Consider the following 72,089-nt stretch of genomic DNA (forward strand, 5'->3'; position numbering starts at 1 on the left):
ACCTGCGCTGAACTGAAGCATTTGTATTCTATTAGTAATATCATGGAGTAGGGTCCATGGTAATATGGAGGATTTACACCTTCATGGTATAATCAGTAATTTTCAATCAGAGTTGGTTTAAACATATAGGTGAAGAACATGCATAGGTAAGGAAGAGGCATAGTGTCATGTGGTATCAGTGAAGAATTTGGGGTGAGGAGAAGAAATCTTTGGGATCGGATTGCCTATATACCCATCGTTTCACCTATCGTCTGCCCCACAGCGGTACGCCCCTTTATGTTCCGTATCTTGTCCAGAGTCAACTTAATTTACTGCCCTTGGCGGACAATAATGCAAGCGAAGAAGATGGCAAAATGTGAGGAGGGGCGTTTTTCTTTCCCACTATACACAGGTTAGACAAATTTTTATGGGGCCTGTATTTGTCACCCGGTGAGAAATAAATTTTAGATTATCTTCGAATTTGATCCCTCATGAAGGCCATTTTCGGATTTGGATTACAACTCGAGTTTCACCTCGTTGAATGGTGATGCTCCCGAAGAACTTCACCCAGAAGAGTCCGATAAAGTATAACTCTTGTGATCATTGGAACGTTATCAAATTTTTGGATCATATTTTTTGATCGTTTGATCGTTTTTGCTCATTTTGTTTATTCACAGAGCTACAAACATTGTAACTCCATGGTTCATTGAAGCGGCGCTGTAATTTTTTAAACGTTGAGACGAATTTAATTTAAGCTGACTTTTATTTTTAATAACAAAGTATTTTGCATAACACAAACAGTAATGGAATAGTGGAAGCATCTTCATGGCTCGACTGTTGAGTGAGAAATTGGTACAGGACCTCAGAAAATGGAAAATTTAGTCCCACTTTACATGCATTGACATGAACAAAAATTTACAGCCAGCCAACATTTTTCATAATATGATATTTCACATAGTCATGTTTTCTATGTCAATGCCTCCTGTGGAAAGTCGGATTGGATGAATAACATACAGATAATAATATATACATACACATTGCACATATTCAAATACATGGATATACATACATACATACATACATACATACATAGGGTAATATCATGCCCCGGAGGGTCGATTGTTTATTGCATGGTGTCATCAGTGCCAAACCACCTGTAAACCTACAGGTAATACCTGTCTCTTCGACTGGTTGAGGCTGATGATTTATCATTTCACGGACGTGATGGGATTCCTAGGTTGCAGGTGGGTAACTCCTGGTGCCCCGTGATTATTCACATAATGTTTACGCGGCAAACTTCGTCGTTAAAGTTTCATCACGTTGTATTTTATGCTGGCACTTTTTTTGCGCGAGTTTCCTTCTCCCCGCCCCCCCCCCCCCTCCTTTGTATCTAGCTCCATGTGCAACATAAAACAGGTATTATTACCGTATGATGGATTCTCACAATGTCAAGTGTCATGCTCTCCGGGGTGGGGGGGGGGGGGGGGAGGGGGAGCTTTACAATGTATCTCGAACATTTTCCTGTGATTAATGTTGCATTTGTATTTTGAATTTATGCTTTCAATTTACATTGACCAATCTAATTTTTTATTGTAATCAATCGAGTTTTGCCTGTGAGATGCCCATATGTCTTATGATATCATGTATTATATTGATGTTTGAAAATATTAATGAAACTTTACACATTGAGATCGATGAAAAAAAATGAAAGTATGTCATCTCAAGAAATGTTATATAACTGCATAAGAAGGGCCTATTTTTTAAAGGGAGACGTTATTTTTTCCCGTGATGAATTGATCGAGAATGTCTCAAAATTTTTGGACGTTCAAATATCTGTAGTCTTTTGTCTATCATAGTCTTAAAATTCAATATTGAATACTTTCCATCTAATTTTGATGAAATACGTGTCACAAAAATAGCATTGTTGTAGCATGACGTCGTCCTGTTGCATAAAATATAGATATATATCTCGCCGCATGATTATCACTAATGAGATTGTGTATACTATATAATAATGCTTATTCTTTTAATGTTTAAGGATATGCATTGAAGGTAAGATGTTTCAGAGGTATCAAGGCATAAGCAAAGGATAAAGATCATAAATAGTGTTTTCAGAGTTGATATAAGGTTAATGAATTGAAGTTACATTGATCAATATCTTTTTATATATTCTGTGCAAATTGATATACATCTATCACCTCTGAATAAGAAACTATCTTTGCCAGTCTATAGAGATATATTTAAATCTAGAATTGTAAGTGGGAGGATTTGGTGCAAGTCATCACTCAACGGTAACAGTTTATTGGAATCCGGTTGGTATGGAAATGAAATGGTGTCATCTAGATTTTAACTAATGCTTCTTAACATCATCTTAAAGGGATATTCCATACGATTTCCATAATTTCTCATCATGTAGTACATAAATCGACAACTCCATGTATAGATTCGTGGAATTTGTTGTGGTTCTGGAGCAGAGAAACAATACTTTGAAAAATCTTAAACAAATTACACTGAACAAGGATGATGACATAGGAGGTTCACATATTTCAGAAATGTAGCAGTGTAATTCCATTGCAATACCGCTTGTTTGCGAGTTCACCTGTGTATAATCTATGCATGCCTTCTTCTTTTGTTCTGCTTCCTTGAGCCCCAACTCATGCATTCTTATGGTGACTGGGCCATGTCATCATCCTTGTTCATTGCAATTTGTTCTAAATTTTGAAAATATTCTTGTTCTTCATCCCAATTATCACAAATTCTGAAACTCTGTCCTCAGTATAACTAATTTATAGTTGTTCAAATGTAAAAATCTGAAAATCATCCGGAGGTCTCCTTTAATCACTTGGAATTCAAGGCTAACATCTTGCAAAATAAAGGTTCGGAATATCGGATTGAAAGATGAAAGTGGGGATGTATCATATTCACAAATTGGGACGTGATAACCTACTCTTTTATGCATCTTAGTCACAATTCATTTAAACTACCCAATTAAGTTAGGTTAGGTGAGATGCACTATGAATATTATGATCATTATATACCATTTTCTGCAACAATCATAGTAAAAGGTTTTTGTTTGTCAGAATGTTCTCTATAAGTGTGTTATGCATAATATGCTCTACCTTGAACAATTGTCATTTAGTGTCTATTTCTTGTATAGTATGTAACGCAGGTGAAAGGCGCAGTTCCACATTCGTAGTTGTGGGCAATAAAACATTCGGTTCAATTCAGTTCAATTTAATTCAATTCAATTCATTTCGATTCCACTTTATTACTTCAATTCAACCATTGGAATACTGCTTTTTTATCGTATACTCCACATTATGGTGTTTCCTTTGACTTTTCGACAATTTGATAAAGACTGAAAGAACTTGTTTTGGTCCGGTGAGGTACCGACAATTGGGACGAGTTATATATAGAACATTTGCAATCTCTTCTCTCACAAGTTCACAACGTTGTGAATCTGACGCCCCGGACTCCCAGCTAGGCGATAAATTCAAGGTCGGCCCGATTGTACCTTGATTGTGGAATTTCTAAAGGGGGTGAAAGCCTTTTGTGATTTCTGGCAAGGAAAGTGTCGCAAAATACCCCAGGGATCCCGCGAATATCGGTTATGTTCCCTTTCTGCAATGTTTTTTTTTTCCTCATGTATTTTTTCTTAAACGGCGAGGAGGTATAAGAAAGGATAAAAAAGTACACCGGTGGAAGGAGAAACCCAAGAAGGGAGAATATTGATTTTTGCTAACGCACACACCTTGCCTGTAGGTCTAGACTTTCTAAACTATAACAACAGAACAGCACAAAACGAAACTTAACAAAATCATGTTTGCGCCCCCATAAATGTAATGATGTGGAATTTCTTGTTCTTCGAGATACACTATTTATGTTGATCGTCATCAAGTGATTACTTAAACATTAAGACACAGTTAATTGACAACTGTGAAGAATGACAGCAAAATTGAAATACGACCAATTTTAAATACAATGTAGTTCGATAAGAACAAGAGGCTTCGCAAGGACTATAGAACCAAGTTTTACTTTACTCTTGAGCCGTCGCGCATGCCTCGGCATAACTATTATGTGTTGATGACTATAATAATGTTATCTCACTCCAAAATTGACCATCATTCCAAGTTGTGATTTCGCCATTTTCTTTCTTTCGGGAAAACAGCTAAAAAGCAGAAGAAAATTGCAATTGGCCTTCAAACGTCAATAGATACCTGTAGAAACAGATCAGTACCTTGTAACGGTATCCGCTGGAGGAAAGATTACCCCCCCCCCCAAAAAAAAAAAAAAAATAATAAAAAAATGAATAAATAAACACAACAACAACAACAACAACAAAACAACAACAAATGAACAAATAAACAAATAAAAGGGAACATCACAAGGAATTACGGAGAACACGCTCTCTGTACAACTATAATCAACTTGAAATATCATGTACGTATATATATATGTGTGTATATATATATATATATATATATATTTATGTATATATACATGTATATATATGTTGTTATTCTATTTCTCAGGATAGAGTTCGCAACTTACTATAGATCTGTACATCGTGATACTATCAATGATATATGATTGTGTTCTGTCATGACAAATTTCTTGTGTCGTTTGGCCCAAGAGTTATGACATGTTACTATTCCTGGTTGTGTTTTAAATATTGACGCGTATGCCTGAAAATAATATACATTGCTTTATATAAAGCCGGTGATATCAAAAACGAAACTTAGAAAGACTGCAAACAAGTCTAATCAAGTATCATAACTATGCTGTTGTCATATTGTTAGCTTATCAAGTTTGTGTTAGTTATGTGTGTCTCACTTGGGTCATCCTTTTTAGCTGTTATAAAGTAACTTTGATGCTACTCTCAGCATAAAGTCCCCTTCCGCAGCACCTTTAGATTTCTTTTCAAATTCTAAACTTGCTTGATACAATCATCCTTCCTATGTTCCTGAGATACGATAAAATTGGCGTCTTTGATAAGTTTAATCACAGTTATGAATAAAAGTATTTTTTAAAGCGAGTGTATGGTACATTTCTTTATTATTATTGTTTTCTCCAAGTCCTTTCAAGTTTGCACAGATAATATCTTTATATCTGTCATTAATCTTTGCAAGTAATACACATTAACACACACACATGTACACACAGACACACACACACACAAATATATATAAAATATACACATCTTTCATGTCGACCCCTTCCGTCTTTCTTGACCCCAAACTCCTGCTGCTGGGACCGTACTTTCACTGTTACAGCAACAAAGGAATGGAACAAACTCCCCACTCTCATCAAATATGCAATTTCAGTACACTCTAAAAGAAAATGTTGCAAACTTGTATTTTTTCCTTAATAATGATTTGACGTATCTTATTTTTCTTTGTACATGCATATATTGTAAGCGCTGTGATATAGTTGAACTATGCATTGTGGCGTATCTCTGGCTGGTAATAGTGATTGTAATGATTATGACAGAACAACAAAGAGTTTGCAATTTTTCATTTTATTTCTTCATGTTGGAGTGAGAATGTGATTTGATACAGTTTATGAATAGAAGTTCATATCGCATTTGTGGCGCTCTTTCACATCACCGACCCTACTGGGTTATACGTCGATTGTCCCTCCCCCATGAACCGTCACGTTCACAGACTCGCTTTGCAGATAAGGGGGACGGGATAGCCATCTGTCCCGTCTGTAACTTGTGCAATCCCCGCCAAAGTTTGGGCTGAAGTTTGGTACACCGCCAGAACCATTGTTCCGCCAATCTTGTTGTCAGGAAGAAAATATCGACACGTAGAGTAAGTAATTCGAGATGTATCAGCGAAGGTAATGAAAGGTATAGACTGATGACAGAGTATGTGTGTGTGTGTGTGTGTGTGTGTGTGTGTGTGTGTGTGTGTGTGTGTGTGTGTGTGTGTGTGTATTTGTTGCTGGCGGGAAGGCATGCGGCAGAAAAAAAAATGGGTAAGTAAATTCAAAGTTTGCCGTGACAGTTGAGGGAGCTTGTATCCAAGCTCAGATGCGAAAGAAAGAAAGAAAGACACTTAGACACTGAAGGAGACGCTTCTCCATGATGAACGTGATTACAATCAGAGAAGAGACTTTGGGGTCATTTCGCGAATTCGACACCCACGATTAATACGGCACACGAGCTAAACGCCAAGTAAAACAGATCCATTAGCTAGACACCAAGTAAAACAGACCCGTGAGCTCGACAATAGGGAAATAAGGCCAATACACACAAGGCTAATAAGATACACGAGCTCGAAACTAGCAAAAAGAAAAAAACTCAACACTAAGCCTCGTGATGTCATGTCGAGCCCGTGAGCCTTTTCGTCTAGTGTCGAGTTCGTTGGCTCTTGGGCGTTTTTCAGTTGATATTGAGCTGGTAGGCCTTGTTTAATAAGTGTCTAGCTCATGGTGGAATAAACCAAACAGGATAATAGCACTTGTTTATTAACATTTTAATTCTTATTCTGGTCAGTTTAAGAACAGTTATATGAACCTTTGAAATGTTTTCATTATAAGGTAATTATATTGGTCACCAATCACGATTGGAATGAGGTGAGGATATCGTCAACTGTCTCTTCTTACTCCCATTTCAACAAAGAGCATAGTAATATATTCTGTTTTGTTGTGTTTTGCTTTGTTTTCATGCAAACCACCTATTGAGACGATGACATGGTGATGCACTTTTTAAAAAATGAGTGAAATTGGAACGAGCTCGGAGACGCTGGCCGGGGCCCAGGGAAGAATTGTCTGTTCTTGTTAAGGAGCGATATCCCTGGAATTGGTTCACCCGGAGAGTGTGGGCCTGCGACGGGAGGTGTTCGCAAAGAGATCAGAACTATTCTGTATTACTGAGTTACTTATGAAAACTTTGTATATGAGGCGTTTGCAGTATGCCTAAACTTAGCATAACATTCAATTGCATAAGACTTTGATTGACAAAATATTCTGTTATCTCGTTAAAAAAAAAATGGTTCTGTGATAAATACAGTCTTTGTTGGTTTTGCGTTATCAACAATAACGTGCACTACATAAATAGCGAGCCTATACACTGAACAGCAAACAACAATCGGTCTTAAACATTCTCGGTATTGTCTGTTGTAGATGGCGCTCTTTGAGCTAGGCATTGGGTTTTATTTTTGTCAGGAATCACAATGAGTAACCCATGTTGTCCTCCATGCATGTATGCCGATCGAGAGAGTAAAAAGAAATACACACTGATTTTACACATCTCTCTTTTCAGTCTTATTTGCATATATCGTCATTCAAATCAAACAGCATATTGATATAAGCAGTACTCTTTTTTAACAGAAAGAGGCTTTTTTTGTCTTTCCCTCATTTTTCTTCCCTGCATTCTATTGATATGTGTGGTTTAGAGTACGATGTAATGCAGAGAATTACGGTTGCTGCAGGTTTATTTTCCTCTGATGTATTAGAAAATAAATGCGATTTTATGGCCGCTTCTTGTATAATGAATACACACAGACCTGTGCTTTCCATTTGTCAACGCCTTTACATTCACAGCACCCCCTCCCCATGCCCTCCTTCTGTTGAACTGTCGCCATTCTTCGCCATCAGACGTATGTCACGTGCCTGCCTGTAACAACAGACTTTTCGAGTGATCTTCATGTTCAAGTGCCGTATACATTACGTTCTCCGCCCACTCGACCTCCCGAAGGTATCGATGAGAGAGGTGTTTTCTTGTTTTACTTTTGATAAGGTATAAAAAAGAGAATAAATAGGCATCAATTTCAGTTCAATTCTAATTTCAGAGTTGCATGCATGTGGTCAACGTGCGAGCTTACAAGGTGATTTTTTTAAATAAAAGCAAATCATTAAAAAAGAAAAAAAAAAGAAGTGGCTGCAACGTCCTACCCCCCCCCCCCCCCCGGGATTCAGTGCTGGCTGGTTGAACTGATGCCTATAATATTATAATTATGTATACATATTTTGTGCTTTGGCTGACGCCATGCTTTATCTACGTACCATTGATGGGCTGTTTCTATTCCTTTTTTATAAAGTCACAATGAATACATGTACAAAATTTCACATTCGACTGAGTTGAAAATATTTAATCTTGTACGCTATCTTATTCATCTCGTATAATACATCAATAAAATTCTTAGAAAAAAAAGTACTGATAGGCTAACGATATTGGGCAATGACATACGTTCACAGCAAAGAATTCCATTTCACGGCAAATATACTCCCTTTTAAAATGCGAATCGAACGGGAAATTCGGTCTTCCGAAGACATTGATGCTCATGAAAAAAAAAATGTTTCTACGAGAGCTTGAATTCTGCTGCAGAATTTCTAGATCCGTATTTGTTTTTGTTTCTTTGATACGCTTGAATTTCTTTTAATGGACACATATCACCAGACGCCAAAGAGTATATAGAGATTATCATGTGTGTAAATGCTATTAATGCTTCTTTGGCATGCACGCTGTATCAAAATGTGAGTGTATGATGGAATTTCGTATCAAACCAATGTCAGTGCAAATTTAATCGTCCCCACACACGCAAAACTGTCGTGGCATACAGACTTCAATGCTATGTGCTTGAATCCTGGACCTACACGTGATTATGTATCTTTGTATGGACCCGAGCGTCGACTTCACTGGCTGGTTTTCAAGCGTTGTGGCACCTGGTAGCCTCCCTTCCCGGGTCACAGTTACCCATTTTCGTTTTACACATTATTTACAAAAAGGAAGGAAGTGCATTCATCCTACACACTTGAAGGTATTCATTCATGATGTACCATTTCATGTTCGTGACGTTTTTTGTTTTTTTTTTAAATCTAAACATCATCATTTACGTATGTAAAAATCCCGCACTGAATTTTCCATTTATACGTTTTATTGGACGATTAAAATGAATAGAACTGAATTGAATTGAAAAGTTGACACGAAAAAGGTACTTACGCTATAGAAAAACACCCAAGCTTGAAATACTCTTGCAAACATATCTTACCACACCGACATCTACTTTGACATGTACATCAACTAGTGCTCCACACTTTTCTCACAAAATTGGCGGTATTAATTTTCCAAATTAAAACATTGTATTTCGTGGTACACAATGCATTTTTGTTTTCAGTGCATTCACCGCATGAGACTTGCAAAACAAAACAAAACAAAACAAAACAAAACAGAGAACTGAAGCCAAGCATGCATCATTCAATCTAAGAAGTGCTTCTGTGACGAAGTCGAAATGTACATTTGCAAAGTTGCAAATGTTATATTTCCGGCGATACAAACGAGGAAAAATAGAGCCACTTTTCTCTCAATAGACAACACAAACTCTTTCCACAACTGATTGTTGTCCACAGAACCGCTATACGGATGTTCTCGACATCCCTTACATTTTACATCCGGGTCAGTATCATTGCAAACTAAAGGATCGTCTTTTGCCCCTGTGCATGGCTGAACGTTATGTCCTAAACTATTTTTGGGCGGGATCATGTTTTCTTCGTTTCTGTCTGTCTTGTAGGCTGGAAGTGAGAGTGGTTCGATGACGTCATGGCTTTCGCCGACGATGTTGTCCGTGCTGTTGCGATGGCTCTGTGCACGTGACATTCTTCGCGCTGCAATAAAAGCGCGGAACAGCCACCCGGGAGCTTTGATGACGTCATCCCTGCTGTACATGCGTAGAACAAGGGCCTCAAATGCGAGGGAGGAGCAGGCTAGGACCACCATAGCGCAGATGTAGTTTGCTGAAAGCAGATGTATGAAGATTGGCAAAGGCAATTAAAAGTGGTAAGCATCGAAATCAGAACAGAAAATAAGTAAAATTGTAGCATATCAAAATAAAAAAGGTAACCAGATACTAAATCATGTCTTCATCATTAGAGACTTTTAGATACAGTAGTGTCGATATAACGTCTTTCTTGTCGATCGGAAGAGCATGAAAAAATCGTAGTCGACTAATCCTGCTGCCTCCGATAAACCTAAAGCCCGTCGCACACTACATACGACCTGAGATCGTACAACCTTTTAAAGAACATGAGACCAAGCAGGTCGTACAACCAGGCAACGCACACGATACGACCAGACTACACAACCATGCAGGCTTACGACTGTTCTGAATTCAGCAGATGATTGTTACCAATGAGTATAGAAAAGCGCACTCAGTGCGCATTGCGTTCCCTTCTTCACTCTTTGTATAATACTGTAATGTGATTGGCTAAAAGCCCACGACAGGTCGTAGAAATTTGACATGCTAAATCTATCACACCCAAATCAATTAGACCCAATTGCACGCCTGGATTTAAGGTCTTACGACCTGTCAGATTGTATAGTGTGCGGCGGGCTTAGATCAACATTTTCAGTTGACCATGAGTCAACAGGTGGACGTGATGACGTCACAAACATCATGTCAATATTGTGAGTTTGCATCTGGTCGTATCCCGCGCTTCGACATTGATAGCTAATTAATAGCTATAGTTCTATCAGAAATGGCGATCGAACTATGTGACTTCACGAATCAATTATCTTCTCATACGTTCTTGCTGTGGAAGATAATCACTTCATGATCTCAGGCTTGTTATGGCTGAGGTCAGATTAAGTCTGAGAAAAGTCAAGGCCCAGCCCAAAAGAATTGTGCATGACTGGAAAGCTTTCAAGGAAAACACTGAACTCGAGAGACAGTGTGGAAGTGAAGAACAGATTATTTTAGTGCTTCGTGCAAGGATAATGACACCGTGGAAAGCGCGACAGACAGAGTGTCGCAGAGGTATGGGAAGTTTGTCTCAGCCATAAAAGAAGCTAACAAGACGATGATACCAAAAAAGGAAAGAAGAGTAGGGAAAATAAAACAGTGGACCCCAGAGTTATTGATTGCAGCCATGAAACTTTTCAGAACAGCCAAACATCAATATCACAATGATCCAACAGAGAGCGTATCACAGTGTACAAGTAGACGAGAGTATCACAGGGTACAAGTAGACGAGAGAATCGGTGAGCTCACCAAGGTTGAAGAGGGGCTGCTGACAGGAAAGATCGGGAGAGTAGAGAATGCAGCCGACAGATGTAAGCGTAAAGAGAGTTGGAGGTTGATAAACGAGATAACACGAAGAAACAGATGGTGCACAAATCAGATTCAAGGAACAAACACTGAGAACAGAAAGAGGAAATTGTTAGCTTATTTCAAGGTTCTGCTGGGTCAACCACCACCTAATACATCGAACATTGGAGCGGTCAAGCAAATCTTCGGGGACTTGGTAATATCAGGGAGGAGCTCACCTCCCTGGTAATATCAGCAGAGCCTTTTACGTTAGATGAAGTCCACATATAGCAAAGGAAAATGTCACAGAAGGCCAGGCATACGGAGAGGACGGTATCTCCTCAGAGGTGATGAAGAGATGCGACTTCACAGAAATCATTCTAGGGTTTTGTAATGGGGCTCTGAATGAAATGGTTCCCCCGAACAACGGGGGATAAGTAACATTATCCCTGTTCCAAAGAAAGTTGACTTCACAGATATCAATGATTAAAGAGGTATTTCACTGACATCTATAGTGACGAAGACTAACTAACACATCTTAACACTCAGAAGAATTCTAGATGGAGCCAGAGCTAAGAACCTCTCTGCTGTCATGGTCTTCATTGTCTTCAGGAAAGCCTTTGACTCCATCGACAGGGGAATGCTCAAGAGAATCTTTCTGGCCTGCGGCATCCCAAAGAAGAGAAGATTGCTGACCTGATCTTCCTGCTCTATATCAATACTAGAGCTATACAGTCATCACACCCGATGGTAAAACAGAGTACTTCAAGATTCTTGCCGGAGTATACTTCAAGGCGATACACTGGCTCCCTACCTCTTTAATATTGCAGGAGATTATTGTATGCGCTTAGCATTAGAGAAGAAGCCAGATCTTGGATTTACTTTGATACCAGCACGGAGCAGGAGAGTAAAGGCCACGAAAATATCCGACACAGAATTCGCAGATGACATTGCCCTGTTCACAAACACCGTGAAGGATGCAGAGGAACTCATGACGGAAGTAGAGGCAGTATCTGCCAGCGTAGGACTACTTAGAATGAACGAACAAAACACAAAATATTTGATCGAGAATATCTATGAGCCAGAAGGGATCACAAGTATGAGTGGGAAGCCAATACAGCTAGCTAGTGAATGACTTCCTTTATCTTGGAGCCAAAATCAAAAGCTCTGAGGAGGACATAGCCACAAGAAAGAGGTGGATTACAGCATGTAATAGCTCAAAAGCTGTCTGGAAATAAAACTTGCGGAAGGACACTAAAGTTCGTCTATTCACTGCCATAGTTGAGTCGGTACTTCACTATGGGTCTGAAACTTGGACTATGACGAGAAGACTCACTAAAATCTTAGATGCCTGTTACACAAGGATGCTCAGGATGGCTCTAAACATCAACCAATATAATTATGATGAGGATCACTAACTCAGAACTGTACGGGACCTTTCCAAAAGTTAGCTCCAAAGTAGCTCATAGGAGGCCAAGGCTTGCTGGACATGCCCAACGACACCCTGCGCTTATACTACACCCAGTCTTACTATGGGAACCACTACACGGGAGAGCAAGGCGCGGACGGCCTCGACACACATACGTAGACACACTCAGAAATGACACTGGTCTCCATGACACGAAGGACATTGCGAGTGTAGTGGAGAACAGAGAGCGCTGGAGGGACATCATCCATGGATCTTGGGATAAGCCAAGTCATGATCTTATGCAACGCAAATAGCCATGCGAATGTTGAATTTAAGTTCTGAAACCATAAGAAATTCGATCCTGATCTATACAACGATGATGAATACAATGCCTACTTCAGGAAAGCTTTCATGATGTTTTCTTCAGCCTCTTTGTCATCCATCTCTTGCGTATGAAGCTAGATCTTACGTCAGACGCGAGAACGGCGCGCTGGATCAAGATGGCGGAAAAATCGAGGTGGATGCGTTTGCGATTTGGGTGGTGGACTATAGACTAGAGAGACAAAGTGACGCATTGGCAGTGCCTTAGAATTGCGAAGTAAGCAGTTCACTGTGTGGACGTGCAAGTCTAGAACTCCCTAGTAAAAGCACTTCACACAAATATAAAAGCTGTATTTCCGGGCTTCATAATGTAACGTTTATCGTCAGAGGTTAATTAGCATGTGAACAGGAAACGAAAGCAGACTTACCAAGCGCCGGGGAACCCGTGGCGGGCATGGCGGCTCGGACCGTCTCGAGAAAGAGAATCATAGCCAGGAGGTTCGTAATCCCGAAGGAGATCTTCTCTCCGGACTCTGGAGGCAGCATGAAGATGAGAACGGTTGAGAGTGAAAGAAGCAGGGATGGAATGATGATACCCAGGATGTACACTTTGGACTCCCTGCGGAAAGCTATGCTGTAATACACCTCCGCAAAAGACTCGTCACAGCAGCTGTAGTTCCGCAGCTTAATCTCAACCTTCTCCTCCTTTATTTCCCACACGCCGTTGTTGCGATACCTGTGCACGGTGGTCTCATTCTTCTCGTAGAAGTGGAAGAAGTCCACCCGGTTCCTGGAGTTGGACCACGGTGCGAACTCGAAGACACAGCGCTGGATATCGAAGGGGAAGAGGTAGACGTCGAAGATGCAGGAACTGGTGATGACGGCCGGTGACAGCCAGTCGATGTCGCCGTTTGAAGACAGGAAGGCTCGGCGGTGGGACAATGTCAGAAAATCTTGGCTGTTGCTGTGTACAAAGTCATACGACGAACAGTGTTCTTACAAACAACGGTTTTCTTCATAAAAACGACAATAGGGTAAACAAAATGAAGGAATGAACACATCGAATTCCTTTCCAGGAAAAACAAGTTTATACAGAAAGATTAAAGAGAAAGTCATCTGTTGAAAATATTGGCCAGAAGACAAGCAATAACTGTTTTGACTACAAATTTCATTTGTTTAATATTCTTTGTCACAAAGAGAATCTCATCGAACATTAAACGCATGTTCTGACAAACGAAGACATTATTTGCTCCGCGCAACGAGTGATACATCGCAAATAGAAAATGGAACTAATTTTGAAATGACAGTGTATACTTGCTGCTACCTTGTCAGCAGAGTGATGGCCGGGGTCCATATTTGGTCTACGTCAACCTCAATGACTGACAACCCACCGTAGTCACTTTCGTTCCAGGTTAGGTATTCGTCTCTCCAAATCTGTCAGATGAATCAGATGTTTGTAAGATGTCTGTTTGATACTACAAAAAAAAATAATGATAATACTTAAACAAACGAGAACCCCCCCCCCCAAAAAAAAAGGCACACAAACACACTCCAGCGTCCCTGAAAATCTCACCCATTGACTAGAATGTAATTGTAGAAATTGCAGGGGAGTGGGAAAATAGAACTCCATAAAGTACACTCATGAAACAGATATTCAGCAGACTTGATATCCCAGCACTAATTTGGCTTCCAGATCCTGAAATTTTCGGGGGAGCCTCCAAAAACCCTTTAAATATTTTCCTTTGCCTTTAATTAATTGTACGTGTGTTCCTTTAAGTTGCAAGCGACGCTAATACAGTCCCACAATTTTCAAACGATAATGAACTCGGCTAACTACAGGTGAAAGTTACTTATAAAGTCACTGCCAACTTCAGACGACGAAGCGCTTCTAAGAAATTATGTTCCTGTGCATTACGTACGGATCTCTACATGTACGTTTGTTTTGGTTTTTTTTTTTCACAGAAGAAACAGAGTTTCAACTTACCATCTTGATTGCGCAAAAGATTGTCACTTGCTGCTGAGGTTCATCCTGAAAGAAAAGATAAACGTACCAAAATACGACCAAGCAAAAACGAACATGATACACGTGACAGCTGCATGTATTGTACTCCAACAATTAGGCTGGGTTCACATAGGAGTATACTATTCGGGTATATGGTGCAGGTTTTCGAGGGCACACGAACAGCTTGAATCGAACAATAGGATTTCCTAATACCGGGTCACATAAGAGGGCACTATTCGAAAATGCCGTATAGCTGCGTATAGTATAGTATAGTATTATGGAAATCGTGCTTGTTCGATTTTCATGCAGCGTATACCATCCTGTTCGGGTGTGGCAGCTGGTGTTCTGAATGCGTGCTTTGGTTCAATAAGGTATAAGTTACAAATTATAAGATTTCTTGGTCCTCATTTTATTGGAATATCTAATGAATTACTTAATTATTCTTATAATAAGTTGAAAATAATGTGGAAATAGATTTAATCCAAGAAAATATTGTTTATAAAATGATTTCTTTATTATTTCACTTTTGCTATGAGTTCACAGAGCTGGAATAGGGGAGTAGAATTAAGGTACCCCCCCCCCCACACCACCACCATAAAAAATGACGTCATCACAGCAAATTAGGAATAGCTGATGAAATCAATTAGGCTGATACATATTTAAAATATTAAAATAGATATTTGGAAACATAACTACAGTATTACCAATCACATGAGTTCCCTCTCCCCCACACCCCCCCAAAAAAAAATAATAATAAGTTTTTAGTGTGTAAAAATCATATTGCTCAAATAACCCCATCTCGATCGACTGGCTGAAATAACCCCATTGAAAAATCATTAAAAGTTGTATTTAGAAGTTCAATAATATGCAGAGGTGATTTCTCTGTTTTAAGTTAGCCCAAAGCAAGTTTATTTTCGAATATCAATAAGTCATTTTGGAAAAAAAAAAATGTTTTCTTTTGTTCTTTTTTCTTTACAGAAATTAACTTCAGGTAGGCGCCAAAAGAATATTAAAGTAGGACACGTGTGCTACCTTATGTGACCCGCCATGCCCGTATAGCGAATAGCGAACAGCGAATAGCGAATACCGTATACCGTATACTTCTATGTGAACCCAGCCTTAAGGTACAATAATTCTGACAAGCCCGTACCAATGCACTTTATCGATAACATCAATGAATAGCTCCAGTGACGAAAAATATTAGACTTTTATACTGCAGTGTTGTTAAGATTTTTACAGCACATGACAGCGTATCACAAAGTATCAATCATGTTAATGACGCGTAATGCCAAACCACTGCCTACCGTGTTATGCTTATGTAATTACCTTAAGAGCTTGGAATGTAAGCATCACTTGAAGCGTGCATGGTTATAACTTGGAGACGCCTGTTTTTGTTTTGTTTTGTTTTTGCTTTTGTTTTTTAACACGAAATTTTCTATGTGTGAATCACAGTTCTTATCAGTTTGTAACTCAACATTGCGTTAATGTTATATGTCGTAAATTTGAACAAAAATTCAGAACAATTTTCCCTCAATAAAGGTGATGTTCTGAGGATGACTCACGAACTCAACGAGGTGATCGACCAACATGCGGATCCCGACACGGACAGCAGTGGAGTCGTTCTTGACTGGTCTGAAGGTAGTCGGGCCGTAATTCGTGATGATGTCATGGTGTAGCTTTTTCTTCATCTCCCGTATGCCATCGAAGTGAAGTGCGTTGGACACTGGATGTTAGATATGACAGTACGTATTGACAGAGAATAGAAAGATTTACCAATAACTGTTCCACACGTAAGATTGGGGAAAATGTATAAAGAGATTATGTAATGGAAAAAGCTTGAGGTAATCAGATTATTTTTCTGACAGACCCTTGTTTGATCGTGGTCATCCCAAGAGCCCAACACCCACGTGTCACACGGTGCATTTTATTTTGCCTACAGTGTTAGACTCATGGGCCCTTTTTTGCCTGGTGTCGAGCTCATGGGCCTTATTTTGCCTAGTGTCGAGCTCATGGGCTAGATAACTCATGGACCTGTTTACAATGTCGAGGTCATGGGCTGTGTGACTCGTGGGTGTCGGGCTCATGAAACTATCCTGATTAAACAAAGGTCTGCCAAAAACATAATTTGTTTACCTCAAGCTTTTTCCCATCACGGTTTCGGTCTTGTGGGTCTTTTTAGCTTAGTGTCAGACTCAAGGGCCGTATATTTGGCTAGTGTCGACATGATGGGCCTTATTTTGCCTACATGGGCCTTATATTGCGTAGTATGGAGGTCATGGGCTGTATATGACTCCTGGACCTTTTTTTTCACTGTCAAGGTCAGATGGACCGTGTGACTCATGGGTGTCGGTTTCGTGGGATGACCCCGATTAAAGAAAGGTCTGTCAAAAACATTACCTATTTTGTTTACCTCAATCTACTTCAATAGAGTTGGTTGACCGTATGGCTCGTGTGACCATTTTACTATAGATCTTGATCTTGATTCGATACTTCTGACTTGTTCACCTAGTGCCTATAGCTCGTGGACCATTATGACTCGTGAGCTTTGTGACTAGTGGATGTCGGACTCGTGATGGATGGCCGTCACGAGACCGACACCCACGAGCCTATACGTATCATTCAGCTCATTAGTCATACAGCCCACGAGTAAGCCAACGAGTCATACAACCCATGAATTCGACACTAAGCAAGCAAGGCCCACGAGACCGACACATCAAACCCCGTGTTGTATTGTCAACCTCGTGGGCTGTTTTTACCTAATGTCGATCTCATGGGGAATATGACACGTGTGCTGTGGACCTTTTTTTCAATGTCGAATACGTGGGCTGTATGACTCGTTGGTGTCGGTCTCGTGGGATGACCCCCCCCCCCCCCCCGTGTCGTGCTTCCGTTAATCCTCCAAAGTATTTATTTACTTTTGTTTGGTGTTATACCTGGTAATGCACGTTAATGAGAATTATGTGATGTTATTGTTGTCCTTTGAAGTATGAATAAGGATAATTTCAAAGAAAGGGGGAAATCATTCAGGGTCGTACACGGTGGACATTTTTTTTTCTGTGTGTGTGTGGGGGGGGGGGGGAGGGTGAGGTGGCGAAGATACTCCCTGTACCCCTTGTGTCATAATTTTCTCATTCTCCATTTTATGGAAAGTGTGTTCTTTAAATATAACCTTATATCCTTTCTACTTGATTCCTGAAGGTGTATAGCAATGCCCCAAAGAAATGTATGCTCATAAAAATGGTCAGGGGGTGATGAACCACTGCTGCGAACGGCACGAAAGATGAATATGAGTGCGCTATTTTGCATAAACATGCAGGAAAACAATAGACAAAGTACACGATATCACTGTCATTAATGTTATCTATAAACAGCAAAACGTAGACTTTGTAACCGTGTTGTATATACGCAGACCTTGGGAGAAAATTCTTATTCGTATAGCAACCAATCAGCCTTTTCAGGTTTACGCTTCTGATGAAATAGCAGTTGTTATTACGACACTCGGTGCACACAGTTTAATGAAATGGGCTCCCTTTCAATACACGCCTTGCTCCAGAAAAAGCCAATTAAACTTTGAAATGAAAATTAGGAGAGAGTAAAAAACATCTCATGATATAACTGCCGTAGTAGGCACTCCTACTTAACTTGAGCTGCTCTTAAAAAATAAAAAGCTGATCGAGGGCCCAGCCTGATAGGGTTAAACAAATCAGTTTGACCATTAACAGTCATGCACTTCACGATTTCTGAACAGCAATAACAGCATGCACCTCACAATTTCTGCACAGCACAGAAAATCGGGACAATGACGGCTGAGGCTACTTCATTACACGCGCCTCGTTATTTTGAAACGCAAGAATGAACCTGTCACAAAGCCACTCAGGGAAGTCAGTCAATTAAAATTCTATAATATTTATACCTGCTGTCTCATAAGTAATTCATTTGGCAATTCACGATATGAATAATGTATTGCCGTTTCTTTCCCATGCATCTGTTATAATCGCTGGCAACTGTTTGAAAATTAACCAGGTACAGTGGCGTAACTACGGGGGGGGGGGGGGGGGGGCACGTGCCCCCCCCCCCCATCCGCTGTTTTTTTTTGTTTTTTTTTTTTAAACGTACCAAAATGGTAATTCAAGGGTTAGTAAACTGCTTTTGAAATCGACATGAAAGGGTAATAAAGAAATAAGATATTATTGCTAAGATTTCTTTAACCATAATTAAAGAGGTATATAGTGTGAAATATTGTTCAAACAGCCCGGAGCCGACAAAAGATTGTGATTCAGCGTGATTCCTGGTTGGCATTCTGAATACAAGCAGGATGTGCGCAGTGTACTCAGAACATCCGAACGGCAAAAAGAGTCGCTGCAATGTTGCGCAATGTGATGTAGCTTCGTTATATCAAAGCTAGATCATTGATTTTGCAGTGTTGCTTTAAATACTAGTCTATACTAAAATGCCTTGCATTGCCAATGATAAGACTTGACCTTGCCTATTTGCCTATTTCCTAACTTTTCCATGTATATAAAACACACACACACAAACACAAACAATTAGGGGGTGCTCTACAGTGCGGAATTTGGTCATCTTTCCCCCGCTTGGTCACTTCGACGCCCCCTCGCTGGTCATACCTCCCCCAATCATACCTCCCCCAATCATGAACATAAACCGACACCCTTGACTACCAGTGGCGGATCGGGGGGGGGGGGGGGGGTGGGGGCACACCGGGCGCCCCCACCCCCCCCCCCCCTTTAATTTCCAAAGCAAAAAAAATATAGCTACAAACGGCAGTTTTCGGACTGTAAAATGTCAACATTTTCAAGCTCGCTCGCATTTAATCGTTATGCCATTCTCCTGATGTTACTGCTAGTAATTGCCAGCAGTTGCGCCCGGTGCGTCCCCCCTTAATTTACAAAGCGAAAAAATATAGCTACAAACGGCAGTTTTGGGACTGTAAAATGTCAAAATTTTCAAGCTCGCTCGCTTCCCTCGCTCGCATTTAATCGTTATGCAATTCTCCTGATGTTGCTGTCAGTAATTGCCAGCAGTTGCGCCCGGTGCGCCCCCCCCCCCCCCCTTGATTTCCAATTGACAAAATATAGCTACAAACGGCAGTTTGGGGACTGTAAAATGTCAAAACATTTTCAAGCTCGCTCGCTCCGCTCGCTCGCATTTAATCGTTATGCCATTCTCCTGATGTAGCTGCCAGTAATTGCCAGCAGTTGCGCCCGATGCGCCCCCCTTAATTTCCAAAGCGAAAAAATATAGCTACAAACGGCAGTTTTGGGACTGTAAAATGTCAAAATTTTCAAGCTCGCTTGCTCCGCTCGCTCGCATTTAATTGTTATGCAATTCTCCTGATGTTGTTGCCAGTAATTTGTCGTTTCACACCGTCATTCCATAATCCATGTAAGGAAAACTTACAATGTTGCTCAATGACTGCGCTGTGGAATGTATCGCATTCCGTTATGTATTGTAGTCCCCATTAAGTTTGCAGACTGACAGCGCACGCACACACGCGCACACACACATACTTACGCACGCACGCACAAGCATACACACCCTCAAAATTACTTTTCCAAGAGGTGCCCCCCAATGTCTTGACCCACGGTATACGCCACTGACCAGGTGTATAATGTAAGTATGAATACATGAAAGATAAGACTTATGTTATAAAACTGGAGTATACTAAGACTTATATTGGTTATGAAAGATGAAGAAATGACTGATTTTGTGACTTTAATGATATAATCATCAACATGATAACAACAACAAGGGTTTTATAGCATAAAATAAAGACGCATGAAATAATCAATAATTTCAATAACCCTATGGCTATTATCATAAACAAAATGCATAAAGCAAACCGTTTTCAATTATTAAAGTAACATGAATTTTAGCTTTAACAAAGAATTTCTGGTTTCCCTATTGAAAGTGACAATGTTATCCAAATGAAAGGAACACTTTAGAATGTCGAAAAAAGACAAACAAATAAAAATAAATGGTGGTACAAGATGTTTGGCGGGGCTTCAAAACAATGAGACACTAAAACGAATTACGGATTGAAATCTGACCCCTGTTGTGTCTGTCCCCATCCCACTATAGGTTCATTCAATGAAATCTGGAAGAACACCATGAACTTTCCCGATGGTCTTTATGTGGGAGCAATGAGTGTCTGTTGTACGTTGACCTTGATAGCACTGTCAATATTGACTCTCCTCATCACATTGTAACCTATATAACATGAATTTGAATGAACAGATATAATAAGTATGTGTGTATGCAGTTATATAACTACTTCTATACACACGCACATAATATGCATGTGTAAATGTATATATATATATATATATATATATATATATACACTGTAAAAAACATCGGTGTTAGATTTAACACCACGAGTGTTAAATCTAACACCGATCAAACTTCAATAAAGGACCACACCCACAGGTGTTAAAAATGCACTGTGATGGTGTTGAAAAGTGTTCACTTGACACTTCGTGGTGTTAATTTAACACTGTACCTGGTGTTATTTTGACACTGTACTGGTGTTAATTCAAAAGTGACACCACGTGGTGTTGATTTGATATTTGTTGGTGTTAATATCAATGGTTTAACACCCGTCCAGCTTCAATAAGAGACCACACAAGCTGGTGTTACTTTGGTGTAAATTTATTTTCACATTTTTTCAAAAATCTAGTATTTTAATGGAAAATTCTTGATCGTCTTGTTTAAATAAAAAATCAACAAGAAGTGCAGTTACTAAGAAACTCTTCAAAAAACAGTTTAAAATTTGGAAATGACACCCGGAGGTGTTAATTTAACACCATAAATGAGCACCGAAAATTTAACACCAGCTCGGTGGTCACTATTTAACACCGGACTTTTTGCAGTGTATATATATATAAATTATATAGCTAAACAATCTATCTATGTGTGCTTGCGCGTGTGCAGGCAAGTGAGCTTTCACAGCATTCCTTTAATGAGAAGGCCATACAATCTTTGCAGTTGTGATATAGTGGTATCTTGAGTTTGTCGCGCAAGGCGCCATGAGCAAAATGCATTAGCCTGGATGCGCGCGGCAGGTCCAAAACACCTGTCTACACCCCTTGCTAATTTCTTGCATTATTTTCTTCGTTCTGATTCCCAATTACCAAGCTTTGTTCACAGCATTTCCTCTCAGTTCCCACACCGTATATGATGAAGGCAGGAAACAAGATCTAGAAATAGAATTTGGATTTTATTCCTGGATACACTTTGCACCTGACGTCTGCAATACGATAATTAAATTCTATCTTAATGTTTACTATTCAAACAGTATTATGAACAAAGGTATCCTCTAGAAGAACAGAATATAGATACATGGGCTGATGGACGTTAGAGCGAAAATTATGATGGAGCTGACAGTTTCATTCTAATAGTTAACAAGTCAACTTCGTCCCCTTTGTGCATAATTCGTCTTGTTCACTGTGTTATTACCATACCCTTAATGTTCAAACACACTCACGCTCTCTCTCTCTCTCTCTCTCTCTCTCTCACACACACATACATACACAATGTGCAAACCAGTAACATGATCCTCAGTTTATCCACACTCTAAGGAACCTTAAACCCTCTTTCTCCTTTGTTTGGTGTCCATGAAAATAATGTGTGTGTTTTTTTTCCTTCATACACAACAAGCAAAGTCCTATAGAACTATCTCTTTTTTGTGTTTGTATGAAGAAGTACTAATCTAATCAAGTTTTAATCTGCTCCCATACGCATATCAGTTATTATGCCAGCGATATCACGATTCTGTAGCAAAGAAAGCTCAAGTTGTAGCTAGATAATTAGATGGCGCCATTAAGCTAGATGATTAAAAGTGTCATTCAAAGTGACAGTAACCTCTTGACTTTTGTCCGAGACTGTCGTGTTTCCTATAATCTCTTTCATCATTCCGTGTCTAGGGGATATCATCATAAAAAAGGGTGTAGGGGTGGAAAGAAGGGATCTGTCGACAGTTTGTCATGTGAATTTAGAAGCACGGAGACTTATGAAAAGTAGGCCTAATCGTTATTCGTATCAATTTTTATATAATGTTGCACCAACTACGCGTCCATAACTTGTAGACCAGACTGATGGTAAAGATCGCTACAGTGATATTATGCTTTATTCTTTATTTCTAAGCATTTCCCCCTCGCATTTCTAAATGCCAGGAATTAGGGTAGGCCTATTATAAGTGAAGACTGCAAACTGCAAATATACATTGCAAGAACGTTTTTCGCTTCGAAATCCTGCCATTTACTAGTTAAAACAATCTATATGCGCATGCATGAATTATATACACTGACATATTCCTCTTAGATGACAATGCACATCTATTGATATTTCTGATACATCTGTATATCGCCTGTACAATTTAGTCTGTCAAATAATGTTGGGCTTTGATGTAAAGAAAGATTAACATCAAACACCACAACAGAAAAAACATTATGATGACAAAGCGCGAAAACAAAATTGATTTACAATGATTTTATTAACTGAAAAAAAAATGATGTAAAAACCACAATGTAAGCCTGAAGTAATACGTATACAAGAATAAGTGCAGAAGTCTAGGGCCAATCAAAACGGAAACAGAAGTTGAATAATCAAGTAAATGAATCACATAAGACAATAATTGAAAATCAATAATATTCCCTACGTGACCAAATCAGATTTATGATCATGCATGTTGAGGGCTCTAAAACGATTAGTAGAACTTACCCAACATGATGGTCATACCGAAGAAGAGAACCAGCATCGGTTTCGATGATGATGTCATGACTGTGAAAGGACTCTTCCTCTGGAACAGACGGCCGACCAGTGTCAGGAGGCTAATCATTATTATTCAGTAGTCAAGTACTAGATGTAGGTTGTCGCGTCTATTATTATCCCATACAACTGTACAAGGTATTGTGAGTCCACAGAGGATGGACTAATGTCGCGGAGCCATTTAGGAGAGAGTTGAAGTGTCCTCAAGTCGTCCACGATTAACTTTCATCATTATTGGCTGCAGTGCATCAGGGCCTGACGAAGTCACACGATTTGTGAGATGTTAACTGAACAAGAAAACGGTAACTGGGAAAGGTATGCAGTGGTGTAGAGAATGGCGCCACACTCTCACTCTTGGGTAGACCGGTCATCGGTCATCGGTACGCCACAATGAACAGGCTGCCTTGGTGCTTAATGTCCTATACCTGCGTTGCTCTGTCTAGAGGACGTCCTTCTGTTACCGGAGACTCGATATTGCAAAGACTGGCAAACACACACACACACACACACACACACATCAGAGTGCCTGTCTGATCCTCTTTTGCCATCACTGTTACCCTATTGATGATTATTCAAAATAGTAATCATAGTTGATATTTTTAGAGCGCCTTTTCCACTGGATATAAAGTGCTATGAGATGTCATTCCTGGTCGCCATATTGGAGATTATTCTTACGCAAATTACCAGGCATTAACAGTACAAATCCAGTGCATATTATATAGGAATATCATAATAAGTAGGTCTTCAAATTTTGTTTGAAGGGATCCAGTGTTAGTGATAATTAAAGTATAATACCTATATGTACGCCAAGGAGGTTGTGTTGCTGTCATTTTTTGCGTTGATGGCTTCTGTGATTCTTTGTTTTCTGTCTATCAAAAAAGCTTTGAAGTGATGGAAAGCAAATTTCAGGGAACGTCAGAATAAGGTTTAATTTCGAAGGTCAATAACTTGGCGCATATATTCGCTTGTTAAGTGGGCTTAGTGGTATAGTTGGGCCAGCTGGACCAATAATTCGGGGGTGGTGTAACATCGCACCGCAACAACAGCAACAACAACCAATCAAACAGAAACAAAGCAACCAATAAAGCAAAAACGAAAGCAAAAGCAAAGTTAAAAACAAAATCATGAAAAGCAAAAACACTCAATAAGGGATAATTCCGATAACACCTGCTCAAATAGCATAAAACATAAATGTCACAATCATTAAGATAAAAAAGAAAACGGCTCAGACATGGAGCCTGTTATACCCCGAAAGGAACCGTATAGTTATACGTAACACGAAGTACTGTATTACAAGTATGCCTATTGACCGATTCTGTGACGCGCTATGTGTATTTTTGGCATGGGCAGCGCCATACTGGGTGTATCATCCGACCCCCCGCCCCTCCGCACTCCCCCACCCCTCTCCCTACATTAGCACGCGCGCAGAATGAAAAACTGCGTTAGCCAATGGGCGTCTCGTCCTGAGTGCGCGAATGCTTGCTAGTGCGCGAACCTTTGTTACAAGTGCGTGATAAACATGTTGCCCGGGGGTGGGGGAGAGCAGGGGGGGTCGGCTGATACACACCGATACACCCACTATGGCTGCGCCCTGTGCCGTAAAATGTCTGCTGCCCTCTACGAACCCGAATCGGTCAATACCCCGAAAGGAACCGTATAGTTATGCGTAACACGAAGTATATTACAAGTATATAAGATACCCGTTACTAATGTGACTGGTCAATAAAATTTGTGGTATACCACTTGTCTTCCACTGATTTTGTTGGAGGCCTAATTCCCGATCGTGAACAATATTTATTGATTCTAAGCTGGGGAATTTCGTGATCAAACACTTCTTGTTAACGTCTCCGGTCTCGGGTAAACAAACTGCAGATAAAATATTGGGCTAATTGATATGCATTTAAAATGTCGTGCGCGTTATTTAGTATAGGAGCCAAAAGTGCATTTAAGAGGCATAATTGGTGTGTTTTCGCTCTCGCTTGTCCGTGTATTCAAGCAAGTGTAACATACATTATACATGTAGACTTATACATGCATTCGTATCTGGGGGGGGGGGGGGGTCGCTCTTTAACAAATGCTGCCCTCCTCCACCGTCCTGTTTACCTTTGGGAGCAGTGATTTGAAAAAAGTCCAAGCGATCGTTAACGGCCCGTTAACGATCGCCCCGTCACTGTACAGACATGCTAACCTGGAAACATTAAACTGCACATATACTTGAATATGAGACAATTCTGAAGCAAATAATTTTCACACAACTAGATTATGTACTCTTCAATGAATCCCACAAGGATTGGAACAATCATCCCCCAGCATTCCCACTGATCAGTTACTAGCCATCCCCTTTAAATATCGATTAGAGGGATTCAAATTTTTACAGTGGTTGTTTCTATATCCCTAACACACATGTTAGAAAACTATTTTAAAGCACTAATCCTAAGTTTTTATTTCGTCTGCAAATGGTAGATTAATGGGAACCAATGGCACATTATAAGGCCCTATTTCATTAAAAGAAAATGTTAAGATGACAACTCTTGCTGGAATGGCAGCTTCCCATAGCAACAGCCAATCAGGAAACTGGATTTTTGTTCTTATCATGACAATTGCCATTCCAGCAAGACACTGAGTCGCTATCTTATCAACTTTTTTTAATGAAACGGGCTCCTGATTTGCACTTGTAGGCCTATAGACTCAAACCTGTAAAATACAGGTCTAGGTCCACCCAAAATGGCGAATAGGTCTGTTTTTCTTTACCGTACCAATTAAGTAGGCCTACAACACTTTAGATGGCGTTTTGAACATTACCATGACGGGAAGAATTTCTGTTCTGAAATCGAGTTGTTGCGAGTTTATTAAATTACCTTTCGTTCGACTTTTTTTTTTCGTTCTTTTTGGGGGTTTCTTTTCAGAGTGAAATAGGACCCGTTAATAGCGATGGAAAGAAAAACGAAATCCCCTCTTCGGGGAAATCGTCAACCCCATTTGGTTGGAGAAGTATCCCATTGACATTCAGTATTTACCATTATAAAATGGGTTCAAGAATGTAGCCAATAGGAAGCGCTGAAATGAGACACACCTCCTTCCTTTACTTCAGTACAACTGCACTGCCTGTAATCCTATGGTAGATTGCCGATCGTCTGTGCGCGCGGCGGCTCCTTTGATGAATTGCATGCATACGCGTACGCGCTGTCAATCCTGTAAACAACTTCTAGTTCGGGCTGCCGGCCGGCCGGCCTGTCTTCCCTTGTGCATAACATATGTGGCGTACGTACGTATACTGTACTATACGTACACTTTGTACAGTACAGTAGACCAAGCGTTATGGGACCGGACGCGTACATGGAGTCACTTTGAAGAGCAAATCCAACGATTTAGCAGGTTAATTCTCACGCCGTTTTCAGAGTATGTTGTCTAGTAGGCCTATATGAGGAGTCTATATCAAGTCTTTAAGGTAAAGGGTGCATATTCTATGTAAAATAAGTAAGTTTTCATGCGGGTGTCCTGAAACCCAACCCCCCATTATACTTATACTGTATGTGCGGGACTTCCGCGAGTGCGACGTGCGTAAAAGTTTGGGACGAACATCTTCGGACGTCTTGACCCACAAAGGTACGTGAAAAACGCTGAAAAATGATGTTAGTTTTCGAATTTTCGACCCATTTTATAAAACAAATGATGCACAGGATTATTTCGTGGCGTTAGTGTAGGCGTAGTGCACTCTCGGGTATTTACAATGTAGTGCAACATGCACTCGGCTTCGCCTCGTGCATGTTTCACAATTGTAAATACCCTCGAGTGCACTACGCCTACACTAACGCACTCTATCCTGTGCATCATTTGTATAATATTCACGCAAAAGTAGGCCTATACAGTATGTCCAAAAAAAATACAATCAAATTTTCGCATTGATAACACCCAATATGATTAAACTGTCTAAATGTTTCTTCATGGTCTTAAAAAATAACATCTTAGCTCTATTTTGCAGAAAATCCCATTCAATTTGGTTAAGCGGTCACAGAGAAATGTGGAATGTTGTAAAGCATGTCATGAGTCTGATTCTTCCAAGCTTATCACTTTGATGCTTTTGTGTGTGAATACAATAGACAGAACTTGGAGGGAAGAGATTCTTGACATCCTCTACAAAACTCCTCATTTCTCTTTGACCACTAAAGCAAATCGAATAGGGTTTTCTGTAAGATGTGGGCAGTGAGTTATAGTTCCATACCCTGAATTTGTATTTGAATTGATTCACTATCTTTAAAGATCATTGCGAAGAGTCCCGTTGTATTTTTTTTTTTTGGGGGGGGGGGACATACGCTAGTATTTTGTATTTTGAGTGAAGACCCTTCTCTATCCAAATGTGTGAAGAGCACTCTTTGATTTTGGTTTCAACTGTAATATTAATGATAATAATAATAAGTATCATTTATAAAGCGCTTATTACTAAAGCTTCTAAGCGCTTAGCGTCTCGTAATGGAGAAAGATTAGAAAGGAGAAATTCACTCATGAAGTACAAATATAAATAGTAAGATGAAACAAAATACAGAATTACACACATTGTAAATTATAACTTAAAAAGGAACGAACATAACATGTCCTGTAAAAGCTTGATTTAATTCACTGCGCAGTACTATTACGCAGTAATATCATTGAGGTACAGTTTCGTGCGTCATCTATTTACTGTATTTTAGAGAACGTCAAAATTGTGAAGGGGACAAGTCATCAGCTGTCACTGCTCACTGAACAGTGACACTCAAACCCGCTCTGCATTTATAGAAGGCTCTGCTGCATTACAGTATCTCGCTCCCTCTACGGCCTGCATCAAAGGAGATACTGTGTACCATTTATACTGTACACACGACAAGCTACACAAGTATTGCAACGCGGAGCTTGTCATCACTAATCTTGTGTCAGCTAGCGGTAAGTCCCTCGGATCCGGGAGCTCCAGCCAGCTAGGTTCTATTCGGGTGGTTCCTCGATCGCGATCGCCTCTGCACTGCATACAAACTGTACCGATCACTCTGTGCTTGCTGCGCTCAAAACAGTGGCAGGCGAACTGGTCGTCATTTCGCATTTGATCAGAATCTGTCAACGCGACCCTATTCTTTTCGCCAAATAAACGTTACGTCGTAAGTATCTCGAATGATATATCTTTGTGGTAAACAAAATTACATGTAACGTTAGAAGGAAAGAGAGGGGAATAGGGGCAATCACTAGCTATTTTCTAGACAACATAATCGTGAAGAACCAGTCCCTCACGTACTATTCTGTGTGTGTTTGAGTTTTTGGTGTTGTTTTGGTGCGATGACGGTGTTAGCCCTATATTTGAAGATATAATGAGCGTTCCCCGAATCATGTAGGATTTCGAATTGTTCCAAGAGTAGAGATCTAAAGATATTGATTTAATTCTTAAAATGACAACTACCCTGTCTTTATCTTCAGGAAGTTAAAATTACCTAGACCCTACTGCACTGTCACGGTTTTGAAACTGGACACTGTCACTAGGTTTGTTCAGTTGGCTGCAATCTTCTTAGCGCTTTCTCATAAATAGTCACATGGTTACAGACATTGGAAATGGTATCTTCAGGTGTTCTTCTGCCACTACTTTCATTGGAAGTACATGTAGAACCAAATTCTATCATTGATATGAATTCTCTTTGTTGTGATAGAACAGAATGATGATGTATGGATCCATATTCTAATATGAAATTGAATTTGTATCTCTCAGACAACAGAAACATGGGAAACTGTCTGTCTGGAGGAGGCTCTAGTGGGCAGTCATCAGGTGGCCAGAGTAAGATTAGGACTCACATGCTGTTCCCCCCAAAGTCCACTGGACAGCCAAGTCCTAAACCGTCACCTAACCAACCACGGAAGCTGTGACAGCAACACACATAGTTTCACTGCAACTGCAAGGTACGAGGGTTGATTTTTTTGTTATTGTGCTGCCTTCTCAAGAAAGGATGGATTATTTGCAAAAGAAAATTGTGCCCAGAATTCTTAAGAGTTGCAATTGAAGCATGCTTGGTCAATACTGTAAAGCATAATAATAACAAAAAATTTTCATGAAGTGGAGCAGATGTCCTTTTTGCGCCATGAAATTTTCGCAGATGGCTACTGGCATCTAAGGCATGTTACATTTAGTGTAAACAAGAACTTTTGCATGCATTTTGATTTTGCGAATTGCCACTGCTGTCCAGTGCATTATAGTGTAGACAAAAATTTTTGTGTGCATTTTAATTTCTTGGCTTAAATCTTGGCCGTTGCAAAATTTGTGAAATTAAAATGCATGATGCAAAAATTTCTGGTTTTACAGTCTATGATTAGCTAATTATTCTGTTTCAACTGAAATCAATGTTTTATGCATTGCAAAGCTAACAATAAGTTGCACGACAGAATTTTATGTGAAGATGAATGCAAACTAAAATTCATTTTTTTTTTTAGTGTTCTCTTCAAGAGCAATTTATATAATTCTAAAATCATGGACATAAAATAATTGGAAATTATCCCCCCCCTTTTTTTTTTGCCGTTTATCCAGAACATTTTTTTTTCTCCAAAAGTGTGAATGGGTGTATGTCTATAGAGGTCCATTTCATTAAATTTTCATCAACGCCCTTGGACACTCTCCACTTTCAGTACAAATAATTTTTATAGGTTGATGAACAGAATGTGCCTAATGAGTTTACAAAATTTCTTAGTAGTGTGATTATTGTTTTATGGTGGTTGCTATGGAGTTTCAAATCCTGTATGGGTACCAATCGTTCCAAGGGAAGTCCATTGATTTTTTCTTTTTTCAATTTGTCATGGATAGTGCATGGCAATGTATGGTTTGTATCAACTTTTTTTTAGGACTCAATCATTGTAACCACCACCTGAATATGCTGTTTGACACGAAGAGCAGATTTGTTCTTGACACCCTCTTTTGATTACTTTCTCATCTTTTGTCACAGATGGTGATATTTCTTGTTTTCCTGGTATATAGAAGAACCTGCTTTTGGAGCAACACGTGTGCCAAGTAAGCCACCCGGAGTACCAAAGCCGAACAGATGGGACTGTCGCAATAGCAATAATCGATCAATAACTCAGCAGTACTTATCCAGCTCATACTCCAGGAGCCTTCTGCTAGCTTGCCATCAAGAACTCTTCATTTTTGTAAGCTTGAATTGAATTTTATGACATCTCCTTGTCTCCCTCTTTCTTTGTCTGTTAGTCTCTCTCTCTCAAGAGTCTCTCTCCGTCCCTGTTTAAATAAGAAAGAATACATGTTTTGACTTTTCCTTTTTCTTAAGCCCCTGTTTCACTATGCCGTTCTCTCTACGATTTGACAATTTTCTCATGGCAGGAAGGATCATGTAAAACCTGAGCCGATCAGGACACAGTACGATGTTAGAATGCTCTAAGTACGCTGCAGTTACGACTACCACATGCTTTCTACGCTCTTACTACGATGATCGGAAATGAGGCATTACGATCTCTGCCGCTGCAGAACGATGCAGCTACGCTGTCAGTGCGATGTTGCTGATGTTATCCGATCGATGCACGCTGTATCTACGCTCTGAACAATCTATATGATCTTATCACGCTGTCACCCCGTTCAGGGAGCTGAAAAGTGCCCGATGTATCCCGATGTATCCCGATTCGACTGTCGATCTGCAGTCAGTCAATTTATCAGCACGCAGAACCGAAGAATTATACTGTGGACCTCGAAGAGGCTCCTCAACTCACGGTTCTTTTGCAGCAATGCATTGATATAAGCAAAGACGTGCTGATTTTTCCAATGCTTTTTCTTGATGTCCTTGCTTTTATAGTCCGTCTTCCTCCAGTTGTAGATGATTTCATATCCTTCAAAATTCTGCTACCGGTATATTCTCTTCCTCCTCTTTAAAGGAAACCAAAACCCAAAGAGCAATGTGAATTGAGTGAAAGCAGTAACATTAGTAGAACACATCAGTGAAAGTTAGAGGAAAATTGGACAATTGATGCAAAAGTTATGAATTTTTAAAGTTTTGGTGTTGTAATCGCTGGATAAGGAGACTAATAGAGTTCGTGATGTCATGTGTGGACAACAATATAAAGAAAATATATAGAGAATTCCACAAAAATTCATTTTTCATGAAAATTACATATTCCATCGACTTGATACTGACATATTATGTTTAAGGGAGTCATTATTTCCCCTGCTTTCTGAAAGCAGTTAGTCAAGTCCTCTTTCATTACACTAGAAAGGTGAAAGCATGTTGAATTTTCTTCATATATTCTTTATGTTGTTGTCCACACATGATGTCATAAACTCAAGTAGTCTCCTTATCCAGTGGTTCCAACATCAAAACTTTAAAAATTCATAACTTTTGCATCGATTGTCCGATTTTCCTCAAACTTTCACTGATGTGTTCTACTAATGTTGCTGCTTTCACTCAATCCACATCTCTCTTTGGGTTTTGGTTTCCTTTAAGCATCACGTGCAGTTTCTCTTTCTTCGCCTTTTGGGTAGGTGCTTTGCTGCTTTCTTCTCTTCTTTTTCTTCATCTCTTTTCCTTCGAAAATTTGAGCTCCTTCTTCTTCATGTTCTGCCCTGACAGGTGCAGAGACAATGCCCTCCTCCTCAACACTTCTGCCTCTCAATCTCCTTGATCTTCTTATGGCAGACATTTTGTGTAAGTTTTCTTCCCGTTCTTGTGCCGATGTAACTACGCTCAGAAAGACCGTGTTACGCTCATCCCACTGCGTTTACGCTGTCACTACGCTCTCCCCGCTTGCCGTACGATTGAAAATAAGTCAATTTTGATCGGGGAGATCGGGAAGAAATTTTGAACAGGTTCAAAATTTCATCCCGATCTGAAAAAATGCCCGCTCCAACCCCGACCTCCATACACTGCTGCTACGATGTTTTCAATCCCCGTACACTTTTGCTGCTCTCTCCCGATCTGCTAGATCGGGACAGATCGGGGTCCAGATCGTGATAGTGGAACGGGGGCTTTACTTGTATGTCAAACATTGCATCAAATTTGATGCAAACATTGTTATTGGGTGCAAAGGTCAATGATCGTGGAATACTGGTTTCCGATTTATCTATAAGGTCATGTTGAGATTGTGTATGGTGCTCTTCAAATAATTTCTCCTGTTTCACTATGTTTTTCTTTTGTTAGATAATTGCATTTACGGTGATTAAATCTGTAACATATTGAATGAACAAGCTTTCATTGAATTCAGAGCAATTCTACAATAATATGATCCCATGCCCTAAGTATATGAGGTCTGTGCTCTGGAATTTTATGGAAAGATTAGTTTAAGAAATTTCTTAGATTTTTTTTAAAACTACAGGATGGTATTCATATCTAACCCAACTGCTAAAAGGTCTTGATATTATGCATTGCATAACTAACCTTAAACACTGGATAATTAGATGAAATGTCATAACAAGGAAAGCTGCCACGTGGTCATGTTAAAAGGTTGTGAGAAGTGAGAATGTGAACACAGGTGTACTGCTTCAGCATTCCTTTTGATCCTAGCTGTAGTCAGGCTATGAGGTAATGTGTGTTCTCTATCACACGTATATACATTGTACAATGAATTTCTTGCACAAATGTTTTTCAATACTACCTACTGTTAGTGAACATATGGATGTTTGGTAGCTGTCTACAGTTATTCCATTGTTCCGTGTTACTAGGTTTTTGTCAAACTCAGCTATATGTACAGTGGACTCCAATTATAACGAAGTCCTCATGACTGGCAGTTTTCTTTTGTTATATTGAAATTTCGTTATAACCGAACAAGTACATGTACACAACAAAAATACATGGAGCTGATAATGTTTCTGCCTGAATTTTTATTTCGTTGTATCCGAAGTTTCGTCATAACTATGTTCATTATAAGAGGAGTGCACTGCATTGCTCTTTCGTTTCTCATCTGACATATCAGATTTCCTTTGAAAAAAAAAACGCTCTTGTATAATTACAGTATTCATTCGAACAGCTCAAGCTAATGCACAAAAGAAAAAAAAAAAGAGACTGAATCAAGCATTCTTTTTATCATTCCTTAAATGGGCAGAATTAGAACTTGTCATCATTCCTTTAGCAATCTGAAAAATGGTTAAATAGACATCAAATTTCAACAGAATGTCTCTGCTTTATGATTTCTTTTTCCAGGATGCTATCTTAAATTTTGGAGATTTTTGATCGCTTCTGATGTTTTCCATGTAACATAATGATGGTGCAATATGCAAAGAGGGGATTATTTGTTGTTTATTTTTCAGGTTTAAGATATTGGCATTACCATAGTATTCTGTTGGATGTGAAACATGTCAATAGATTGAGGTGATGTACAGTTTTAAATTGCATGATGAATGGTGCATTCATATGGTAAGCAACTGAATAATATACAAGTGCATTCTAACTTCTGTGCCCTACAACTTGGTGCGTGTATTCAATTAATAAACATTTTGCGGAATATGTGTGTATGTGCAGATACCAAGGTATAGCAGATGTTTTCATTTGACTTACATTATTGAACTTATAGTAAAGTCAAATTACAGCAGTGTTTAAACAGAATTAAATGTTTTGCCTTAACACACTCAATGTTCCATAGGAGCCAATTGAACCGACACAGAATGTAAATTATAGTACACTATGTATTGTTAACTATATTCAGATGCACATTTTTGTTTTGTTTTGTTACTTACTGTCGCTGATGACGATTAGAAAGTTTTGTCCTTCCAAAGAGCAATTCTACGTGTATTATACTTTATACCTAGGTGTTTATACTCTCTGTACATATTTTTGTTCATACCTTTTAAGTTGAAAGTTATATGAAAAGTTACATCGTATATAATGTATATTATTGACAATTTGAGATGTTTATGCACTTTTTCGTATCAGCATGCTATATATCATTGTATGTACATTGTATTAGCCTTCAGTTGAAGGATTTCAGGTGAATTGATTGAAAGTGTAATTAGCACAAATGCGGCTTGAAATATAGACACTGAGACAAAACAAGCAGATCAGGGGGAATATTTGACAGAATCAAACAAACAAGGGGGAAACCGTTTGTTCAACATCATTGCTCAATACTGAGTCTTATTAAGTCATAAGGACAGCAGTCTTCATCACGTAACCATGAAGTGCTTTGTTATAGTTGTCTCATGTTTTGCAGGCAAACATAGTATATTTTTCATTGGTTTTGCTTGAATACACTAATACATTGTATTCTGTATGTATTAAAGAGTCTATAATTTTGTAATTGGGATGCCGATATTGTTAGTTTAATTATTATTGAGCAGAGTCATATACATTTTACTCTGTATTGCAGTAGTATAGGAAAATATGATTTCCGGCGACAGTTCACTATCTGCTGCTAGGGTTCCGTGATTTTTATGTGAAATGTTCTTTGTTGAGGAAATCATCAGCAATACGTAATGCATTGTCATAGCACGGTTCATGATCTTACATTCTAATTACATCAATTGTACGTTACATTGTGACAACATTTTGTTGCACTCTTTTTTACCTCTTCTGAAATATTTCGAACTGACTAAAGTCCTTGTACATTTCCTGTCATCGAACGGGGAACGGGCTAAGGCATCTATAGGTTACTCACTGGCAGAGACAGGGTAACTTCTTTTAACGTGCGTTCTTGATTCCTCAAGTGCGTTGCTGGGTAGTGTATTCCGGTTGATTTCGAATGTTTGATTCATGATTTTTGCACACACCTTTCCTGATTCGTGCTTTTCTATATGGATCAGAGTTAAAGCCTGTCAAAAAAAAAATGTTTTTATCCACTTTGTGTTTACTTCTCGCTGAGAAGCGATGTTAGTAGGAAAACAAATACATTGTACAGAGAAGTGGGCTATAGATAAGAATTGAACTTAGATAGACGATTTCACCAATGTATTAATCTTCATAAATGAAGTTCATATCCCTGGAAATCTCACAACAAACATATGAATCATAATGCATCTGCCTCCAGTGAATATATTCCAATGCTTGAATTGAAATCATTTTTATGTATAGTAGTTGTTGATAAGTCAGACCGATATCGTCAGACAAGTGTTCTTGGCGTCGAAATCGCCGCCGTTTCATGTTATCAGCGTTTATAAGGGAAGGAAAGACTGGCCTTCGGTTCTGTTCATTCTTTTTTTTTTAAACAAGCATTCTTTACCGCCCTTTTCTGAGGAAATTTATAGTTATGACAGTTCAATGTACATCTCTCAATGAAGTGCGTTGCAATATTTTGATTATGGAATATATTGTGCATGCACCAGTCGTCGCTCTCACACAATGCTTCCGTTAAGCTTTCATTTTTCAAAGACAATGAAAGATATGAATAGAAGTTGAATTGATTATTATTATTTTTAACAGTCAGGTGCTTGTAACAATGGGAAGCTTCAAGTGACGCGGAATCACGTTGCTTTTTAAGTGAAGCAAAACAGAAAATCTTGAAGCACTGCGTAGCTCCACAAGAAATTACCCCCCCCCCAAAAAAAGAACAAAAAGAACAAAAACAAAAACAGGTGTACAGTGGACTCCAATTCGGAATCGGTGCTAAACAGGAACTCGTGGTTCACCGTCCAAGTAAACAATCTCTATGGTGCAGTTATACGCAAGTATTTTCCATCACCACCCCTCTGTTTTGTTTTGTTTTGTTTTGGGTTTTTTTTTTTTAGCCGATACGTGTGTTGTATTATGACGCAGTACTTGACCCTGAATGCAACCGCTTTGTTATGTCATGGGAAGTGATATTAGCGTCATTATTTGATGAAAATAATTATAATGAGGTACCCTTCCTATAAAGTTGCTGTATCGCAGGGTTCACTGAATTTATTGATACTGTATGTTATATAAATGATAAAAATAATGTTTGGAGAGCGGCATGAAGTCGTTCATTTGCAGTCAATATTACTGCTTTGTTTAATGTATAATCTTCCATTAATGTATACAGATCTGCCAAGTCTCTTGATTCCGTAGGAAGGCTTCCTGAAGGCTTTTTTAAAATCTCCCCATTTCCTGTATCAGAGAAAAGAGATACCTCCTTGATTCCATATTCACGATATTAATGCTTTCGCCCATTGAGATGCATGTAGTACATGTACAACACACAAGTATCTCCTCATAATTGCTCTGTTGAGTCTCCCTTATTTTGATGGGTAGAGTCAAAAGTTAATTTGCACTCGCCGGTTGATGATTTTAATGTTTTAGATCAAAATGAATTTCTTAATGTGAGTTTGTCTAGATGGCAATAAATTATGATTAACAACTGTATTTCTGTTTCATGTCGTAAATGTAGATATAATGCATATATAATACATATGTATATAATATACGATATGTGAATATATATGTATATGTATTTCATTCATGTATTTATTTATTCATTCATTTATTTACTTACACCATCACATCTTTAATATGGGCCCTGTATCAAAAGATACAATTTTTCAAGTCTGCTCGACGCGATGTATGGCGAATTGAGTGTTATATATAATATATATACATATATATATATATATATATATATATATATATATATCCTGATGTTCTTGATATGAGTTAGACGGATGGAAACAGTGACAGTTGCCCAAAGGCTTTTCAAATACAAGTGTATATTTATTGATACATTCGCACGTAGGCTAACTGTATGTCATTGGCGAGTATCACGGAGGAGTGGATATGAATGGATTGTTATTCAAGTGTGTGAATCGTGGTAACACACTGTTCTTAGCAGGTGCTTCTTAGCTGCTGCACTCTTCACTCACACAGCATTGTCTTTTCTTCATTTCAAATCAAATCAAATCAATTTCGGTTTTATTGCAAATCAAAAGAGAGCATAACAGTACGCAGACTTAGAGTGCCATGCGCACAGAGTAAAAATACATGGCACAGAGCATTCACAGTTCAAAAAAAAAAATCAAAATGTGAAAATCATTTTTTACTTCAAAAGTACTTACCTCGACAAACTTAACGGTTGTTGACAATGACTGTATTGTGATGGGTGGTTGCCATAGACTTGAAAACCTTATAGTTGTTATCCAGCTGAGAAAACCATTGTATACAGCATGACTTGTGAGTATATGTTACTGTATACAACGTAAAAATTCGGGGACAAAATTGATAAGAGTGATGAGGACATAAAGGTGTCTCGAACACCATGGCTTTATATAGTGGCAACTCAACGCCCTTATTATTCTCAACCGACGCGTGGTCTTCTTGTGACTTGTGATTTGGTTCCACATTCGGTGACTCGAGACACTCATTGTGCTCATTCATGTTGTGAACAACAAATCAAGGTATGGACATTTATTTGTAAATGACTTTCAACAAAATATTTAGCCTGGCTATCTGAGTAAGTTTTGGTTAGAAAACAACAAACAAACAAACAAACAAACTAACTAAAAACATCTGTGCTCCTCAGATATTAAATTTGGATATCATAAAAAATAAGATTGGTAAATATAAATAGCGATGATATTGATCATGTTAACAGCAGTAATGTTTCTGCGTGCTTGTGACTTTTAAAGGTTACCGTGTGATGTATATATCTACGAGTTCTGACTATGAACCCAAGTTTTCTTTGAACACGGGATCGCTTTATTTGTGAATTTTCACATGCTTCTTCCGTTTCTGTCAATGAAGAAAATGTCATGAGATTGCCAACACAACTGCCCTTTGTTGACATAAATCGAGGATTTTTTGATAGCGCAGCGTTCAAGCACTGACAGTATAATGTTTGCATATCGAAGGTATGTAGGAACGAAGAGTTACGATTGATAATGTAAAGATTAATGTGCTCTGCCTTTCTATTGAATTTGAAATATCTAGCCTGTTTTAATTGAAGGGATACAGGAAGGTATTAGGGATCAAAAAGTGAGAAATATGCAAAGAAAATAATTAAATTCCTTCTGCAAAAATGTATTTTGTAATCGCTGTGAATGTCGTTTACGTGAAGAAAAAGAGATGGGGGGGGGGGGCAACGTACTTTTAGCGCTGTAAAATGTAATCGAGGATAATCGAGGATGCTCGATAATGTTCACGCATTTCTGCACGCTGGGAACAGTGGAGTTGGTGTAGCGTCATAATGCAAATTATCCGGCAATTTGATTAAAATCTAAAAGCATTGTAATGATATTACACTCTTCAGAATCGCATTTTGGTTCATTTGACGGTGTGAGGAATTTCATAAAATTTAACACCAGCATGTACGTTATACACATTGTGATTCTTGTTGTTGTCTTTGTTGTTGTTGACGGGCGTCATTAGTCCAAACCAGAAATGTGGTATTATAACATAGCCATAAAAACTAATGCTGATGAGCAGAACTCCATCGTGGAAGAAATTGCACTTTACTCAATTGTTTCCCCTCTGGAATAATTTCAGTACGGCTGAAAAGCTGTCGGATAATAATCTTTAATGTTCAATTTGAATTATTCAAGGTTGCATGCATGGTCTGATAATAACACACACACACACATACACAAAATCACGTGGCATTGGATTGCAATTTCCATGATTGACGAATACAGCCTCATTATAAAGTGCATATCTCTCCTTTTTTTCCCTTTTTTCCCTTTTTTTTTTGATCAAATTGATTGTCGTTTTAGTCGGTTTTTCTTATGTCAGAAGTATAGAGTAGAGTTCAGTTAAATCGGAATTTACGGCTGAGAAAGTGTATGAGCGTCGGTGTATTTCGTTCTGCAAGTGCATTTATTTGTTTATTCATCTATTTTTTTTTTTTTTTTGTCAGCTGATCGGAGTACAGTTCTTAACTTGCCAAGCCAAGCGAAGGAATTAGTTGCGTGCTGCACACATCGGCAATGGTATCAATTTACCAATCGTGCATTGCAAAGCCTAAATGCGGCTGTTACAGTTGACACTGCTGATGACGGAATACAATGTATAGCAGTGGTTCCTTATTATTGTTGTAATTGTCATTATCATGGCAAAATCGCTCGTTTCAAATTGTTAAACAGCTGTTTAGAAATGGGTGAATAGCACCACCGATACTTCAGGAGCGTTACGTGCGTTTACTCGGCCGAAATCTGCCAAGCGCCACCACAAGTGTCTTTGTGATGAAATTATAATACATTTTCATTGCCTAAATGTCAGCGGTGCGTTTGTTTGATGCGATTTGTAATTGATGTTTGACGCAATTGCTTCCACAAAATCTAAATAATTTAGTAAAAGTGTGATTTTTCGCTGGCGCGTATATCTGCACGAAATACATCAAGTGATCAGATTGTCATATCAATCAGGGCCTACTTGGCTTTCTGGATTGTCATGAGAGTATAACTGACAATCTATCCAATGATAGCTTCTTTGTTTCTTTGTTTTACGAATTCAGTGGATATAGGGCCTACTGTATAATTTATATATACAAATGCATATTATAAATGTATTTATGTCCTGTGTGTCTGTGTGCATGTAATAATAGTAGTGGTTCAAATTTGCAATACCAATACTGAGGTTATATCGCAGAGCAGACTTACTTTATACCGGGGAAAATTTTCCACCTGTACGCAAGCTGCCTTTAAAAAGATTCAGTGAACAAACATGCGTCAATTTCACGATTAAAATGTGGTGGTAGAAAACAGTCAATTCGAAGTCGAATGAATTTCATTTCATTTCATTTCATTGTTTCTGCATGCTACAATTAACCAACGAATCACTTTCGAAAACATACACATTGATTCATCATTAATCATGGCTGACTTTGCACATGAAAGGTAAGGAAATCATTGTGAGAGAAAAATAGAGATATGTGCATTTGCATATTTTGCAACAACGGTGACAAGCAGTACACACACAAATACAGGAACAGAAACAAGCAGAAGCATGTTCAAGACAGGTGCTTTTTCAAGTCATTATGACATAGTATATCTCTCTCGCTCCCCCCCCCCCCTTCTCTGTTTGGCTCTTATACCGTTGATGTCGACAATGATTCATTTTGTTTACCGAATAGATGCGTATCAGGCGACTCTTATATCCATGTAATTTAGGCATTTATAGAAACACCAACAAGCCCCCAAAACACAAGATCATGTAGTCTGGCACTTGGACCGCTGATAGTACATCATGTCCAGATTGCTCAGTAAACAGACGTGAGTGACGCACCATGTCGAGCCAATGTACTCAACCAAAAGATTCATGGGAGAAAGGTTAAAACTAGGGCACACGCGGAGACGTTTTAGACCTGCCTAACGAGTTGTGTTTCTTCATTACAGGCCGTGATTGTTTGCCGTAGGGTTAATCAGTGACATAAACATCAAAACACAACGATCAACCGCTGTTTGATTGTGAACCAAATAAGACTACAGCACGTATATCGTAACGGTCATCTTTATTAACTTTTCGTATTATAACATTGCTTTTGTCATATTCCGTTCACTGCTGTACATTATAGGCCTACGTTTTTGGAGGTGTTTTTTTTTTTTCAATTTAAAGGGATGGTACAGTTTCGGTTGAGATGGGGCTGCAGGTTTCCAACGTTTTTGATGATGTCTTTTTCAGATCTAATAAGAAACATCTTATGAAATATGAAAGAGGATATAATTTGTAAGAGAAATTCAAAGTTTATTTGATAAAAAATGGTTTTGAAATGGCTGAGATATCCAAAACAAACCAATCCTAATAAAAGGTTGGACCCACCTTTTATAGGGTCGCTTTGTTTTACCTTGTTTTTGGATATCTCAGCCATTCCAAAACCGATTTTCATCAAATAAACTTTGAAATCCTCTTAGAATTGTATGCTCTTTATAGTTTCATAAAGTGGTTTCTAAGTATCTTGCAAGAAAGTTAAAGGCCGACACCTTAACCAATACTATACCATCCCTAAGATTACAACGAATGGTTTTAGAAATTATATTAGTGTCACTTCTGTAAATTGTGATGGGATCGCAAAATGGTGTGATCATGACTGTACATTATGTGAGATCGCTTGTCGAGTTTCTGCTTCTTCTCCCCCCCCCCCCTCCCTCTCTCTCTCTCTCTCGCTCTATGCGCGTGTGTGTATGTGTGCGCGGGTGTGTGTGCGGGTGTGTGTGTGTGTGTGTGTGTGTGTGTGTGTGTGTGTGTGTGTGATACATTTAGTCTTTGGACTCAATCAATAAAGTGCTCATCATAATACACGAGATGAAAATTTGAATGACTAACCTTGATAAAAAGTTTGAATTATGCACAGTGAACCGCGAATCTTTCAGATCAGAGCTGCGCTATAACGAATGCACGACCCATTACTCTCGCGGACTCAGACAAGATGATAATTGACAAAATTGAAATTCACTCTTTTCTGAATTGTTTTTCCTTTCCGATATCAAAAACTCGTGTACCCATGCTTCTGAATTATTGATTCCATCTCAATTGTCTGTACCACAATTGAAACGGATATCAAAGGTACTGTACAGTACTGGCTGAGGTGGGGGATTCATGTTTTGACCATTCCTAATTGAGATAATGAGAAACCTCTTGTGAAATATGAAAGAGCATGTAATTTTAAGAAGGATTCAACGTTTGTTTGATGAAATTTGGTTTTCAAATGGCTGAGATATTCAAAAAAGTGATAATAATAAAAGGCGACAGGCCATGCCTTTTATTAGGATCTCTTTGTTTCACCTTGTTTTTGGATATCTCGGCCATTTCAAAACCGATTTTCATCAAATAAACTTTTGATACCCCTTAGAATTGCATGCTCTTGACATCTCGTGGTTTCTGAATATCTCGCAAAACGTTAAAAGCTAAATCCTCACCTCAACCAGAACTGTACACACCCTTTAAGTATGTTGCATGTTTGTTTTTTTTTTGCGTGTGGTTCTTATACATAATATAGTTGCTCATTGAATAAGACGGCACTTCTATCATCTCAACTTCATATTTCGCATAAGCAACATCCACTGGGCAATATTCAACATGCACTCTTTAATTATTCATCAATGATACGTTCTATATATGACTTTGTTGCCCTGTCTATCTATCTATCTATCCATCTATCTATCTATCTATCTATCTATCTATCTATCTACCTAGATCCATCCATACGCCTCTCCCGTATACTGCTGCTCATTTGTTGCTTGATTTTTTTTATTTTTTTTTAAATAAATTTTGATAATGCCTTAATTACCTTTAAAATTTACCTTTTATAATCTTTGAGATCGTTCACTGCCGGAAGTCGTGTTGAACCATCTTACCAAATGAACAACAAAACAAAGCAAAGCTCTCTTCTAAACCTTGAAGGAGCTTTTTTTTTCTTTTTTTTTTTTGAAATTCGTCATATCAGTTTCATTTCATCGTCGAGTTATTTCTTTTGAGTTCGTCGAATATTGAGCTTTTGCCGGATAAAGTATAGTTCAGAGTGTTCTCACTACATGTTTATTACGTAGACCAGTCAACTCCATACTAGTAATTATTATGTATTGCATGGATGATTTTTCTTTTGAAGATTACAACCGCACTATACTTTACTTTACCTCCGGCTCCTGCCTTAGACCAATGCCAGAACTATAAATAAAACATTCACTTCATCATTATTATTCGCTCTTCAGCAGCCAAATAATGCATGCCGTCTCATTTGTGTTAGCTATTAACTCCCCCACTAAAACGCAACTTAAAGAGGCACAAAATGTACGTGATCAGCTGCCACGTTTTTTTTTTTCTCCTTTTATTTTCACATTTCTCTCTGCATTGAAGAGAAAGAGAGAGAGAGGGAGAGAGAGAGAGAGAGAGAGAGAGAGAGAGAGAGTGTGTGTGTGTGTGTGTGTGTGTGTGTGTGTGTGTGTGAGGGATGGAGAGAAAATATAACAACCATATAAGTCGGAAACAGTTACTGAAAATATCACCAGCTAGAGATCACACACTCTAGTTGACAACAATGCGATCGAAATTTGTTCGTCCTGCCTTTGCGTAAGCTCGCCTAAATTTAAGATGCGAGTAGCGTTTCTTTTAAACAGGCACAGAGATTTCCATTGTACTGGTATAAAGAATTCAGACTCGGGTGTTACGTGCGTTAGCGTTTCCAAGGTAACAGATGACATCAGTAATAGAGACAGGAGAGGATGAAGGCACCAGCCTTGGTATAGCACTGTCCTTCCACACGTCTCCGAACGCCTAGACGTAAGATTTCGCGTGAGTTGGCGTGACATTGGGGTCCCCATGCTGGTAATTGTTCTTAGCCTGAAAGATAGCTTAAACGCAGTGGGGGAAAAGTATAACAGTAGGACAAACATTAATAGATATAAAACAAAACAAAAACAGGAGCAGAGTAGGAAGTTGGCGATTTACACTTTAATACACTGATATTTACACTGATATAGACATCAAGTAGTTGTTGTTAGCCTGAAAGAAAGCTTAAACACAGTGGGGAAAACATCGTGCATTGCTATGACAGTAGGACAAAGATTAATAAATATAAAACAAAACAAAAACAGGAGCAGAGTAGGAAGTTGGCGATTTACACTTTACACTGATATTTACACCGATGTAGACATCAGCGATTCTCCAACTTCATACTGTGCTCCTCTTTTTTGTTTGTTTATCATTACAAATGTATAATGTTTCCCCCTATTGCGTTCAAACTAATCTTTCAGGAACCTCGAACATAATTATGTCGAAGGTATTACATTTGAGGATAAGCCCTATATGTTTTACTTGTTTGTTTACTTGATTTCATAATCATGTGCGCTAAAAGTAACACTCCATCGCCCATACAGGTAAAACGTAACGCCTGTTGTGTCATCGTGAGTAGTGCTGGACATATCACTCAGCCATTTCGTCATTCATGACGTCATGTGCGGTTTGCTGATAAGCACAAGCGAATGAAAGTTAATTCATCTTAGCATGAAGCTGGGGCTTAAACATAACAGAATAGGGTTGTCTTAGAGCTTTTACGATAAGTTGACAGTCTAAAGCGGTGAGACAGAAGAAATAGCCTACATGTCCCGATCCTGATTAACTAATTACCACGTATCACTGACTACCCCTTAATTAGCATGACAACATGCATCTACACAGCATCATTGATACTGTGAGGTAGAGGCACTGTGAGAGAATAGAACTATTAAAAAAAAGACCAAAAAAAACAAAAAAACCAAAAAACCCGTAAGTTGATTTTTCATCCCAGCGCGGAGTTATCCTCAGGAGGTAAATTCACTAATTTAACTCGGTCCCGTAAAATTCCTCTCATCGCCTCTTCAGTTGACACATGCAGTTTTACGTGGATAAAAATCCTTTGTTGACGGACACACGCTAGTCCACGAATTAACTTTTTTTCGGTCAACCCCCCCCCCTTTCCATGAGAAAAACATTATGATTAAGCCTTTACAGTTTCGGTTGAGACCTAACTTCAGGTTTCTATCATTTTTGGGTGAGGTAATGAGAAACCTCTTGTGAAATATGAAAGAGCAAATTCCAAAAGGAATTCAACGTTTATTTGATGAAAATTGGTGTATTCCAAAACCGACTTTCATCGAACAAAATTTGAATTCGTCTTAGAATGGTATGCCCTATATTATTTCGTAAGTGGTTTCTTGGTATCTCACAAAAAGTTAAAAGCCTAATCCTCGCCTCCACCAATACTGTACTATCCCTTTAAGCATTATTTTAGAAAAAATATAAAAGTTTGTTCTTTATGAAGCATTCCTGAGGATGATTACTTGCTGAGTTGCACATTCAGCGACATTATTTTGTGCATAAAACTCGGTGACCTCGAGTTTGTTACCATGGTTACAATAGACACAATATCATCGAATCACGTAAGGACCACGACCGCAATGACCTGAAAATACCAATATTGTTGAGTACAAGAAGGCTGACTTTCTTCGACACCCGCTTGGGGATGATTTATGACACTAAAGATGGGAAATAATACATCAACGAGAATGCAGATTAACGCTGTCATGACGTTTTGATATGTGGGCCTACAACTTTTGTCTGACGGAAATCTCGTCTTGTTTCTAGAAGTACTTGTATATGTTGTTCAAGGAAACAGTCAGTAGTCCGAATACCTTAAAGTGTGGTGTACCACAAGGATCAGTTCTCGGGCCAACGCTCTTCTTAATATACATAAACGACCTACCAAATTCAACTTCATTTTTTAATTTTAGACTATTTGCTGACGATTCAAATATATTTCATACATTCAATGTTGGCCAGAGGGAAGTTGACATGGGGATTATTAATCTGCATTCAGGGAAAATTCAAGACTGGTGTAATTCTGATAAAGTAACAATTAATTTGAAAAAGACAAATTATATGATTATAAAAAGTAGAAAATGGGAAGTTACTGTAAAAGGAACAATGAAACTATCAGATAATGTCATTAGTAGAGTGAATGAGGCATCTTTTGTTGGAATATGTATTGATAGTCATTTGACTTGGAAAAGTCACATACAAGCTGTAAATAAATGTGTAAGACGGAAGGTTGGTATTTTGTTTAAATTACGACACTGTGTCCCCCACCATACACTTATTCTACTTTACAAATCCTTTATCCAGTCCAACATAACATATGGAATTGAAGTGTGGGGGAGTACATGCAAATCTTATCTAAACTGCCTTCGTCTTAGTCAGAAAATGGCCATGCGAGCTATCCCTTTCAGTCCACTCAGAACACCTTCTGATCCCCTATTTCAAAAACTGGGAGTAATGGATGTATTTGAACTGCATAAACTTTACATCTGTACATTTATATTTGATTTATCAAAGGGAAATATGCCACATGATCTAGTAGAATATTGTCAAAACATCCAAAATTCTTATTCAATAAGGGGTAAAAAAGAAGGCTTGCTTTATCTATACCAAAAAGTAAAACTATGTATGGCCAACTCTCACTTTCTTATATAGGAGTGAAACTGTGGAATGCTTTGCCAAAAAAGTTAAGGAGTATTAATACCAGGAAAAATTTCCGAAGTAATTTAGAAAAACACATTAAATCTGTATAGACAATGGTACTACAAACCAATAATGTTATAACAGTAGTTTTAAATGTATCTCAATAGTTCATTATGTAATACGTGTTTAAAAGGACCAACACCTACTAGCACCTGTGCTACGTCTTGGTTCTTTTAGCAACCTCATTGTGTACAACATTGCCATATTGTAGCTCTTTTTAGATTAATAGTTTTAGATTACATAATCATTTATCAATTATATATTATAGATTATATTCAATATGTTTTGTTTAGATCATTTAGACAGTTCGTCATGTGCTATGTATTAATATTGATGTATAAACATGTATTCAAACTTTCCTGTACATGTTGTTGTTAAATAAACTCAAACTCAAAGCTAAAATCCGTGGTTCGACCCATTTGCTGTTTCCATACTACTTTATATATTGGGTACCACACCACACCCCCCCCCCCCTTTCTGCGCTAATAATAGTTACCACGAGGTGGCGCTGCACTGCGTTCGCTTTTAGCGTAGATTGCTGTCAAAGGCCATGTTCATTATTCCTCAGATGTTTGGCAATGTGTGCGTGCGTGGGGGGTTATTCCTCATGGTTGGGTGCGTCAAATGTCAACCCTCCTTCCCCTCACTTCCTCGGGAAGAATCTCAAAAAGTGACTCTCATGAGTTTTCTTGTGAATGTGTGTGTGTGTTTGCCTTTTTCGGGTTGTTTTTCTTTTCTTCTTCTTTTCTAAAAGCCAAAAGTGTGGTTTCACGGCTTGTGTATCCTGTCACTCGAGCTTAGTTGGGTTTGTTCTCCGAAATAGTCTATAGTTTACGACTGAAATGCTTTTGTTTAGTTGTTTTATAATTCAAAGCGATGAAAGAGCAGTTATCTTTCAAATGCGTCATTTTTCCTTCAGCTTTTCTTATTATTAGAAATGCCAGATGGGAGATTCGGAAGGTTCCATAGTCATACGCACGATAACTGCATATTACAAAGTACGAGTGTTGAGAGGAATTTTGTTTATACCGTTCTTTATTGTGATTGTGATGAAGGCAGACGTTTGCCGGGGAAATTTTATGCGATAGTAATTCAAACGGCTAACAATTGAAGTTTTGTACGATACTACTGTTTCTGCTAAGAGAAAACAAGGTTAGTTTCTCAATGTTGACGTGTCCAGCTATGTTTCGGTAAGAGATTGCATAATGTTCGTCGTTCCATTGACAGGATGAAATAATTCTGTGCATACCTTACATTCGTCACCAATTGGTTTAATGTGCTAACGTAAGTCACAGTCACTTACATAAGCCAAGGGAACAATTAAGCTATATATCTCAGAAGGAAATGCGATAAAACAACGACAACAACAATCAACTGAATCGTGTTACAAGAGGAAAGACACTTGGCTTCAACTCGAGCTTTGTGTATCGCTGAGCCACGGTGTCTGTTCTAGTAGACTCTAGACTACTACTAGTAGTACTGTATAATTATGTTGTGGAGCGTCCTCTACGGCTTCTATACTGCTTTTCGACCACAGTAATCTCCTCTCTGAACGGTCCCGACTCTCCCGGCTTGTTTACGCGATGTGAAAGCGTTGATTCTTAGAAGCAAATGACCCTTTTCCCCCCGTTACAGCACTACATGTTTTAAGAGATTGAATGAGAATTTACATCATGTAAAACAGCAGAGTTCGCACAATTGGTGTGGAACGGAATTTAGTTCATATTGTTTGAAACGCCGAGAAAGCTGAACAGTCGATTGAAAATTTCTCTAGTTTAGAAACGAGTGACTGCTATCGAATGGACGAAATTGTGCAGTTTCCTATCGAAGGAATAAATGTAAGTGAAATTCTGACTGGTAAAGAGCAAATGAAGACTCTCGCTGCAGCTACATATGTTGGAACATTTATACAAACTTCACAGTGAGTGTAGTCACAGCTTCATATTCCTACAGTCAGGTATGTCGTTCTTACTACAACTCCAAATAAAACTCATTCGTGACTTTCGATACTAAAAAGAAGAAGAAAGAAAGAAAGACAGAAAGAAAGCACCCAACGCAGCCTTTTCAGAGACTGCGCAGAGTTGTGGTAATCAATTTCACGATAGCATTTATTCATTTAGATGTTACAATAAATCGAACGGCTTCTCGTCCTAAGAAGACGAGAGTGAATGATAATTATGAGGAGGTACAAACTTCAAAGGGGAATTTCGAACAAGTTGATAATAAGTCTTAAAGAAAGAATATGATCTACAAGCACAACAGTGAGAATTTGATCAAAATCGGATAAACACTAGGAGAGTTATGAAATGTGAAGTTTCATTATTATTATTATTATTATTATTATTATTTTGCAAAACAGTCCTCGAATGTCGAACAGTTGATATGCGCATGAGTGAACTAATGATGTCATCACCTCACAATTGTCCATTGATCGTGTACGATAAAAAACACAAAGCTGACAAAAATTAATGTTATGCTTTCACAGTGTAAAACAATTCCTGGTTGAATGACTTTGAAATAATGATCAGTTAAATATAATCGCGTTTGAACAATAACAACAACAACAACAACAACATCAAACTGGAAATTACAAGATTTCAAGATTCCATTCTCAGCTCACCCATTTTCAAAATAGTTGGCTTTGTTTTTAATGAAGGACATCCAGATCATAGGCACTCTCTTAAAAAAAAACCCACTGATGCTTTCCCTAGGGCATTTCAACGAGGTATACTTCGCAGATCATATCGCTTGTTTCCCCCACAGTGTGATAATATGATGACGATATTGAACGTTATAAGCCGACCCTTGAGCTTCTTGAACTTCTTGGTTCGTTTGTTTTCTTAATGCTACCTAGATGTATTTGAGAAAACTAAAAGATATTTATATAGTAAATCCAAATCAATGGAAGGATATAGACACTCAAGATTCCGATGAAGATGTTGGGCTCGGGAAGGTTGAACGAAAATGTTTGAAGCTGAATAAAATATCGTATACCTTTAACGAATCCACCGTGTCTTAAAAATTTATTCAAAGCAGGAAGACGTGGGTAGTGATTGGTGAAAAGGGGGAAGTTGAATATCCGTTCTTGTCCCGGGCGTTCAAGTGCACAATTTCGAACATGACAAATGTGTGGCGCTCCGACAAAATGAGTCATAAGTCGCACGGGGACTTTTCCCGTAATGAGCCGAAAATGAAGGGGAAGCACTACTCGGGTCGAAACATTTTTATGACGGATTTTGATTCCTTGACATTTTATCTATTTGTACAGAAAATTTCAGCGTGTAAAAATGAGGACAAGTGTCCCAAATCACAGTTTTTCTGAGACAATTTTTTCGGTTACATTTTTTTCGAACGCTCGCCTTTGCGCTGCGTTTCGCACCTATTGTTCTTGCCCGATTGAGACTCCGCCTCCGTTGCTAGGGCGTATGCTAATGAAGCATTGCTCTTGACCCCATTGAAGACAAAACAAAGCATGGTGCGCGCGGCGGCGTCGGCGGCGGCGAGGCCTTAATTACGCAATAACAGTGAGCTGACCAAGGCTATCGATTGCATGACCAGCGAGTTGCGTTTGATACATGCACCACATTTCATGAAGTGGTGATTGATGTGACGCACAAATGGCGCTGAAAAAAAAAATTCCAACGAATGATTACGCAAAATTTATGATACTTTATCAATGAGCTAATACATGATCACATATCGAACTTGAAACCTCTCTCTATGTGTGTGTGTACTTTTACAACTTTTATTGGCCTCATTAATGAATTCATTCAAATAATTATGTATAACTGTCGTTCCCTGGTATGTGACTTGCTGTTTAAAGTTCATCTTTGGAGATATAGCATGGCATAAGTTGTCAATTATTCTCGTCTTTATAAAGTCGACAATTCGCATGACAATTTAAGCCAAATGTGTGTAATGCGTAATTTTATTTCCCCGGTTAATAAAACTTATTGCCCTATTTTCTTATGATGGTTTGGGCCGCAACGGCATGGAGAGAAATCGGACGACAAACATTATCAATGCCCAAATAGCTCGTGTTCCCTTTGGAGGATATTCTGACTCTTGTCATTTGTGTATTTTTTTAGAAGTAGGACCTATGAGAAAGTGACAGAAAGCTGTGTCGCTACTCAAAAGTGTTTTTCTTCATTTTTTTAAAAAATCAGAATGTGTGTAATGATAGTTGTTTGTCGTGTCTTACGTGTAGCTGACATGTGAGAGGTCAAGTTTGCAAAGAATTTGGCTAACAGCTTTGCGAAGTAGCAGCGCTAATTGCCTATTGAATTGTGTATTCTGAGGAATTCCGAATGAAAGAACTCGGACGACACTGTTCACGCCTTGTATCCGAGTAAACCCGGCATCAACGAAGCCTTGAACAATGAAAGGTAACTTCCTGCTATCACGGGGTGGATAATCACGCAACCAGTACAATTCTTTTTTTCGCTATTGATAGCAGAATTAGTGACGTAACGGAGCGACAGTGTTGGAGGATCGGCATTATGTCTGCTAATTTGTAAAAGATTTTTTCAGTCCCCTTTTGTGTTCAGAACCACAGCCAGGGACGCCAACTTACTTTATCTCCTACAAGCTATCGTTACTATCTTAAAACGTGAATTTTATGAAAGGTTGAAAGTGATCGCGGAATCAGTTCTTCTGCGTGACACAAGGCTTTTATAATAGCATACCAAGCTTAAATCGTTTACCTGTATAGAAAGGGCGGGAATACACACTTATCGCAATCATCCGGATTTGAGAGTGATACACTCTACTATTTTTCTTCATCTTTCCCCCGACAAAGACCATGGTAATTCAAAACAAACAAGCAAGCAAACAAACAAACAGACAAACAAGCAGTTGCATTATATCAGAACGTACAGAATTATTGTGGTTCATGCATAGGTCATCTTTTGATGCATAGTAGTCATTACTTGTTGTCGTTTTTATAGCGTGTCCTAATAAATGCCTTTAGCGAAAACCCAACATAACTTTTATCAAGGAGGGAAGGGAACTTAAATTTAGATATAACATAGTTTATAGAAATCAGACATGTAAATAAGGCAATCATATACATCCGCATGGCCGATTGTAATCTCTTACTTTGACTATTAAACATGATCGCCTGCATTTACGTGCTTTTTCTAATTTCTTGAACTTTGCCTCATTTTCTCTTTTTTTTTAAAGAATTGCTCGCAACGTTTAAAAATCGTAACGCAGTCCGCTTTCCCATAATTAAATGTTCCATTTGATTCGTCACTTATTGTTGGTCGGGTGACGACAAGTGTTGGAAACTCGAGCGATGATACATGGCATTTTGTTTTGTTGGTTTTCGTCTCATTGCTCAAACGAATTTTGACTACGATTACAGAGGTATCATCTACGAGACTTATCTGATGGTTTTTAATACAGAAATGATCATCAATCAGCAAGGATTAATCAACAAGTCATGAATTCACTTTACCCATCATGTCTAATCGAACTACGACATTGTTGAGGTAACCGCGCCTTTTTATTTTCATAGTTCAAACTAATTCTTGGCATAATCCAAACAAATAATTCTTTATATAATTTCTCAAAATGCTCAAAAGATGGCCATAGTCAAAACTTTCTACAAGGATTGCATACGGCAATCTTTACTGGCCTAAACAAGTTTTCTAGAGCTATCAGTTCCCCCTATGACGATGATTTCGTTTGCGTTTCGAACTTGTACCGAACTACTTTCAAAACAGCTATTACCTTTATGGTTCGATTAATGAACCAGTCTTTTGAATTCATAACCAACATTCGTAATCGTAACCATACAGTACCATAATACTGTCAATAACAGTTGGAAAATGTAAATGCTATAATAATAGCATGAAATAAATGAGTAACGATTATCTTCATACATTCTAATTCCTAAGTGATGCCGCTGCGATAATGACACATGGTTTGACTACTGCTTCAAGCAAATAAAAGGAAAAAGGAATGGGATATACTTCTAATGATGATACCACCCTGTACAATGCATTCCACTGTATTTGGTAACATTTGGTTACGTTTCTGTGCGCTTTACGTACGGAAAATAAAAGGCAGATTGATTCCATTAACACGCTAACACACAACGCATTCAAAATGTTTTTTGAAATACACCGTGTACAATGTAATGTTTTAGTATACGTTTTGAAACTTTGAATTTGCGAGTCCTTTGTAAAGTTATAAGGGTTGTTACATTATCAAGCAAAAATTAAAGTATATAGGGATTCGGATTTGCTCAGAAGACTAAAAATGCTTTATATGGCGATCGCTCGCAACAGAGACAATCCGTTTCAGTAAATATACAATGTAATTCTGATTTCATAAAATGAAAGAGAAACGTAAAGAAGTCAACTTTTTAACTTCATTTAGCTTTCTCACCAATTGAACTTGATTTGATCTGCCACGCATGATATTGTTGTATGTTCTATTAATTCTATCAAATTATTTGATTGGCGTGCTTGTTTTTTATGCGGACTATTACAGGTAAGTATAATCACTAATTCATTGAAGTTCATCATGTACGATTATGGCGTGTTAGTTGTTTTGTATTTTCATTTTTATGATAATATCACGTGTGTATCTGATTCTGACCACGAAAATATGGCGACTATCTAAATGCGGAGTATGTATACTGTAAAACTAATGTCTCCAGCCAGTATAGACAAACTAATTTCTAGTCTTTCCCCGCTTGAAATGGAATAAAAAAAAAAACAAAACGAAGTTCGACTTTCAGCAGATTTCAACCGTTTTGTATAGTGCCTGATACAATAATGATTGTATCTCATGGAAGAAAACTAGTCTCCTTGCCTGAATTTTAGCTGCTTCCTTTTCAAGCTTGCGGGAAAGAAATAGCTGAACATCAATCGCAATCATAAGGAGAGGCACATCCTTAAAAATAAACACAGGAGTACTGAGACACACTACTAAATAAAAACGGGCCTTTTATCACTATTGACAACACATGACATTGAAATGTTTGTTTGTTTGTTTGGTTTTTTTTTTTTTTGGGGGGGGGGTAATACAATTGATTATTCTGAAGGTTCGTTAATCATACAATGAAATATGGTTCGCTATTAGCTTAGGTTCGTTAAAAAACAACAACAACGCACACATTAAATGCGGTTCCTTTTCCGGTGTTTCCTTTACCCGAAAGTAATCACGCAATCATTTATTTTAGTAAGGTTTGTGAATACAAAACGAAATGAGGAAGGCCTAACTATCAATTTAGAATGTATGTCATTATAATTATCTATACTCAACTTCACAAATGCAGAAAGATTGTAACTGTAAATGTGATGTTAAAAAAAAGATAAGCTTAAGCTACAAGTTAACGAGTCTTTATATGCTATGGTATTACAAAAGTGACCGAGAATAAAAAGTATATTCATGATACAGTCATAATTATAAACCCAACGTGAAGCTGTCAGGCCTACATCAACCTTTGCTTCTGATACGTATAGTACGTGCAACATTGGCAAGCTTGATAAGCGATAATTCTGTGGACGCAACGCCTATAAAGGATATGTGCCTAATATGGCGGGAATTCAGAATATTACGGCTGTATACAGCTGCAGCAGAACAGACGCGAAAGCAGTCTTTGATGTTCTGCAACATTACGACCATGTGCGTAATTTGAGGGTTTTTAGTACACGCAAAGAATACGATCTCAAAAGACGACTATCGTTAATTAACTTCATTTTGAACCCCCGCCTACAATGGGTTCTCAGGTTCTATCTAGGTATTGGTACTTGCTAAACGCATCCTCTTTAGTTTCCATTGACAACAACTACATGGGAGGAGAATGGAAGCAATCAACGCCCTCGCTAAAAGACGCTTCTCGTAAGACGCATTGCGTGCCCGCCTATGCTACAATAGGTACTCAGGTTCGATTTAGGTATTGGTACTTGCTAAACGCATCCTCTATAGTTTCCATTGACAACAACATGGGAGGAGAATGGAAGCGATCAACGCTCTCGCTATAGACGCTTTTCGTAATACGCATTGCGTGCCTTTTTTCTTTCTACTGTTTCCTATTGTTTGTGAGTTAAAAACTTGCGGCAAACTACACCGCAGCCGACACACAACGCGTACCGACTCATTCATGCGGCGGCAGCGGCACGGACACAAACGCACCGAAGTTTACATCGGACGACCGTATTGGTCAGAATCGTTAATGATAGACCTGTCCTGCGATTGGTTAATTATCTTACACACCCAAGCTATCGCCTTATACGGTAGTGCGTGCGATGGAGCGTAAACGCCGTCGCTAAGCAGGACTGTTGTATTGTTTCGTCCCGCGAAAGAAACAGGTTGTGAGCTTGAACCTAACCTGAACTTTGAGAGCGATTTTCTCCGTTATTTAGAAAAAGGACCGACATCGTAAGCGTAGTTAATATTCGTTTTTATGATCTACAGGGATGTCGAAATGAGTTGTATTACATATCAGTGTAAAGCTTAGAGTCTGTAGAATTCACATATAGGCATAACTACGATTTCATTTTTTGCGACTTTTGACTCATTCCGACGGAGCGCCACACAAATTTATGAAAGTCGACAGGGCACTTTTGCTAGATGTATATATCACTTTTATTTTTTTTTCTCCAAAATGTAAGTTGTAACCTTATAGATCACAGACTGCGCTCCCATCGGCAAATTTCACTGTTCGTAATAAGTAATTTCCTCGTCCCGTTTGAAATAAATATCAGTGTCATAATTTGCAGAGCGTCGTGTGAGGTCGTGATCCGAAGGCTCTTACTTGTGAATACGACCATGCGTAGCCTATAGTATCTATGTTTCAGAGTCTTAAGGTAAGATCATACTCCAAGGGCAAGTTGACTTATGAACACAGCATAATAGATAAAGAGAAACGGAAAACGGAAACAAAAATTCTTTTTTTTTTTCTTGTTAAAGAGCACATTCCCTTGACTTGTTACCGCCGTACGATATCGGTAATAATATCATTGTTTCCCCTGCCTTCTGAAAGGGGGAAGTCAAGTGTTATTTTATCGTACAAGATATATGAAAATAATTATATTGAATTTTCGTTATATTTTCTTTGTATTGTTTTACGCATACGACATCAGAAACTGTATAGCATTCTTCTCAACCAGCGATGGCAGCACTGAAACTTCAAAAATTCATAACTTTCGAACGGATTGTCTGATATTTCTCGAACTTTCACTTATGTCTTTCATTTATGTTACTGTATTCACGCAACCCGCACGTATAGGTGAAGAACTTGTCCTTTAAAGGGGAATGTCTCTAAGAATTTGGAACAATCATATGTGTATGATTGAGACCTGGGGGGGGGGGTAGTTAACCAAGAAGATAAACAGAAAAACAAAACGTAACTGCAACCCGTAGATAATAATGATAATGATAATGAATAACATTTATATAGCGCTTAATACTGATGTTTCTAAGCGCATCAAATCGGGGAAAAAATAATATATATAACGTAAAAACAAAATACAGCATTATGTACATATTATGATAACGACAGCAACAACAACAACAGCAAAATTAAGGTTGTGTAAACAGATGAGTTTTCAACAATGACTTAAACCTATCAACATTTTCAGCGTTACGAATATAAAAAGGGAGTTCATTCCAAAGAAGTGGGGAAATAACTGAAAAGGCCCTATCACCATAACGTGTACAGGTGCGGGGACCACGTGATAATTGGAGAGCGGAGGAAGAACGAAGAGAACGGGTTGAAGTGGAGGAGCGGAAGGAAATTAAATCTTTAAGATAAGATGGGGCAAGATTATTACATATCTTGTAAACAATAAGGAGGATTTTAAAAGTGATACGTTGATGGATGGGGAGCCAGTGGAGGGATTGGAAAACTGGAGTAATGTGGTCAGATCTTTTTGTAAGGGTCACAAGCCTAGCAGCTGTATTTTGAATTCTTTGAAGTGGTGCAGTACTTGAAGCAGGGAGACCAACAAGAAGGGAATTGCAGTAGTCAAGATGAGAGGAAACAAATGCGTGAATGAGACGTTCCGTGGAAGACTGATCCAATAATTTACGTATTTTACCAATTTTACAAATACCCCAAGCAGCAGAACGACATGAATTCTTAATATGTTGTTGAAAGTTCAGATGCTTATCTACAATAACTCCGAGATCTCTGACGGACTGAGAGATGGGGATAGTACTATCTTCAAAGGAAAATTCTGTTAGAGAGCTACCCCGCCTGAACTGAGAATGAACATATAAAAATTCCGATTTAACACAATTCAATTTCAAATAATTATCGTGAGACCATTGCTTGATATCATCAACGCATCTACTAAGTTTGCAGAGTGCTTCGACTTGGGTATTTGGTTGTATGATTATGTAGATTTGAGTATCGTCGGCATACATAACATGTAAAATATCGTTATGAGAGTTGATTACTGAAGACAGAGGGGCTGTGTATAGAAGAAATAGTAAAGGACCAACCACAGACCCCTGGGGGACACCATGTCTAAGAGGGAACGACTGAGAAAATGCACCGTTCACAGTAACCATCTGGTGGCGGTCGTGTAAGTAAGATGCAATCCATCTCAAGACTGTTCCCGTTAGACCAAAATTAGTCTCCAATCTGTTAAGGAGAATTTCATGATTGATAGTATCAAACGCAGCAGAATAATCTAAAAGCAGAAGAGCAACTTCATGGCCTTTGTCTACTGCTAAGAGGAGGTCATTGAGTACCTTCAATAAGGCGGTTTCGGTGGAGTGGAAGTGCCTGTAGGCAGACTGATTACTAGGAAACAACTGGTGTTCATCAAGATGATCTCTGAGTTGGCGAGCAACCACTTTCTCAAGAACTTTACCAAAAAAAGACAGATTAGCAATGGGGCGAAAATTATTCAAATCATTACGGTCTAAGCTGGGTTTCTTTAGAAAGGGCAATATGAGCGACCTTTTGAAGTGCTTAGGAACTACGCCTGATGACAACGAGAGATTCAGAATGTGAGTTATTGCAGGAAGAAATTCATCCAGACACTCTTTTAGTAGCCATGTGGGGAGAGGATCAAGAGAACAAGACTTGGACGGAAGAGAATTGATGAGACGTTTCATTTATGACTCAGTGATTAAACCAAACTCAGAAAATACACACTCAGTGTTTATATTTATGCTACAAATATGTTGCATGATCAACAATCTATTATACCGACACTCACGCTTGGACGTGTGTGCGTGCATTGTGATCATCCATATATGCTTGGCAAAACATTTTGTGCATCTCTTTGAAGGGTTTTGTGTGTCAGTGTGTCTGGGTGGGTACGGGGGAGGGGGGGGGGGAGCAGATCCCCGACAGGTTGCTGCTATCTGTAAATGATATTTATGCCAAATTCATGCAAATAAATAGGCCGGACTCATTAGTTTCTGACGTTGAATTAGACCGAAAAGTAGGCCGATCTGTCGACGCCAGAAATTTGACATGCGGCTGGCGATGATGTGTACATGTACATTGTTAGCGGCGGGAATACTTGGCTACGGTGCACGTTTTATCAGTTTCCATCATGTGTCATACGATATTTTGTTTTCTTAGATTTCCTGTCTTCTTTTGAGACTTTATCACCTTGCCAATGTCAGAAATGTCATCGACGTTATCGTCTCAGGAATGACACAGTCTGCGTGGAAGCAGTCCCACGGCTATATCTCTGCCTGCCATGTTGTTGTCGTTGGCACAACATTAACCATGTGATATTATAGCCAGGGCTCCACACTAACTTTTTTGTTTGGTGGCCCGGTGGGGCCACCAAAATCGTCAATTTCAAATTTTTGGTGGCCCGATAAAAACAAAAACAATAAAACACATTAAAAGCCCTGCTTTTGTAATGAGTCAAATATCTAAGTTTTATAATAGTAAGAATTGGAAGTTGGACATAATTTTCTCATGAATAAACCTCAACAAACTCGCAACACTTACTCTGATCAGGGGCGGATCTAGCTTTTTATAAAGGGGGGGGGGGGTTGGGGCGGTTTGCGAGGGAGCGGAGCGAGCGAGGGCGGGAGGGTGTGGGAGGGGGGTTTCCCCCCTCCCACAGTAGGGAGAATTTTTGAAAATCTGTGTGTGAAAATGGCATTTTCTTGCATCTAAAACACCACTAATAATAATAATAACAAAAAATAAAATAAATACATAAATAGAAAAAAATAAAATTACAAGTTAAAAAAAAGATAAGATAAAAAAAAAGGTGGTCCCGGATTTTTTTTTTTGATTTTTTTTTTTTTTTTTTGGGGGGGGGGGTTGCAACCCCCCCCCCCCCCCCCCCCCCCCTCTAGATCCGCTTCTGCTGATCAGGAACTCATTCAGTCCTTTCCATCCATCCTTTAGAGAAATTTAACTGCTCATTTCCGGCGCAAAAAGTAACGAATTTATTGACATACTTTTGAAAAAATTTTGGTGGCCCGAGGCGGGCCACCAGATTTGCCCTTTTTTGAAATTTGGTGGCCCCACTTTCATTTTTGGTGGCCCCGGGCCACCGGGCCACCGTTAGTGTCGAGCCCTGTTATAGCTGTATTTGACACGAGAGACAAAGATGAGATGATGGTTCTTATCCGTGTTCAAATAAATTGACTTGAAAAAAAAAAAAAGAAGATAAACCGAAATCAAACAAGCAGACACATTTACATTAATATTTGATCCACCTAACAACAGCAACAACAACATCACCACTACCACCACCATCATCATCAACAAAGACAATAACATCATCACAACAACTACAACAACATCATCAATAGCAAGTGCAACAACAATAACAAACAACAACAACAACAACTGTGACGTTAATATCTTTCATGTAAGTTCCACATGCTGTCACGACCACGTTTAGTATCTGTCAAAATCACACTAACCTACCCCAACGCCACAAGCCTCACATCGACCAGTGAACACACATTTAAAGGGGAAACGATGTGCCCAAAATGTCGATCGCGTGAATGCAACAATACTTCAATTCTTTTCAGTTCAGTTTATTTTCATATTTCTCAATAAAAAAAAGAATGCATAAGATATTACAAAATAGAATGATACAGTTCATGGTTCCATGACATTTGCTCCTGCTACAATTGCTGCAATAAAATATCGGCACGCCAACCCTAATCATAATCCGGACATTAACCTCAACCTAAAACCCTATCACCACCCTAATATCAATACAATGTAGTAAATCCTTCGAGAAAACAAGACAATAAGACGATAAACAATAAGCACATGTCGTGTCACCGATACAGATATCCAGGTTGCTGGATGCACCAGAAAATATAGAACAATTTATGAAAGTTTGAATTTAAGTGAAAGTAACAGAGAAATGCGATGGAAAATATCAAAAAGTATGATGGAACCTAGTTACATTATCAAATGGATGGAACCTATAATAATTAAAATGATAATAGTAGAACATATCAGTGAAGTTTGAGGAAAATGGGTCCATCAGTTCAAAAGTTATGACATCTTTCGGGACCGCCTCTCCGGAAAAGAAAACTCCAACGGTTAGTGACGGCAGTGCAGGACAACTACACAACTTTAATTGAAATGTCATATTTTCATTTTCCCAGCATAATGAAAGAGGACTTGACTATACCTCTTCCAGAAAGCAGGGAAGAGAGAGAGAGAAAAAAAAACCCAGTGATAAATACTGTATCCATTAAACGAAATTATTGTAGAGTAGTGATGACTATGCAATGGTGACATCTTAGGAAATTCGACTTTAGTGGCTGAGTGATGAGTTGGTTTTTTTTTTTTTAATTCTAATTCATATATAGCCTAATTTCTGTGTGAGAAATTAGGCTATACACAGAGCAATACGCGCCGCGAACAGAGAAGTATACAGCGCAAATCAATGTGTGTAAAATTGTGTGTTCTCTTGATAGACATCATTGTTTACTCGATGAAGGAAAAATAAAAAGACCAAGCTTTTTTCTTCTTCTTCTTTTTTTGTCACGTCACAAATAATAGCGATGTTGTCGATTTGAATCTGTATTTTCAGAGACCTCTTCTCTTGGGTATATCCAGTCGTGTTTGGATGCACAGAGAAAGAAGTAATTAGCTGTCGACTTGAATCTTTCACCAATGAATGGCTTTTGGGTACAATATTTAGGCTCAATTTATTACAACAGGTGCCAGGATGTTGAAGAATATTGCGCATGTGCCTTAAGGCGTTGTGTATCATTTCTATTTCTACTTCAAAGGCGCTCGGTGGTATTGAATTATTCTTCGCGCCTTAATTCCCACCGCATTTTCTTGCTGAAGTTTCGCCTTATACAGGTTGATAGATGTAAGGTGCTTCGATTTTCAGTATCCAGAATTATCCAGTATTCAGAAGGTTGGTAATCCACTCTGTAAAAGGAGGAATATCGAGGTTTGGTGCTTACATTATGCGTCTCGAACTGGTGTGTGAGCGTTTGTGAGAATGGTTGCAAGTCATATTTGAGGTGGGGCTGGGGAAAAGGGGCTAGTATATTATAACAAATCAGTTATCTCCACGTTATTGTGTTCTGTGATTACGTTGTACTCTATATGCATTTAGGTCCAATGTATAACTTATCCATATTTTACCTCCAATTTGATTACTTTGCCCACCTGAAAACATTGAAACATTTCATTCACTGATGCAGTTTAAGAAGCTTGGTGAATAATCGCCTTATCCTCTCTATATCATCATATTATGATAATGATGATGATGATGAAACAGCATTTATATAGCCCCACTTATCTGTAGAAACATTCAAAGGCGCCCGGCTCCCACAATGTGTCACATATCACTCACAAAGTCCTTAACCCTATCTGTACCAGGGACTTTACGGTTAGTGTAGTGTAACGTTGTGAGTTTTTCTGTGCTAATCGAGACTCAAACCTACAAAATTATCGTAAATTCTCTCTCGCTAAATTTCGTCACCCCCTCATTTGCGTTTTCAGACTATCCCGAAATTGAGTACGATTCCTTATAATATGAATTATGACTGTTCCTATTTTGATTTATTCTTTGGTTATAGGTTATAATCTTCATCCTCCTCGCTCCTCAGTGTCGCCCTCATAAAGAGTTTCTCCCTCTATGGTCTATCTTCCCCAGATACGCCCTCGTAGCTGAACCCTGGGTCTCCGCATCCCAGACGGCATGGATTTATACTGTAAACATCACGCCTATGGGATTTCAGTCACGTGACCGGTGGGAAACCCGCCGGCCATAGCAACATCATCCATTGGTAAGTGCGACTCAATTCTCTCTTCTTTCTTTTTTTTTTGAGAAAAAAAGAGACATCCATTATTATCATTAGCTCACTTATGTGAGGCATTGTGTACACCAAGCAAATTTCCTAACAGCGTGGCTCGCTCATTCAACAAAGCAATGCTTACCTAAAGTACCGTGTGAATGATCAAGTTGTTCTTTCTTCTCGTGCCGCTCAGAGATTTGTGGCACTCCTAACTTTTCCCGTTTGCTCACTCAAAGCAGAGAGGTTGAAGAGACTTCCACCTCCATGCACCAACTTCCAAGATTTAACATTGACCTGACTCATTCTCGGATCAAACTCTTGGTATATACTTCCTTCCGATCAGCTTTATGGTCGCATACCCTAGCATTGTTTGGAAATGTTGTTCAGTAATCAGTAATGGGAGCACACACTAGAAGTTCGACAGTGCGTAAGTCCCATGCGTCATTGAACGCTGTCTGATCAAGAATCTGTTTTCATCTTCTTTCTCTTGCCTGTCCACATTGATTTTCATGCTATGCATGCGAATGACTGACAGGGAATAGCCTCAATTGAGGGGGATCACGTCCTAGCTCCCTCAATGATATTCAAAATGATGACGACGATGATGATGATGATGATGTTGATGATAATGATGTTGATGTTGATGATGATGATGGTGATGGTGGTGGTGGTGATGGTGATAATGATGATGATGTTGATGATGTTGATAATGATGATAATGATGATGCGATGCTGCTGCTGATGATGATTTATTTTATCTATTTATTTTATTCAGTTTTATTAAAAAAAAAAAACAGGGTAGTCACGTTCACGGCCCAAGGAGCTCCAAGGGCCTGCTTTTCAAGTGAGCCCTGTTACAAATAATACATATTGCGAGTAAAAATCACATAATACAACAGCAACAAAAAGAAAGCAAACGAACATATAGAAACAAGCAAGATGTGATATCTACATAAGTAAAAAAAAGATACAAAATTAACAAATCAAATGATGATGATAATGATAATGATGGTGGCGATGGTGGCAATGATAGTGATGATGATGGGGACGATGATGATAATGATGATGGTGGTGATGATGGTGATGGTGATGATGGTGATGATTATGACGATGATGACGACGATAATAATAATAATGATATTGATAATGGTAATGATAAGAGGCCTAATAATAATAATAATAATCATCATCATCATCATTACCGTGATTACGTAGCACATATCACAAAAATATATTTATGTCTCTTTGCAAATTGAATGGGGGAAATTATAGAAATAAGGGAAAACAGCTAACATAAGAGAGAGGGAGAGAGAAGAGGAGACAGGGCGAGTTGAAAAGTGACAAAACTTCGACAAGCAGTGCAGAGTCTAATCCATGAATAGCCTGTGTCCCCATAATTCTATAGACTGTCCACTACTGCCATTTCATTGTACTGTGTTTCCTAGTGAAAAAGGTGAAAGATTGTTGTGAGCAACGACCTTCTCCTCACCTCACAACAACCTTTTCGCAGAGCACGTAGGCCTACACAATGAGATGTGCTTCTGGGTCACCATTTGATGCATAAAACATACAAACAATCAAACTAAACTCACTCGTTCACATTGTGATGAAACACTTCCCAGTTGATCCTATACTCACGATGAAAGATCGACACTAATATTTTCAACACGGCATCCATGAAAACAATTAGGCCTACTGTTTGATATTTCCCAATGGTCACAAGACATTAAAAACGTAAAAAAAAAAACACTTCTATGTTTAAACCTGGAAAAGCAATAGAAACAAAAGGATGGTTTGGGATATGTAAAACAGACACGAGTCCCTGAGAGATAGAGGGAGGGAGAGAGAGAGAGAGAGAGGGAGAGAGAGAGAGAGAGAGAGGGGGGGGGGGGGGGGAGTAATAATAGTGGATAGTTAAGACAGTATTCACGATATGACCGTGAAACCGCACCAGTTGAATGGGCTGTATTTGAGGAGCAGTGCAAACGGAAGGGCATTACGGGTTTTTTTTTTTTTTTTAAATCGATAAAAACAGCTGCAATTTGATCGAGCAGTCACTAACAAACTTTACTTCTAGGAAATACAAGCCGAGGGTAGTCTAGACATATCGACAGCTTTCCGTTTGCGGAACACTCCACAGGCCAAATATCCCCACCCTCCAAAGCGAGTACGCCACTGCATTTTGAATGCGAAAGGGAAGAGAAGAGGTGAGTGATCTTGTAGAAGAGGAGATGGCTTTATTGCAAGCGATATCGAAGCAGACAGCGTGACTTTCTCCGGGACCGCTGGGAAGCTGAAGTCAGTGCGATTGTGCTGTCGATACTCGCTTGCCAGTTGACATAAATTAGCAGAGAGCCCCTGACGAGCAGACGGCCGCACATGCATGTTGTCGCTAGTCAGACGGCCAGTCGGCGGGCAGTCATCATTTACCGGATGTCACCACATACTAACACCTTCCTTGCGAAGCATTATCTATTCACATTCTAAAAATAATCTGCAATTTTTGATGTCATCCGTTTTCCGGTTTCCCGTGACCCCAATAAAGAATGATAGCTAGTTTTCTCTTCCACCACATTTTGTCTAGTGGGTTCAAAAGTGCATGCTTCTCGTCCCATCTGGGAATTTCACGTATCGACGTGGTACTGGAAGAGTGACTTTTGAGAGTCACATTATTATGTGTGTGACAAAGCATCAATTGTGTTTCTGAAATTGGACTTCACTTTCATATTGTCGTCCATCCACACATTGGACTTCGTCAGCGCGCGATCGCATACAAGAACACGGCGCAGACCAGTAAGCACTCGTCGCACAGCTGCGTTGGCTTACGGACTCTTGTGTTTTTAGCCATAACCCCTTCTTCTTCGCGTGGACAAAATCGCTAAGCTCGAACAAACATGGCAGTCGTCAACCTCAGCGGGAAATGGAGGTCGGAGAAAGTGGAGAACATGGATGAATTCCTAAAGGCCGCCGGCGTTGGGATCGTCATCCGGAAACTTATGTGGATGTTCACGCCCGAGATGGAGATCGTGCAGGACGGCGATGACTTCGTCATCACGACAAAGATGCCGATGATTACCGACAAAGTCGAGTTCAAGGTCGGCGTAGAGTTCACGCACAAGCTGCCGCCCGACTTCAAGGACGACCATACACTGATTTCCACGTGGGACCAGGACAAACTCGTGACCAAGTTAGTACAATTTTATTTAAAATCTAATTTGTTTCTGGTTTTTTTTATATCGTCACTGAATATGAATATATTTCGTTTACTGAGAAGCCAATTTGGCTGCTGCTTGCAACGCATAACGTGCGATTCGAAAACATGTTCAAGTGTCCTTAACGAATGAAGTAAAATAAAACAAACACACTGTCAAAGATTTCAGACCAAACAAAAAAAATGACGTATTTATAGAAGAAAGTTATGGCATCTTAATTCTTAATTTTCACAAGTTTTCCAATGAAACTGATATCAGTACCTACCTCAGTAGTAGGTAGGGCCTACCTGCCGACCTCAGTGCTGAGTGATACTTTATTCAGAGTTTTTCTTCAGCGTATTCATCCAGATCCAGATCCAGATCCAGTACCAACTTCGTGGTGTGAATTATGACGAGATGATGCCATGGCGGCGTGAGAATCTGCCTTTGGTCTTTGTCATAATATCGACTAGAAAAAAGAAGAAGAAAAGAAATAACTTGTCATCTGCATATCACATTTTGTCATGCTGCATTAACCGATGCTGCAATGATGACAATGATGAGAAAAGGGGTGCAATTGTTAAATCATCCATCAAACTATTATTTGTATTTTTTTTCTGTGTGTATACAAACCGAAGGGACGGCTGCGAGTTGATAAACGGTATCGTCTCAGCTAATTTGCTCATTAATCCGTGGTGTCCCACGTGTTTGCTGTCCGTGGGACTGTGTGTGAAAATTAATGTGTGCCCTTGACTCAAAGGGTTAATGTGGTTGCGATCAATGTCACAATAGCAGAAGCTGCAATTCGATTACTTTCTTACAATTTCTTTAAGTCAAGTTTTCGTGAAAACTCCAGCATTCTGTTTACCTGATTTTTATTTTAATGTCGATCTTTTAACATCAATTTGAATATGTCGTGGAACTGCACTCTAGCTACTTCAGAAGGATGTATATTCAAGCAGGGAGGTGTGACGAAACTCCCTGATTCAAGTGGAGAAAAAAAGTAACTGTATAACTGGAAGACAGTCGGAAGATGTGTGTTTATTTCCCACTCACATCTCCAATTCCTATCTCGTATGTGATATGCAGAGGTGAGAGAGACAGGCACAGCGAAACCAAATTTACAACGCTGCTGCATCCGCCCAGGGAACCTCCTCCGTACAGTCGAAATAATAATCAGGTTCTTGCATGTTGGTATGCATTGAATGTGAACACGTTTATCACATTTTGTCTTCCGACAAGAAATAAGTGTCTTGTTTCTTCCGAGACAGAATTCATAAACAACTGCAAAAACTTTGACCTTATCGGTTCATTGTCATGTTTATCAAAAGGCAAGTTTCATTGCTGAAATCAGAGCCTCTGCACTCAACTGTGACAGGAACATTTGCGTCAAAGTTTCGTTTTTACTATTTTGTAACTTCGTGGGTTTTTAGAATGAAGAATAGGCCTAATCCAGAGCAGAGGACTGTTGCATCATGGTGCTACGCGCTCCATGGTTTAAAGGTCCAGTTAACCTTTGGGAGCAGTGATTTGAAAAATGTTCAAGATATCACATTTGATGCATATGAGTAGGTATGTTGTACCACAAAACATCCTACCATATAAAATTTTCTCAATAAAGCCTATCAGAATATAAGGAGATATAAGTATTTTTCTAAATAAACCGTAACTGCAGACGGTTTAATCTGTAAAATTTTTTATTATAACTATTGTTCGCATTTTGTATATTTAAGAATACTTAACATCGATTTTACTGATTGAAATTTTTACAGTGATTGTTTCTAATCCCTATCTCACATTTTAGAACTATTTTAAAGCACTAATGCTGGGTCTTTGTTTCATCTGCAATCATATGGTAAATTATGCCTTTAACCAGTGTAACCACCTCTTCGACTCAACCCTGTGATACGTTGATAAGAGTCTAACCAAGGAGGTATCCTTGGTCTCTTCCCACCTCCCTGGTCTAACCGATGTTGCTGCTTGCAGGGTTACAGCTCGTTATTCCGAAGGTTCGTTATTCCGAAGGCTCGTCAGTCCGAAGATTCGATATTCCGAAGGTTCGTTATTCCGAATTTCATTTTCGGATCAACAAATCTTCGGAATAACGAACCTTCGGAATAACGCCACAAATGTTCGGATTAACGAACCCTTTTTCATTTTCGGATTAACGAACCACTAGGTATAGGGAATTTGTGTGTTTCGGATTAACGAACCTTCGGAATAACGAACCTTCGGAATAGCGAACCTTCGGAATAACGAACAGCACCCGCTTGCAGTGTGCATATAAAGTTCTAACCACACTGTTTTGTCTGGCGTGCGCGATTGTGGCAAGGATTGAAAGGACAATGCAGAACCCACCGCGTTATCGCTGCGACAATTCAATTTTTACCTTGAGGCAACGGAACCTCTTTTCTCTGAACAATGGCGTGCATCCTAGAAATGCCACGTGGTTAACAGATTTTAACCGACCGCACTCTGGTAATTTAGCTCGTCTACTTTGGTTCTCGGGTTAAAAAAATCACCGTATATAGCTTCAGACACCTTTGGATAATGTCGCTATACATCAACCAAGTGTGAATATAGTCTGGTTATTCATAGACATTCAACGGGGGTTGATCCTGTGTTGTATGATCCATAAATCAATATTCCGCGTTTATGTATTTTCACCTTGGTTGTCTGACCGTATTAATATTGCAGTAGTGTGCACATGCAAAATAGTGTCCGTTTTAAATCACTTGCTCATCTAACGCAGAGGAAACATGAAGGATGGGCCTTTGTGTGTGCGTATGTGTTGTTGTTGTTTTTTGTCCCCGTGTACATGAACAAACTATACATCTGGATTTCCGCGCAAGCCATTGAGAAGAGAAGCTAGCAGTCCGCGAGAGGTAGAGTGGGGAACGCGAAATGGAAGTATGGTTTTTGCGGCGACGTAAATGTCAACTTTCATACAACGCACGATATTCACCGTAATTGCCTTGAAGGGTAGCGAGGCTGCAATTTAAAAAAAAAAAAACAGAGAAAAAAAAAGACACTGCTCATGTTAAATGCTTCAAAAAACAGTCTTGAATTCTGTGCATGAATTGAGATGGAATATTTTTGGAGCTCCACGCAAAATGACAATTCGACTGACGTAAAAAAGACCCCAAGAAAACACCCACCCCCCCCCCCCCCCCCCCACAGACACACATACACATACATACAGCAAATGGTAGGAGGGATAATCGAGGCAATGTCATTTATGTCATACATGAATGTATGTAGTGTTTGTTGTTGTTTTGCATGTTAATTAATGATGCTGACGATGATGATAATTAAAATGTTGCTAGTAATGATGGTGAGGATTATGGGTAGCAATACTAAGAATGGTGATAAAGATGAGTTCTAATCATAATGATAGTGTATAAAGTTTATGTTATCGCTACTATTTAATAGAGGTGATAACAATGAGTGTAAAATTTATGTAACATCAATGATAACGACAAGATCAGTGTGTATGATCTTTAATTTGAATTATCATTTGCGCGTGTGCATGTGTGTGTGTGTGTGTGTGTGTGTGTGTGTGTGTGTGCAGAATGTAACGTGTAGGCCCTACATGACTTGTATGCTGTGTGTCTATGTCTTTGGATAATTAATCATACACATCACAGTCCAGTGCTGGCACTAGAGTATCCATAATGTCATACGCGGATCAAGGATAACTCTCATACCTTAAGAATTTGATGTGTAATCAAACCCAAAACGGTAGATGATAGATTGGCAATTAGATTGAAATTTGACAAAATACAATATGATGAAAAGCTTTGAAGGTTGTTTTTATGCCTCCGCCACGAAGTGGTGCCTGCCGGAGGCATTATGTTTTCGGGTTGTCCGTCCGTCCATACGTCCGTACGTCCGTCCGCATTTTTTACGCGATAACTTGAGTAATATTGACTGGAATTTTACCAAACGTGGTCCAAGTATAAAGTATGAAGGGGCAATTACTTGATAAAAATTTGGTTGAAATCGGCTGTAGGTCAAAGGTCAAAGGTCGAGGTCAAATCATTAAAGTGTATCCGTTTACGCCATAACTCAAGACTGGATCAAGCAAATTGCACCAAACTTTGTCCGAGGATGATGTATGATGGGATAATTATTTGATTAGTTTTTGAGTGAAATTGGCAAGAGGTCAAAGGTCAAAAAGTCAGGGTCAAAGGCTAAAAAATTTGCTATTTCCCCATATCTATGCAATGCCTGAAGGTATTTTCTTGAAACTTAGTGTAGACATGTACGACTGCGTAAAGGTACTCCAGAGAGTTTCATGTCATAAGGTCAAAGGCCAAAAGGTCAAAGGTCAGAAGAAAATGTTGCAATTTCACTTTTCTCGTAAATGGTTCGATGTATCTTCATGGAACTTCGTACATACGCATGTACTGACTGGCAGGGATTATCTAGGGAACTTAATATATACATTCATCTCCTCTAATGGAGATTCTCTGGGAAATTTCCTGCCAGAAGGTCAAAGGTCAAAGGTTAAGGGTCAAAGGCCAGGCTAAAGTGCAAAAAAGATCTATTTTATACTGTAATTACACTTTTTCTTCATACCTTGAAAATTACTCAATGCATGAACTTATAAAAGGGTCAAAAGTCAAGTAAAAATCTTCAATTCCCCAAATACATGTACACTTGTACCTGCACTCTTAGACAATAGCAAACCTAGTTCAAGGAAAGTGAACATTCAAGACATATTTTGTGACAAACCTGTCATTTCAATATATTGCCAGTTATGTGAATCTGTCATCACACATTGTGAAGACATTGTACTATACACCTACTAGGAGAACCATGCACTATACATGGCGGAGGCATACCAGTCGCCATTGCGACATTTCTAGTTTTTTCTGAATGATATTTATCATAATCATATTGCCTTTCTCTCTCTCTCTCTCTCTCTCTACATATAATGTACATGTAAATGTATATATTACATACATATATATATATATATATATTCATATATATATATAAATATATATATAGGCCTATTACATATCATGTATATAGGCCTATATAGGCCTATATCTATATTGCATGAGTAAGGTGTTGAGACCATTCATTTCTCACAAGTCTAGCATTGACTTGCACACAAATTTTCACTATAATAACAAAGAAGAGAAAATTATACCAATGTCTAATTTGCATAGTCATTGGGATAATCGTCACTTGATTCGCAAAGAATTGTTCAACTTCAATCTCTGTAACTCTCTTTTAACTGTTGGTCTGTTTTTAATGACCATTTCACTGCTTTTTTCTCTATTTGATATTAGTTTTGTTACCAAAGCCCACTTTAACGTGGAATGGTGCTTCCCTTTAATACATACTATCTGACCAGACACACAGCCTTGCTGGTCAGGCCAGTAATCAATGGGGCTGCACATTTCAAAGGCCAAAAGGACTCAAACACAAATGACCGTGAATGGCTGCAACAGCTGCTTTCCTTCATCTTAAAATAGAGTCAATACTACAGCGGTGTGTCCGTCTACCTTGAGTCTATTCACAAAATCGGGTTATTACCCTCCAATTGAATTGAAACATTCAATGCGCGTCTGGCAATTCAGCTTTCAAATGCTTTGTGCGGTATATGACAAGAATGAACACAAAAACATTACGAAGATCTCCCTCAGACAACGTCTAGAACAGAAGATCAAACCGCGAAACGTGGTCTCTTAATTCCCTCCTGGAACATCTCTAACACATGCAGGCAGAGGTTCGTGCTGACATTGACTATCTTTGATCAATGATTATGATGATAGGTTATTATGGTTACGCTCAATGACGACGAATAGAAGCGCATTAGAGCGTGCGCGCCATGCTCGGCTATTCTGGAGTGTCTGGGCGCGTGTCATGGAAGCAGTTTGCACCTTGAAAACTACAAAAGGGTATCTATGCTGACAAAGACAGAAGTTGATTGTGATTTGAAATTATTTCAAATTTCAATTTAAAAACATAGTAAGCTGACCCACATCCATGAATCTATTCATTTTGAAAAGAAAATCACATCTTAAATTACTGTTATGATTATCAACATAGGTCTTCAAAAGGCGAATTAGGTAGAGAGATAGGCCTACACCCACGGGGTAAATAAAGACATAGAACCAATTTTCTTTAGTGACTCATGTAAAAAAAAGAAGAAAGAAAGATGAAATTGATTACAATTTGCGACTTTGCAAGGAGTTTTGCCTATGTGTTTGTGGATCTTTTATGCAGTGTATATCCTTTCTTTTTCACTTGACAGTTGTCTCGCCGTTGAAGAAATCCTACCACTCCATTAGTTTTGTATGTTACCTTTTTCACTCTATTTGCCATAGGTAACTTGAAAGTGGAGTCGAATCACGCTATACGCATCATTTGCCTTCATTTTTCTTACCAAAACATTACTTTCAGATGGACTGTTATTTGCATTTTCCCACGATGACTGAAAAGCAATATCTGATGTGCGGTTCATTAAACTGACTGAGATCCTTGACGTAGCGAACTTATTACTCGTTAGTTCCCTACGATAACCATCAAGAACTTTGCTCGTTAGTGAGATTGAGCAGTTCGGGGGATAGTAATGACACATTCGTAAAATACATGCCCCCATCTTTTTTAATCGGCCGCCCGCTGATGCCCCTGTGCCGTGGTGCCACTTACCCCTCAACGAGTACAGCAGGCTCCATGTGCAGCTGGGGCACTAGGAATGCACTGACCCCCAGCACCCCTCGGGCATCGCGCTGCACAGCATGGAGCGTACGCGGTCGAGGGGCGGCCAGAGGTCGTCCGCTTGCGTGGTGAGCGAGAAAAAAAACTGCTTTCAATCTAATATCAAAAGAAAAAAATAGAATCCATTGTGCATTGTTTTTTTTTCTTTTTTGAATAAACGATAAGAGTGGTGCACTTGTGGTTTGGTGGTTGGTGAAATGCAGAGTAGCGCATGCAACCACGGAGCTTCATTTAGCACCATCATGCTACTGGACTGCGTGTGTAGCAAACTACCTTCACAAACTTATCGTGGGTTTGATCACAAAAAAGGGTAAAAATCGGGCATAATAATGTTCCACCTTTACCACACATTCTGGGTTTGATCACATTGTCAGGCAGATGGTACTATTCAACATGTGTAATAGCGGATAAACGCTTTATTGTCAGGAATATGTAAACATGAATAACTCCATTTACTCATGCATGAAAAAGGAAACTGACAAAGCACAATGATAATATGCCCGAGAAAGAGATCTCAGTGTAAATGGGGAGGGACAGAATTTA

General features: G+C 38.9%; 2 protein-coding genes and 1 long non-coding RNA gene across 3 annotated transcripts; 2 read left to right on the top strand and 1 right to left on the bottom strand.

Moving 5' to 3' along the window:
* Positions 1-5,598: 5,598 nt before the first annotated feature.
* On the bottom strand, positions 5,599-23,594 carry LOC139738581 (neuronal acetylcholine receptor subunit alpha-7-like). Its single transcript, XM_071649196.1, has 7 exons — positions 23,477-23,594; positions 16,300-16,460; positions 14,720-14,764; positions 14,060-14,169; positions 13,164-13,699; positions 9,367-9,717; positions 5,599-5,759 (listed from the first exon to the last, which is right to left on the bottom strand). The coding sequence occupies exons 1-7, from the start codon at positions 23,592-23,594 to the stop codon at positions 5,599-5,601; spliced, it is 1,482 nt and encodes a 493-aa protein (XP_071505297.1).
* Positions 23,595-28,555: 4,961 nt separating this feature from the next.
* On the top strand, positions 28,556-31,421 carry LOC139738586 (uncharacterized). The gene is made up of 3 exons (XR_011711460.1): positions 28,556-28,650; positions 29,250-29,437; positions 30,472-31,421. It is a non-coding gene; the product is annotated as an uncharacterized lncRNA (long non-coding RNA).
* A 32,807-nt stretch (positions 31,422-64,228) lies between these two features.
* Positions 64,229-71,116, top strand: LOC139738582 (sodium/calcium exchanger regulatory protein 1-like). Its single transcript, XM_071649197.1, has 2 exons — positions 64,229-64,804; positions 71,080-71,116. The coding sequence occupies exons 1-2, from the start codon at positions 64,512-64,514 to the stop codon at positions 71,114-71,116; spliced, it is 330 nt and encodes a 109-aa protein (XP_071505298.1). The 5' UTR covers positions 64,229-64,511.
* The last annotated feature ends 973 nt before the right edge of the window (positions 71,117-72,089 follow it).

The sequence above is a fragment of the Diadema antillarum genome, unplaced genomic scaffold (genome assembly GCF_040938485.1).
Source record: "Diadema antillarum isolate AM-2024a unplaced genomic scaffold, OU_Dant_1.0 seq00000757_RagTag, whole genome shotgun sequence".
In the NCBI taxonomy this organism is placed as follows: domain Eukaryota; kingdom Metazoa; phylum Echinodermata; class Echinoidea; order Diadematoida; family Diadematidae; genus Diadema; species Diadema antillarum.

Excerpts from the sequence above, each read along its gene's own strand:
- LOC139738581 (XM_071649196.1), bottom strand. The coding sequence starts at position 23,594 with ATGATTAGCCTCCTGACACTGGTCGGCCGTCTGTTCCAGAGGAAGAGT. Across the intron at positions 16,461-23,476 it reads CGGTATGACCATCATGTTGG|TGTCCAACGCACTTCACTTC; the intron begins GTAAGTTCTACT and ends TCTAACATCCAG. Across the intron at positions 5,760-9,366 it reads TACTGACCCGGATGTAAAAT|ATTGGCGGAACAATGGTTCT; the intron begins GTAAGGGATGTC and ends CCTGACAACAAG.
- LOC139738582 (XM_071649197.1), top strand. The coding sequence starts at position 64,512 with ATGGCAGTCGTCAACCTCAGCGGGAAATGGAGGTCGGAGAAAGTGGAG. Across the intron at positions 64,805-71,079 it reads CAGGACAAACTCGTGACCAA|TTGTCTCGCCGTTGAAGAAA; the intron begins GTTAGTACAATT and ends TTCACTTGACAG.